We start from the raw sequence: 71326 nt of genomic DNA, 5'->3' as shown, positions 1-71326 counted from the left end.
TTTTTTTTGAAGAAAAAAAAAATGAACTTAGTTTTTGGACCAAGAAACAACTCGGGCGGTGGTGGCGCATGCCTTTAATCCCAGCACTCGGGAGGCAGAGCCAGGTGGATCTCTGTGAGTTCAAGGCCAGCCTGGTCTACAAAGCGAGTTCCAGGAAAGGCGCAAAGCTGCACAGAGAAGCCCTGTCTCGAAAAACAAAAACAAAACCAAAAAACAACAACAACAAAAAAAAAACTTTAAAAGTTGGGGATTTAGCTCAGTGGTAGAGTGCTCCTGGGTTCGATCCTCAGCTCAAAAAAAAAAAAAAAAAAAAGAAAGAAAGAAAGAAACAACTCAAGAGCCTGCATTCAATCTTATTTGTATTTTTTTCTTGTATTTTGTGTTTTGTATTTTTGTATTTGCATATTGTTGTTTTAGTTTTGGTTTTTCAAGACAGTGTTTCTGTGTGGAACTCACTTTGTAGACCAGGCTGGCCTTGAACTCACAGAGATCCACCTTCTGAGTGTTGAGTTTAAAGGTGTGGGTCACCACTGCCCGGCTCTTATTTGTATTCTAAACCACAGTCCCTAAACTCTTAAGTTTCAAAGAAATTACTGGAACTTTTTTTTTTTTTGCTTCACTGTGCAACATCACATAGCAACTCTTCATTGCTACTGCTCAGCTCAATTCTGTCACTCTGTGTGTGTGTGTGTGTGTGTGTGTGTGTGTGTGTGTGTTCTTACACATCTGAAATAAAGCACTCATGAATACATGACTTGTGCCATGAGACTTCTAAAGTATAGGGTTACTTTTCATCAGTTCAGAAACAGCATTAAAATGATTAACTTTGGAAGTGATCATTTTTTGACATTTACAAAAGGCTGTCTTTCCAAGTAGATACATTCAGTTAGAGTGGTGACATTCATTTCTCCTTTTTACTGGTATTGTTCGCATGGTTAGTGATTACAGCATTTTTCTGTCCTGTTTCACGGTGTGCACCCCTGTTTTCTTCCCCTTATCCGCCGGTTGCTCTCTGTCCCCTTCATGCTCCCTGTCTGGTCTAGAGGACTCTGGCAGCGCCCAATCTCAGCCCCATTTGTACTTAGCTCCCTGTTAATCTAAACACCTCTGGAACAAACACACGCTGGAATTTGTCGGCTTCTGAAGCACATTGCTAGTCTCATTGACTCATAAAAAGCGCAAAAAAAAAAAAAAGGATTATTTTAAAAATACATTGTTTTTTTTTTTTACTTTAAGTTTTTTATATTTATTTATTTGTTTATTTATTTATTTATTTATTGTGTGTGTGTGTGTGTGTGTGTGTGTGTGTGTGTGTGTGAGAGAGAGAGAGAGAGAGAGAGAGAGAGAGAGAGAGAGAGAGAGAGGACAACTTGCTGGAGTTTCTCTCATTCCACCTTGTGGGTGGGCCCCAGGGAACAAATTCATGTCGTCAGGCTTAGTGGCAAACACTTTTATCTGCGGAGCCATCTCTCTGGCCCTGTTTTTCTCTTTCTGAGACAGAGTCACATGTAGCTCAGGTTGGTTTGAACTGGCTGTTTAGCTGGGGATGACCTGGGACTCCTGATCTTCTTGCTTCTACCTCCTGAGTGCTGGGATGACAGGCTTGCACCAATGTGTCTGACTCATTCCTTTTAACTATTTCCATTACCACAAGGCATTGTCCATCTTAATGTTTCAAAGTAAGAATATTCAGTTAACAGCAATAGTCAGTGCATCTTCTGGTCTTTCCTTATTTCTTTTTTCTTTTCTTCTCTCTCTCTCTCTCTCTCTCTCTCTCTCTCTCTCTCTCTCTCTCTCTCTCTCTCTCTCTTTTTTTTTTTGAGACAGAGCTTCTCTGTGTAACAGCCCTGGCTATCCTGGAACTCGCTCTGTAGACCAGGCTGGCCTCAAACTCAGAGATCAGTCTGGCTCTGCCTCCCAAGTGCTGGGATTAAAGGCGTGCGCCACCACTACCCTGCTGGGCATTTTCTTAATGAGTGATTGATGGGGGAGGGGCCAGCCCATTGTGAGTGGTGCTACCCCTGGCCTGGCAGTCCTGGGTGCAATGAGGAGCAAGCCATGAGGAGCAAGCTAGTAAACAGCACTCCTCTGTAGCTTCTGCTTCAGCTCCTGCATCCAGGTTCCTGCTGTGCTGTGGTCCTTTCCTGACTTCTTTGGGTGATCAACTGTGATGTGGAAGTGTAAGCAAAATAAACTCTTTCCTCTGCAAGTTCATTTTGGTCACCGTGTTTTATCACAGCAATAGACACCCTAACTACGACAGCAATGAACGGTGGTAAATGCAGGGCGACACACATGCTAAGGTGCTGAGAGTGAGTGACAGCTGAGATCTAGGCCCTCAACAGGACATTGACACCACCCTCTCTAAGGCTCAGGGGGTAAGAAGAGAAGGGAAGAGCCACGTAGACCTATCTTCTGGGTATGACCCAGCCAATACAGTCTGTACCTCACTGCATCTGTGGCTAGGTACGATGGGCCCAAATCAGACTGGACCTATCAACTGTCAATTATAGATTGGGGAGGGGCTCACAGACCTCTACCCCTTCCTGCTGAACTATTGCATATTGATGGACTCTGAGGGAGGGACAGTCATTATTGTCTTCAGGTGTGTACCCATTGATGCGTTCACCAGGCTCCAACGGATAGTTCCAAACCCATGGAATTATCCACAGATGATCCTGGTGAAAATGGATCTCATTAAAAAAATGACAAACAACCACAACAAAACAACGAATCAGTGTGAAGACGTGTGGGGGTGGATAATAAGGCTGGGGGTGTGGGCTATTCATGATGACTCAGGCAGAGGGGCAGCTTTCTTGCTGCACAGAGACTCCCATTGTGTAGGCCCTGCCCCTGGAGACCTCGAACCGCCAGGCTCCACCCCAGACTACTCTGGCCACCAAGCCTGACCTGTTGAGGCATCAAAGTGGCCAGCCTTCCCCAACCCCAGGAGCTCCAACTGCCAGGCTCTGCCCCTGAGGAGCTCCAGTGGCCAGGACCCACCCCTGAGGAGCTCCAATGGCCAGGACAAACCCCTGAGGAGCTCCGATGGCCAGGACCCACCCCTGAGGAGCTCCAGTGGTCAGGACCCACCCCTGAGGAGCTCCAGTGGCCAGGACCCACCCGTGAGGAGCTCCAGTGGCCAGGACCCACCCTTGAGGAGCTCCAATAGCAAGGACCCACCCCTGAGGAGCTGCAGTGGCCAGGACCCACCCCTGAGGAGCTCCAGTGGACAGGACCCACCCTTGAGGAGCTCCAGTGGCCAAGACCCACCCCTGAGGAGCTCCAGTGGCCAGGACCCACCCCTGAGGAGCTCCAACAGCCAGGACCCACCCCTGAGGAGCTCCAGTGGCTACGACCCACCCCTGAGGAGCTCCAATGGTCAGGACCCACCCCTGAGGAGCTCCAACAGCCAGGACACACCCCTGAGGAGCTCCAACAGCCAGGACCCACCCCTGAGGAGCTCCAATGGTCAGGACCCACCCCTGAGGAGCTCCAATGGCCGGGACCAACCCCTGAGGAGCTCCAGTGGTCAGGACCCACCCCTGAGGAGCTCCAACAGCCAGGACCCACCCCTGAGGAGCTCCAGTGGCCAGGACCCACCCCTGAGGAGCTCCAGTGGTCAGGACCCACCCCTGAGGAGCTCCAGTGGTCTGGACCCCCCCGTGAGGAGCTCCAGTGGCCAGGACCCACCCCTGAGGAGCTCCAATGGCCAGGACCCACACCTGAGGAGCTCCAGTGGCCAGGACACACCCCTGAGGAGCTCCAATGGCAAGGAACCACCCCTGAGGAGCTCCAGTGGTCAGGACCCACCCCTGAGGAGCTCCAGTGGACAGGACCCACCCCTGAGGAGCTCCAGTGGCCAGGACCCACCCTTGAGGAGCTCCAGTGGCCAGGACCCACCCCTGAGGAGCTCCAGTGGCCAGGACACACCTCTGAGGAGCTCCAACAGCCAGGACCCACCCCTGAGGAGCTCCAGTGGCTACGACCCACCCCTGAGGAGCTCCAATGGTCAGGACCCACCCCTGAGGAGCTCCAACAGCCAGGACACACCCCTGAGGAGCTCCAACAGCCAGGACCCACCCCTGAGGAGCTCCAGTGGCCAGGACCCACCCCTGAGGAGCTCCAATGGTCAGGACCCACCCCTGAAGCTCCAGTGGCCAGGACCCACCCCTGAGGAGCTCCATCAGCCAGGACCCACCATTGAGGAGCTCCAGTGGCCAGGACCCAGCCCTGAGGAGCTCCAGTGGCCAGGACCCACCCCTGAGGATCTCCAGTGGCCAGGACCCACCCCTGAGGAGCTCCAATGGCCGGGACCAACCCCTGAGGAGCTCCAGTGGTCAGGACCCACCCCTGAGGAGCTCCAACAGCCAGGACCCACCCCTGAGGAGCTCCAGTGGTCAGGACCCACCCCTGAGGAGCTCCAGTGGTCAGGACCCACCCCTGAGGAGCTCCAGTGGTCAGGACCCCCCCGTGAGGAGCTCCAGTGGCCAGGACCCACCCCTGAGGAGCTCCAATGGCCAGGACCCACCCCTGAGGAGCTCCAGTGGCCAGGACACACCCCTGAGGAGCTCCAATGGCCAGGACCCACCCCTGAGGAGCTCCAGTGGTCAGGACCCACACCTGAGGAGCTCCAGTGGCCAGGACCCACCCCTGAGGAGCTCCAGTGGCCAGGACCCACCCTTGAGGAGCTCCAATAGCCAGGACCCAGCCCTGAGGAGCTCCAGTGGCCAGGACCGACCCCTGAGGAGCTCTAATGGCCAGGACCCACCCCTGAAGCTCCAGTGGCCAGGACCCACCCCTGAGGAGCTCCAGTGGCCAGGACCCACCCTTGAGGAGCTCCAATGGCCGGGACCCACCCCTGAGGAGCTCCAGTGGTCAGGACCCACCCCTGAGGAGCTGCAACAGCCAGGACCCACCCCTGAGGAGCTCCAGTGGCCAGGACACACCCCTGAGGAGCTCCAGTGGTCAGGACCCACCCCTGAGGAGCTCAAATGGCCAGGACCCACCCCTGAGGAGCTCCAGTGGTCAGGACCCACCCCTGAGGAGCTCCAGTGGCCAGGACCCACCCCTGAGGAGCTCCAGTGGCCAGGACCCACCCTTGAGGAGCTCCAATAGCCAGGACCTAGCCCTGAGGAGCTCCAGTGGCCACGACCCACCCCTGAGGAGCTCCAACAGCCAGGACCCACCCCTGAGGAGCTCCAGTGGCCAGGACCCACCCCTGAGGAGCTCCAGTGGCTGGGACCCATTACTGAGGAGCTCCAGTGGCCAGGACCCACCCCTGAGGAGCTCCAACAGCCAGGACCCACCCCTGAGGAGCTCCAGTGGCCAGCACCCACCCCTGAGGAGCTCCAGTGGCCCGGACCCACCCCTGAGGAGCTCCAGTGGCCAGGACCCACCCCTGAGGAGCTCCAATGGCCAGGACCCACCCGTGAGGAGCTCCAGTGGCCAGGACCCACCCCTGAAGCTCCAGTGGCCAGGACCCACCCCTGAGGAGCTCCAGTGGCCAGGACCCACCCTTGAGGAGCTCCAATGGCCGGGACCCAACCCTGAGGAGCTCCAGTGGACAGGACCCACCCCTGAGGAGCTCCAACAGCCAGGACCCACCCCTGAGGAGCTCTAGTGGCCAGGACCCACCCTTGAGGAGCTCCAATAGCCAGGACCTAGCCCTGAGGAGCTCCAGTGGACACGACCTACCCCTGAGGAGCTCCAATGGCCAGGACCCACCCCTGAGGAGCTCCAGTGGCCAGGACCCACCCTTGAGGAGCTCCAGTGGCTGGGACCCATTACTGAGGAGCTCCAGTGGCCAGGACCCACCCCTGAGGAGCTCCAACAGCCAGGACCCACCCCTGAGGAGCTCCAGTGGCCAGCACCCACCCCTGAGGAGCTCCAGTGGCCAGGACCCACCCCTGAGGAGCTCTAGTGGCAAGGACCCACCCTTGAGGAGCTCCACTACCCAGGACCCACCCCTGAGGAGCTCCAGTGGCCAGGACCCATCCCTGAGGAGCTCCAACAGCCAGGAGCCACCCCTGAGGAGCTCCAGTGGCCAGGACCCACCCGTGAGGAGCTCCAGTGCGCAGGACCCACCTCTGAGGAGCTCCAGTTGCCAGGACCCACCCTTAAGGAGCTCCAATACCCAGGACCCACCCCTGAGGAGCTCCAGGGGCCAGGACCCACCCTTGAGGAGCTCCAGTGGCCAGGACCCAACCCTAAGGAGCTCCAGTGGCCAGGACCCACCCCTGAGGTGCTCCAATGGTCAGGACCCACCCCTGAAGCTCCAGTGGCCAGGACCCACCCCTGAGGAGCTCCATCAGCCAGGACCCACCATTGAGGAGCTCCAGTGGCCAGGACCCAGCCCTGAGGAGCTCCAGTGGCCAGGACCCACCCCTGAGGATCTCCAGTGGCCAGGACCCACCCCTGAGGAGCTCCAATGGCCGGGACCAACCCCTGAGGAGCTCCAGTGGTCAGGACCCACCCCTGAGGAGCTCCAACAGCCAGGACCCACCCCTGAGGAGCTCCAGTGGTCAGGACCCACCCCTGAGGAGCTCCAGTGGTCAGGACCCACCCCTGAGGAGCTCCAGTGGTCAGGACCCCCCCGTGAGGAGCTCCAGTGGCCAGGACCCACCCCTGAGGAGCTCCAATGGCCAGGACCCAACCCTGAGGAGCTCCAGTGGCCAGGACACACCCCTGAGGAGCTCCAATGGCCAGGACCCACCCCTGAGGAGCTCCAGTGGTCAGGACCCACACCTGAGGAGCTCCAGTGGCCAGGACCCACCCCTGAGGAGCTCCAGTGGCCAGGACCCACCCTTGAGGAGCTCCAATAGCCAGGACCCAGCCCTGAGGAGCTCCAGTGGCCAGGACCGACCCCTGAGGAGCTCTAATGGCCAGGACCCACCCCTGAAGCTCCAGTGGCCAGGACCCACCCCTGAGGAGCTCCAGTGGCCAGGACCCACCCTTGAGGAGCTCCAATGGCCGGGACCCACCCCTGAGGAGCTCCAGTGGTCAGGACCCACCCCTGAGGAGCTGCAACAGCCAGGACCCACCCCTGAGGAGCTCCAGTGGCCAGGACACACCCCTGAGGAGCTCCAGTGGTCAGGACCCACCCCTGAGGAGCTCAAATGGCCAGGACCCACCCCTGAGGAGCTCCAGTGGTCAGGACCCACCCCTGAGGAGCTCCAGTGGCCAGGACCCACCCCTGAGGAGCTCCAGTGGCCAGGACCCACCCTTGAGGAGCTCCAATAGCCAGGACCTAGCCCTGAGGAGCTCCAGTGGCCACGACCCACCCCTGAGGAGCTCCAACAGCCAGGACCCACCCCTGAGGAGCTCCAGTGGCCAGGACCCACCCCTGAGGAGCTCCAGTGGCTGGGACCCATTACTGAGGAGCTCCAGTGGCCAGGACCCACCCCTGAGGAGCTCCAACAGCCAGGACCCACCCCTGAGGAGCTCCAGTGGCCAGCACCCACCCCTGAGGAGCTCCAGTGGCCCGGACCCACCCCTGAGGAGCTCCAGTGGCCAGGACCCACCCCTGAGGAGCTCCAATGGCCAGGACCCACCCGTGAGGAGCTCCAGTGGCCAGGACCCACCCCTGAAGCTCCAGTGGCCAGGACCCACCCCTGAGGAGCTCCAGTGGCCAGGACCCAACCTTGAGGAGCTCCAATGGCCGGGACCCACCCCTGAGGAGCTCCAGTGGACAGGACCCACCCCTGAGGAGCTCCAACAGCCAGGACCCACCCCTGAGGAGCTCCAGTGGCCAGGACCCACCCTTGAGGAGCTCCAATAGCCAGGACCAAGCCCTGAGGAGCTCCAGTGGACACGACCTACCCCTGAGGAGCTCCAATGGCCAGGACCCACCCCTGAGGAGCTCCAGTGGCCAGGACCCACCCTTGAGGAGCTCCAGTGGCTGGGACCCATTACTGAGGAGCTCCAGTGGCCAGGACCCACCCCTGAGGAGCTCCAACAGCCAGGACCCACCCCTGAGGAGCTCCAGTGGCCAGCACCCACCCCTGAGGAGCTCCAGTGGCCAGGACCCACCCCTGAGGAGCTCCAGTGGCCAGGACCCACCCTTGAGGAGCTCCACTACCCAGGACCCACCCCTGAGGAGCTCCAGTGGCCAGGACCCATCCCTGAGGAGCTCCAACAGCCAGGAGCCACCCCTGAGGAGCTCCAGTGGCCAGGACCCACCCGTGAGGAGCTCCAGTGCCCAGGACCCACCTCTGAGGAGCTCCAGTTGCCAGGACCCACCCTTAAGGAGCTCCAATACCCAGGACCCACCCCTGAGGAGCTCCAGGGGCCAGGACCCACCCTTGAGGAGCTCCAGTGGCCAGGACCCAACCCTAAGGAGCTCCAGTGGCCAGGACCCACCCAGGAGGAGCTCCAGTGGTCAGGACCCACCCCGGAGGAGCTCCAGTGGCCAGGACCCACCCCTGAGGAGCTCCAGTGGTCAGGACCCACCCCTGAGGAGCTCCAACAGCCAGGACACACGCCTGAGGAGCTCCAGTGGCCAGGACCCACCCCTGAGGAGCTCCAGCGGCCAGGACCCATCCCTGAGGAGCTCCAATGGTCAGGACCCAACCCTGAGGAGCTCCAATGGCCGGGACCCACCCGTAAGGAGCTCCAGTGGTCAGGACCCACCCCTGAGGAGCTCCAGTGGCCAAGACCCACCCCTGAGGAGCTCCAGTGGTCAGGACCCACCCCTGAGGAGCTCCAGTGGCCAGGACCCACCCTTGAGAAGCTCCAGTGGCCAGGACCCACCCCTGAGGAGCTCCAGTGGCCAGGACCCACCCCTGAGGAGCTCTAATGGCCAGGACCCACCCCTGAAGCTCCAGTGGGCAGGACCCACCCCTGAGGAGCTCCAGTGGCCAGGACCCACCCTTGAGGAGCTCCAATGGCCGGGACCCACCCCTGAGGAGCTCCAGTGGTCAGGACCCACCCCTGAGGAGCTGCAACAGCCAGGACCCACCCCTGAGGAGCTCCAGTGGCCAGGACCCACCCCTGAGGAGCTCCAGTGGTCAGGACCCACCCCTGAGGAGCTCAAATGGCCAGGACCCACCCCTGAGGAGCTCCAGTGGTCAGGACCCACCCCTGAGGAGCTCCAGTGGCCAGGACCCACCCGTGAGGAGCTCCAGTGGCCAGGACCCACCCTTGAGGAGCTCCAATAGCCAGGACCTAGCCCTGAGGAGCTCCAGTGGCCACGACCCACCCCTGAGGAGCTCCAACAGCCAGGACCCACCCCTGAGGAGCTCCAGTGGCCAGGACCCACCCCTGAGGAGCTCCAGTGGCTGGGACCCATTACTGAGGAGCTCCAGTGGCCAGGACCCACCCCTGAGGAGCTCCAACAGCCAGGACCCACCCCTGAGGAGCTCCAGTGGCCAGCACCCACCCCTGAGGAGCTCCAGTGGCCCGGACCCACCCCTGAGGAGCTCCAGTGGCCAGGACCCACCCCTGAGGAGCTCCAATGGCCAGGACCCACCCGTGAGGAGCTCCAGTGGCCAGGACCCACCCCTGAAGCTCCACTGGCCAGGACCCACCCCTGAGGAGCTCCAGTGGCCAGGACCCACCCTTGAGGAGCTCCAACAGCCAGGACCCACCATTGAGGAGCTCCAGTGGCCAGGACCCAGCCCTGAGGAGCTCCAGTGGCCAGGACCCACCCCTGAGGAGCTCCAGTGGCCAGGACCCACCCCTTAGGAGCTCCAATGGCCGGGACCAACCCCTGAGGAGCTCCAGTGTTCAGGACCCACCCCTGAGGAGCTCCAACAGCCAGGACCCACCCCTGAGGAGCTCCAGTGGTCAGGACCCACCCCTGAGGAGCTCCAGTGGTCAGGACCCACCCCTGAGGAGCTCCAGTGGTCAGGACCCCCCCGTGAGGAGCTCCAGTGGCCAGGACCCACCCCTGAGGAGCTCCAATGGCCAGGACCCACCCCTGAGGAGCTCCAGTGGCCAGGACACACCCCTGAGGAGCTCCAATGGCCAGGACCCACCCCTGAGGAGCTCCAGTGGTCAGGACCCACACCTGAGGAGCTCCAGTGGCCAGGACCCACCCCTGAGGAGCTCCAGTGGCCAGGACCCACCCTTGAGGAGCTCCAATAGCCAGGACCCAGCCCTGAGGAGCTCCAGTGGCCAGGACCGACCCCTGAGGAGCTCTAATGGCCAGGACCCACCCCTGAAGCTCCAGTGGCCAGGACCCACCCCTGAGGAGCTCCAATGGCCAGGACCCACCCTTGAGGAGCTCCAATGGCCGGGACCCACCCCTGAGGAGCTCCAGTGGTCAGGACCCAACTGTGAGGAGCTGCAACAGCCAGGACCCACCCCTGAGGAGCTCCAGTGGCCAGGACCCACCCCTGAGGAGCTCCAGTGGTCAGGACCCACCCCTGAGGAGCTCAAATGGCCAGGACCCACCCCTGAGGAGCTCCAGTGGTCAGGACCCACCCCTGAGGAGCTCCAGTGGCCAGGACCCACCCCTGAGGAGCTCCAGTGGCCAGGACCCACCCTTGAGGAGCTCCAATAGCCAGGACCTAGCCCTGAGGAGCTCCAGTGGCCACGACCCACCCCTGAGGAGCTCCAACAGCCAGGACCCACCCCTGAGGAGCTCCAGTGGCCAGGACCCACCCCTGAGGAGCTCCAGTGGCTGGGACCCATTACTGAGGAGCTCCAGTGGCCAGGACCCACCCCTGAGGAGCTCCAACAGCCAGGACCCACCCCTGAGGAGCTCCAGTGGCCAGCACCCACCCCTGAGGAGCTCCAGTGGCCCGGACCCACCCCTGAGGAGCTCCAGTGGCCAGGACCCACCCCTGAGGAGCTCCAATGGCCAGGACCCACCCGTGAGGAGCTCCAGTGGCCAGGACCCACCCCTGAAGCTCCAGTGGCCAGGACCCACACCTGAGGAGCTCCAGTGGCCAGGACCCACCCTTGAGGAGCTCCAATGGCCGGGAACCACCCCTGAGGAGCTCCAGTGGACAGGACCCACCCCTGAGGAGCTCCAACAGCCAGGACCCACCCCTGAGGAGCTCCAGTGGCCAGGACCCACCCTTGAGGAGCTCCAGTGGCTGGGACCCATTACTGAGGAGCTCCAGTGGCCAGGACCCACCCCTGAGGAGCTCCAACAGCCAGGACCCACCCCTGAGGAGCTCCAGTGGCCAGCACCCACCCCTGAGGAGCTCCAGTGGCCAGGACCCACCCCTGAGGAGCTCCAGTGGCCAGGACCCACCCTTGAGGAGCTCCACTACCCAGGACCCACCCCTGAGGAGCTCCAGTGGCCAGGACCCATCCCTGAGGAGCTCCAACAGCCAGGAGCCACCCCTGAGGAGCTCCAGTGGCCAGGACCCACCCGTGAGGAGCTCCAGTGCCCAGGACCCACCTCTGAGGAGCTCCAGTTGCCAGGACCCACCCTTAAGGAGCTCCAATACCCAGGACCCACCCCTGAGGAGCTCCAGGGGCCAGGACCCACCCTTGAGGAGCTCCAGTGGCCAGGACCCACCCCTAAGGAGCTCCAGTGGCCAGGACCCACCCAGGAGGAGCTCCAGTGGTCAGGACCCACCCCGGAGGAGCTCCAGTGGCCAAGACCCACCCCTGAGGAGCTCCAGTGGTCAGGACCCACCCCTGTGGAGCTCCAACAGCCAGGACACACGCCTGAGGAGCTCCAGTGGCCAGGACCCACCCCTGAGGAGCTCCAGCGGCCAGGACCCATCCCTGAGGAGCTCCAATGGTCAGGAACCAACCCTGAGGAGCTCCAATGGCCGGGACCCACCCGTAAGGAGCTCCAGTGGTCAGGACCCACCCCTGAGGAGCTCCAGTGGCCAAGACCCACCCCTGAGGAGCTCCAGTGGTCAGGACCCACCCCTGAGGAGCTCCAGTGGCCAGGACCCACCCTTGAGAAGCTCCAGTGGCCAGGACCCACCCCTGAGGAGCTCCAGTGGCCAGGACCCACCCCTGAGGAGCTCTAATGGCCAGGACCCACCCCTGAAGCTCCAGTGGCCAGGACCCACCCCTGAGGAGCTCCAGTGGCCAGGACCCACCCTTGAGGAGCTCCAATGGCCGGGACCCACCCCTGAGGAGCTCCAGTGGTCAGGACACACCCCTGAGGAGCTGCAACAGCCAGGACCCACCCCTGAGGAGCTCCAGTGGCCAGGACCCACCCCTGAGGAGCTCCAGTGGTCAGGACCCACCCCTGAGGAGCTCAAATGGCCAGGACCCACCCCTGAGGAGCTCCAGTGGTCAGGACCCACCCCTGAGGAGCTCCAGTGGCCAGGACCCACCCCTGAGGAGCTCCAGTGGCCAGGACCCACCCTTGAGGAGCTCCAATAGCCAGGACCTAGCCCTGAGGAGCTCCAGTGGCCACGACCCACCCCTGAGGAGCTCCAACAGCCAGGACCCACCCCTGAGGAGCTCCAGTGGCCAGGACCCACCCCTGAGGAGCTCCAGTGGCTGGGACCCATTACTGAGGAGCTCCAGTGGCCAGGACCCACCCCTGAGGAGCTCCAACAGCCAGGACCCACCCCTGAGGAGCTCCAGTGGCCAGCACCCACCCCTGAGGAGCTCCAGTGGCCCGGACCCACCCCTGAGGAGCTCCAGTGGCCAGGACCCACCCCTGAGGAGCTCCAATGGCCAGGACCCACCGTGAGGAGCTCCAGTGGCCAGGACCCACCCCTGAAGCTCCAGTGGCCAGGACCCACCCCTGAGGAGCTCCAGTGGCCAGGACCCACCCTTGAGGAGCTCCAATGGCCGGGACCCACCCCTGAGGAGCTCCAGTGGTCAGGACCCACCCCTGAGGAGCTCCAACAGCCAGGACCCACCCCTGAGGAACTCCAGTGGCCAGGACCCTCCCTTGAGGAGCTCCAATAGCCAGGACCTAGCCCTGAGGAGCTCCAGTGGACACGACCTACCCCTGAGGAGCTCCAATGGCCAGGACCCACCCCTGAGGAGCTCCAGTGGCCAGGACCCACCCTTGAGGAGCTCCAGTGGCTGGGACCCATTACTGAGGAGCTCCAGTGGCCAGGACCCACCCCTGAGGAGCTCCAACAGCCAGGACCCACCCCTGAGGAGCTCCAGTGGCCAGCACCCACCCCTGAGGAGCTCCAGTGGCAAGGACCCACCCCTGAGGAGCTCCAGTGGCCAGGACCCACCCTTGAGGAGCTCCACTACCCAGGACCCACCCCTGAGGAGCTCCAGTGGCCAGGACCCATCCCTGAGGAGCTCCAACAGCCAGGACCCACCCCTGAGGAGCTCCAGTGGCCAGGACCCACCCGTGAGGAGCTCCAGTGCCCAGGACCCACCCCTGAGGAGCTCCAGTTGCCAGGACCCACCCTTAAGGAGCTCCAATACCCAGGACCCACCCCTGAGGAGCTCCAGGGGCCAGGACCCACCCTTGAGGAGCTCCAGTGGCCAGGACCCACCCCTAAGGAGATCCAGTGGCCAGGACCCACCCAGGAGGAGCTCCAGTGGTCAGGACCCACCCCGGAGGAGCTCCAGTGGCCAGGACCCACCCCTGAGGAGCTCCAACAGCCAGGACCCACCCCTGAGGAGCTCCAGTGGCCAGGACCCACCCCTGAGGAGCTCCAGTGGCCAGGACCCACCCCTGAGGAGCTCCAGCGGCCAGGACCCATCCCTGAGGGGCTCCAATGGTCAGGACCCAACCCTGAGGAGCTCCAATGGCCGGGACCCACCCGTAAGGAGCTCCAGTGGTCAGGACCCACCCCTGAGGAGCTCCAGTGGCCAAGACCCACCCCTGAGGAGCTCCAGTGGTCAGGACACACCCCTGAGGAGCTCCAGTGGCCAGGACCCACACTTGAGAAGCTCCAGTGGCCAGGACCCACCCCTGAGGAGCTCCAGTGGCCAGGACCCACCCCTGAGGAGCTCCAGTGGTCAGGACCCACCCCTGAGGAGCTCTAGTGGCCAGGACCCACCCCTGAGGAGCTCCAGTGGTCAGGACCCACCCCTGAGGAGCTCCAATGGCCAGGACCCACCCCTGAGGAGATCCAATGGCCAGGACCCACCCCTGAGGAGCTCCAGTGGTCAGGACCCACCCCTGAGGAGCTCCAGTGGCCAGGAACCACCCCTGAGGAGCTCCAATGGCTAGGACCCACCCCTGAGGAGCACCAGTGGCCAGGACCCACCCTTGAGGAGCTCCAGTGGCCAGGACCCACCCCTGAGGAGCTCCAGTGTCCAGGACCCACCCCTGAGGAGCTCCAGTGGCCAGGACCCACCCCTGAGGAGCTCCAGTGGCCAGGAACCACCCCTGAGGAGCTCCAGTGGCCAGGACCCACCCCTGAGGAGCTCCAGTGGCCAGATTCCACCCCTGAGGAGCTCCAATGGTCAGGACCAACCCCTGAGGAGCTACAATGTCCGGGACCCACCCCTGAGGAGCTCCAATGGCCGGGACCCACCCCTGAGGAGCTCCAGTGGTCGGGACCCACCCGTGAGGAGCTCCAGTGGTCGGGACCCACCCCTGAGGAACTCCAGTGGCCAGGACCCACCCCTTAGGAGCTCCAGTGGTCAGGACCCACCCCTGAGGAGCTCCAGTGGCCAGGACCCACCCCTGAGGAGCTCCAGTGGCCAGGACCCACCCCTGAGGAGCGCCAGTGGTCAGGACCCACCCCTGAGGAGCTCCAATGGCCAAGACACACCCCTGAGGAGATCCAATGGCCAGGACCCATATCTGAGGAGCTCCATTGGCCAGGACCCACCCCTGAGGAGCTCCAACGGCCAGGACCCACCCCTGAGGAGCTCCAGTGGCCAGGACCCACCCCTGAGGAGCTCAAATGGCCAGGACCCACCCGTGAGGAGCTCCAGTGGCCAGGACCCACCCCTGAAGCTCCAGTGGCCAGGACCAACCCCTGAGGATCTCCAGTGGCCAGGACCCACACTTGAGGAACTCCAATGGCCGGGACCCACCGCTGAGGAGCTCCAGTGGTCAGGACCCACCCCTTAGGAGCTCCAACAGCCAGGACCCACCCCTGAGGAGCTCCAGTGGCCAGGACCCACCCCTGAGGAGCTCCAGTGGTCAGAACCCACCCCTGAGTAGCTCAAATGGCAAGGACCCACCCCTGAGGAGCTCCAGTGGTCAGGACCCACCCCTGAGGAGCTCCAGTGGCCAGGACCCACCCCTGAGGAGCTCCAGTGACCAGGACCCACCCTTGAGGAGCTCCAATAGCCAGGACCTAGCCCGGAGGAGCTCCAGTGGCCACGACCCACCCCTGAGGAGCTCCAATGGCCAGGACCCACCCCTGAGGAGCTCCAGTGGCCAGGACCCACCCTTGAGGAGTTCCAGTGGCTGGGACCCATTACTGAGGAGCTCCAGTGGCCAGGACCCACCCCTGAGGAGCTCCAACAGCCAGGACCCACCCCTGAGGAGCTCCAGTGGCCAGCACCCACCCCTGAGGAGCTCCAGTGGCCAGGACCCACCCCTGAGGAGCTCTAGTGGCCAGGACCCACCGTTGAGGAGCTCCAATACCCAGGACCCACCCCTGAGGAGCTCCAGTGGCCAGGACCCACCCCTGAGGAGCTCCAACAGCCAGGACCCACCCCTGAGGAGCTCCAGTGGCCAGGACCCACCCCTGAGGAGCTCCAGTGGCCAAGACCCACCCCTGAGGAGCTCAAGTGGCCAGGACCCACCCTTGAGGAGCTCCAATACCCAGGACCCATCCCTGAGGAGCTCCAGTGGCCAGGACCCACCCCTGAGGAGCTCCATTGGCCGGAACCCACCCCTGAGGAGCTCCAGTGGCCAGGACCCACCCTTGAGGAGCTCCAGTGGTCAGGACCCACCCCTGAGGAGCTCCAATACCCAGGACCCACCCCTGAGGAGCTCCAGTGGCCAGGACCCACCCCTGAGGAGCTCCAGTGGCCAGGACCCACCCCTGAGGAGCTCCAGTGGCCAGGACCCACCCCTGAGGAGCTCCAATGGCCGGGACCTACCCGTGAGGAGCTCCAGTGGTCAGGACCCACCCCTGAGGAGCTCCAATGGCCAAGACCCACCCCTAGAAGCTCCAGTGGCCAGGACCCACCCCTGCGGAGCTCCAGGGGCCAGGACCCACCCTTGAGGAGCTCCAGTGGCCAGGACCCACTCCTGAGGAGCTCCAGTGGCCAGGACCGACCCCTGAGGAGCTCCAGTGGTCAGGACCCAACCCTGAGGAGCTCCAACAGCCAGGACCCATCCCTGAGGAGCTCCAGTGTTCAGGACCCACCCCTGAGGAGCTCCAGTGGCCAGGACCCACCCCTGAGGAGCTCCAGTGGTCAGGACCCAGCCCTGAGGAGCTCTAGCGGCCAGGACCCATCCCTGAGGAGCTCCAATTGTCAGGACCCACCCCTGAGGAGCTCGAATGCCCGGGACCCACCCGTGAGGAACTCCAGTGGTCAGGACCCACCCCTGAGGAACTCCAGTGGCCAAGACCCACCCCTGAGGAGCTCCAGTGGTCAGGACCCACCCCTGAGGAGCTCCAGTGGCCAGGACCCACTCTTGAGGGGCTCCAGTGGCCAGGACCCACCCCTGAGGAGCTCCAGTGGTCAGGACCCACACCTGAGGAGCTCCAGTGGCCAGGACCCACCCCTGAGGAGCTCCAGTGGTCAGGACCCACCCCTGAGGAGCTCCAATGGCCACGACCCACCCCTGAGGAGATCCAATGGCCAGGACCCACAACTGAGGAGCTCCAACAGCCAGGACCCACCCCTGAGGAGCTCCAACGGCCAGGACCCACCCCTGAGGAGCTCCAGTGGCCAGGACCCACCCCTTAGGAGCTCCAATGGCCAGGACCCACCCGTGAGGAGGTCCAGTGGCCAGGACCCACACCTGAGGAGCTCCAACGGCCAGGACCCACCCCTGAGGAGCTCCAGTGGCCAGGACCCACCCCTGAGGAGCTCCAATGGACAGGAACCACCCCTGAGGAGCTCCAGTGGTCAGGACCCACCCCTGAGGAGCTCCCGTGGCCAGGACCCACCCCTGAGGATCTCCAGTGGCCAGGATCCACCCTTGAGGAGCTCCAATAGCCAGGACCCAGCCCTGAGGAGCTCCACTGGCCAGGAACCACCCCTGAGGAGCTCCAATGGCCAGGACCCACCCCTGAGGAGCTCCAGTGGCCAGGACCCACCCTTGAGGAGCTCCAGTGTCCAGGACCCACCCCTGAGGAGCTCCAGTGGTCAGGACCCACCCCTGAGGAGCTCCAGTGGTCAAGACCCACCCCTGAGGAGCTCCAACAGCCAGGACCCACCCCTGAGGAGCTCCAGTGGTCAGGACCCACACATGACGAGCTGCAATGGCTAGGACCCACTCCTGAGGAGCTCCAGTGGCCAGGACCAATCCCTGAGGAGCTCCAACAGCCAGGACCCACCCCTGAGGAGCTCCAATGGCCAGGACCCACCCCTGAGGAGCTCCATTGGCCAGGACCCACCCCTGAGGAGCTCCAGTGGCCAGGACCCACCCCTGAGGAGCTCCAGTGGTCAGGACCCACCCCTGAGGAGCTCCAGTGGCCAGGACCCACCCCTGAGGAGCTCCAGTGGTCAGGACCCAACCCTGAGGAGCTCCAATGGCCAGGACGCACCCCTGAGGAGATCCAATGACCCGGACCCACAACTGAGGAGCTCCAACAGCCAGGACCCACCCCTGAGGAGCTCCAACGGCCAGGACCCAACCCTGAGGAGGTCCAGTGGCCAGGACCCACCCCTGAGGAGCTCCAATGGCCAGGACCCACCCGTGAGGAGCTCCAGTGGCCAGGACCCACACCTGAGGAGCTCCAACGGCCAGGACCCACCCCTGAGGAGCTCCAGTGGCCAGGACCCACCCCTGAGGAGCTCCAATGGCCAGGAATCACCCCTGAGGAGCTCCAGTGGAAAGGACCCACCCCTGAGGAGCTCCCGTGGCCAGGACCCGCCCCTGAGGAGCTCCAGTGGCCAGGACCCACCCTTGAGGAGCTCCAATAGCCAGGACCCAGCCCTGAGGAGCTCCAGTGGCCAGGAACCACCCCTGAGGAGCTCCAATGGCCAGGACCGACCCCTGAGGAGCTCCAGTGGCCAGGACCCACCCTTGAGGAGCTCCAGTGGCCAGGACCCACCCCTGAGGAGCTCCAGTGGTCAGGACCCACCCCTGAGGAGCTACAGTGGTCAGGACCCACCCCTGAGGAGCTACAGTGGTCAGGACCCACCCCTGAGGAGCTCCAATGGCCAGGACCCACCCCTGAGGAGATCCAATGGCCAGGACCCACAACTGAGGAGCTCCAACAGCCAGGACCCACCCCTGAGGAGCTCCAACGGCCAGGACCCACCCCTGAGGAGCTCCAGTGGCCAGGACCCACCCCTGAGGAGCTCCAATGGCCAGGACCCACCCGTGAGGAGCTCCAGTGGCCAGGACCCACACCTGAGGAGCTCCAACGGCCAGGACCCACCCCTGAGGAGCTCCAGTGGCCAGGACCCACCCCTGAGGTGCTCCAATGGCCAGGAACCACCCCTGAGGAGCTCCAGTGGTCAGGACCCACCCCTGAGGAGCTCCCGTGGCCAGGACCCACCCCTGAGGAGCTCCAGTGGCCAGGACCCACCCTTGAGGAGCTCCAATAGCCAGGACCCAGCCCTGAGGAGCTCCAGTGGCCAGGAACCACCCCTGAGGAGCTCCAATGGCCAGGACCCACCCCTGAGGAGCTCCAGTGGCCAGGACCCACCCTTGAGGAGCTCCAGTGGCCAGGACCCACCCCTGAGGAGCTCCAGTGGTCAGGACCCACCCCTGAGGAGCTCCAGTGGTCAGGACCCACCCCTGCGGAGCTCCAACAGCCAGGACCCACCCCTGAGGAGCTCCAACAGCCAGGACCCACGCCTGAGGAGCTCCAACGGCCAGGACCCACCCCTGAGGAGCTCCAGTGGCCAGGACCCACCCCTGAGGAGCTCCAATGGCCAGGACCCACCCGTGAGGAGCTCCAGTGGCCAGGACCCACACCTGAGGAGCTCCAACGGCCAGGACCCACCCCTGAGGAGCTCCAGTGGCCAGGACACACCCCTGAGGAGCTCCAATGGCCAGGAACCACCCCTGAGGAGCTCCAGTGGTCAGGATCCACCCCTGAGGAGCTCCCGTGGCCAGGACCTACCCCTGAGGAGCTACAGTGGCCAGGACCCACCCTTGAGGAGCTCCAATAGCCAGGACCCAGCCCTGAGGAGCTCCAGTGGCCAGGAACCACCCCTGAGGAGCTCCAATGGCCAGGACCCACCCCTGAGGAGCTCCAGTGGCCAGGACCCACCCTTGAGGAGCTCCAGTGGCCAGGACCCACCCCTGAGGAGCTCCAGTGGTCAGGACCCACCCCTGAGGAGCTCCAGTGGTCAGGACCCACCCCTGAGGAGCTCCAACAGCCAGGACCCACCCCTGAGGAGCTCCAGTGGTCAGGACCCACACATGAGGAGCTGCAATGGCCAGGACCCACTCCTGAGGAGCTCCAGTGGCCAGCACCAATCCCTGAGGAGCTCCAACAGCCAGGACGCACCCCTGAGGAGCTCCAATGGCCAGGACCCACCCCTGAGGAGCTCCAGTGGCCAGGACCCACCCCTGAGGAGCTCCAGTGGCCAGGACCCACCCCTGAGGAGCTCCAGTGCCCAGGACCCACCCCTGAGGATCTCCAGTGGCCAGGACCCAACCTTCAGGAGCTCCAGTGGCCGGGACACATTCCTGAGGAGCTCCAGTGGCCAGGTCCCACCCCAGAGGAGCTCCAGTGGTCAGGACCCAGCCCTGAGGAACTCCAACAGCCAGGACCCACCACTGAGGAGCTCCAGTGGCCAGGACCCACCCCTGAGGAGCTTCAGTGTCCAGGACCCACCCCTGAGGAGCTCCAGTGGCCAGGACCCACCCTTGAGGAGCTCCAGTGTTTGGGACCCATTCCTGAGGAGCTCCAGTGGCCAGGACCCACCTCTGAGGAACTTCAACAGCCAGGACTCACCCCTGAGGAGCTCCAGTGGCCAGGACCCACCCCTGAGGAGCTCCAGTGGCCAGGACCCACCCCTGAGGAGCTCCAGTGGCCAGGACCCACCCTTGAGGAGCTCCAATACCCAGGACCCACCCCTGAGGAGCTCCAGTGGCCAGGACCCACCCCTGAGGAGCTCCAGTGGCCAGGACCCATCCTTGAGGAGCTCCAGTGGCCAGGACCCACCCCTGAGGAGCTCCAGTGGTCAGGACCCACCCCTGAGGAGCTCCAACAGCCAGGACCCAGCACTGAGGAGCTCCAGTGGCAAGGACCCACCCCTGAGGAGCTCCAGTGGTCAGGACCCAACCCTGAGGAGCTGCAATGGCCTGGACCCACTCCTGAGGAGCTCCAGTGGCCAGGAGCCACCCCTGAGGAGCCTCAACAGCCACGACCCACCCCTGAGGAGCTCCAGTGGCCAGGACGCACCCCTGAGGAGCTCCAGTGGCCAGGACCCACCCCTGAGGAGCTCCAGTGGCCAGGACCCACCCCTGAGGAGCTCCAGTGGCCAGGACTCACCCCTGAGGAGCTCCAGTGGCCACGACCCACCCCTGAGGAGTTCCAATGGCCAGGACCCACCCCTGAGGAGCTCCAGTGGCCAGGACCCACCCCTGAGGAGCTCCAATGGCCAGGACTCACCCCTGAGGAGCTCCAGTGGCCAGGACCCACCCTTGAGGAGCTCCAATAGCCAGGACCCAGCCCTGAGGAGCTCCAGTGGCCAGGACCCACCCCTGAGGAGCTCCAGTGGCCAGGACCCACCCCTGAGGAGCTCCATTGGCCAGGACCCACCCCTGAGGAGCTCCAGTGGCCACGACCCACCCCTGAGGAGTTCCAATGGCCAGGACCCACCCCTGAGTAGCTCCAGTGGTCAGGACCCACCCCTGAGGAGCTCCCGTGGCCAGGACCCACCCCTGAGGAGCTCCAGTGGTCAGGACCCATCCCTGAGGAGCTCCAGTGGCCAGGACCCAGCCCTGAGGAGCTCCAGTGGCCCTGACCCACCCCTGAGGAGCTCCAATGGCCAGGTCCCACCCCTGAGGAGCTCCAGTGTCCAGGACCCACCCTTGAGCAGCTCCAGGGACCAGGACCCACCCCTGAGGAGCTCCAGTGTCCAGGACCCACCCCTGAGGAGCTCCAGTGGCCAGGACCCACCCTTGAGGAGCTCCAGTGGCCGGGACCCATTCCTGAGGAGCTCCAGTGGCCAGGACCCACCCCTGAGGAGCTCCAGTGGCCAGGACCCACCCCTGAGGAACTCCAACAGCCAGGACCCACCACTGAGGAGCTCCAGTGGCCAGGACCCACCCCTGAGGAGCTCCAGTGGTCAGGACCCACACATGAGGAGCTGCAAAGGCCAGGACCCAATCCTGAGGAGCTCCAGTGGCCAGGACCAACCCCTGAGGAGCTCCAACAGCCAGGACCCACTCCTGAGGAGCTCCAGTGGCCAGGTCCCACCCCTGAGGAGCTCCAGTGGCCAGGACCCACACCTGAGGAGCTCCAATGGCCAGGACCCACACCTGAGGAGCTCCAGTGGCCAGGACACACCCCTGAGGAGCTCCAGTAGCCAGGACCCACCCCTGAGGAGCTCCAGTGGCCAGGACCCACCCTTGAGGAGCTCCAATAGCCAGAACCCACCCCTGTGGAGCTCCAGTGGCCAGGACCCACCCTTGAGGAGCTCCAACAGCCAGGACCCACCCCTGAGGAGCTACAGTGGCCAGGACCCACCCCTGAGGAGCTACAATGGTCAGGACCCACCCCTGAGGAGCTCCAATGGGCAGGACCCACCCCTGTGGAGCTCCAATGGTCAGGACCCACCCCTGAGGAGCTCCAATGGCCAGGACCCACCCCTGCGGATCTCCATTGGCCGGGACCCACCCCTCAGGAGCTCCAGTGGTCAGGACACACCCCTGAGGAGCTCCAATGGCCAGGACCCACCCCTGAGGAGCTCCAGTGGTCAGGACCCACCCCTGAGGAGCTCCAGTGGCTAGGACCCACCCCTGAGGAGCTCCAGTGGCCAGGACCCACCCTTGAGGAGCTCAAATAGCCAGGACCTAGCCCTGAGGAGCTCCAGTCGCCACGACCCACCCCTAGGAGCTCCAATGGCCTGGACCCACCCCTGAGGAGCTCCAGTGGTCAGGACCCACCCCTGAGGAGCTCCCGTGGCCAGGACCCACCCCTGAGGAGCTCCAGTGGCCAGGACCCACCCTTGAGGAGCTCCAATAACCAGGACCCAGCCTTGAGGAGCTCCAGTGGCCAGGAACCACCCCTGAGGAGCTCCAATGGCCAGGACCCACCCCTGAGGAGCTCCAACAGCCAGGACCCACCCCTGAGGAGCTCCAGTGGTCAGGACCCACACATGAGGAGCTGCAATGGGCAGGACCCACTCCTGAGGAGCTCCAGTGGCCAGGACCAATCCCTGAGGAGCTCCAACAGCCAGGACCCACCCCTGAGGAGCTCCAATGGCCAGGACCCACCCCTGAGGAGCTCCAGTGGCCAGGACCCACACCTGAGGATCTCCAGTGGCCAGGACCCACCCTTGAGGAGCTCCAGTGACCAGGACCCACCCCTGAGGAGCCCCAGTGTCCAGGACCCACCCCTGAGGAGCTCCAGTGGCCAGGACCCACCCTTGAGGAGCTCCAGTGGCCGGGACCTATTCCTGAGGAGCTCCAGTGGCCAGGACCCACCACTGAGGAGCTCCAGTGGCCAGGACCCACCCCTGAGGAGCTCCAACAGCCAGGACCCACCACTGAGGAGCTCCAGTGGCCTGGACCCACCCCTGAGGAGCTCCAGTGGTCAGGACCCACACATGAGGAGCTGCAAAGGCCAGGACCCAATCCTGAGGAGCTCCAGTGGCCAGGACCAACCCCTGAGGAGCTCCAACAGCCAGGACCCACCCCTGAGGAGCTCCAGTGGACAGGACCCACCCCTGAGGAGCTCCAGTGGCCAGGACCCACACCTGAGGAGCTCCAATGGCCAGGACCCACACCTGAGGAGCTCCAGTGGCCAGGACCCACCCCTGAGGAGGTCCAGTGGCCAGGACCCACCCCTGAGGAGCTCCAGTGGCCAGGACCCACCCTTGAGGAGCTCCAATAGCCAGGACCCACCCCTGTGGAGCTCCAGTGGCCAGGACCCACCCTTGAGGAGCTCCAACAGCCAGGACCCACCCCTGAGGAGCTACAGTGGCCAGGACCCACCCCTGAGGAGCTACAATGGTCAGGACCCACCCCTGAGGAGCTCAAATGGCCAGGACCCACCCCTGTGGAGCTCCAATGGTCAGGACCCACCCCTGAGGAGCTCCAATGGCCAGGACACACCCCTGAGGAGCTCCATTGGCCGGGACCCACCCCTCAGGAGCTCCAGTGGTCAGGACACACCCCTGAGGAGCTCCAACAGCCAGGACACACCCCTGAGGAGCTCCAACAGCCAGGACCCACCCCTGAGGAGCTCCAGTGTCCAGGACCCACCCCTGAGGAGCTCCAACAGCCAGGACCCACCCCTGAGGAGCTCCAGTGGCCAGGACCCACCCCTGAGGCGCTACAATGGTCAGGACCCACCCCTGAGGAGCTCCAATGGCCAGGACCCACCCCTGTGGAGCTCCAATGGTCAGGACCCACCCCTGAGGAGCTCCAATGGCCAGGACCCACCCCTGAGGAGCTCCAGTGGTCAGGACCCACCCCTGAGGAGCTCCAATAGCCAGGACCCACCCCTGAGGAGCTCCAACAGCCAGGACCCACCCCTGAGGAGCTACAGTGGCCAGGACCCACCCCTGAGGAGCTACAATGGTCAGGACCCACCCCTGAGGAGCTCCAATGGCCAGGACCCACCCCTGTGGAGCTCCAATGGTCAGGACCCACCCCTGAGGAGCTCCAATGGCCAGGACCCACCCCTGAGGAGCTCCATTGGCCAGGACCCACCCCTCTGGAGCTCCAGTGTTCAGGACACACCCCTGAGGAGCTCCAACAGCCAGGACCCACCCCTGAGGAGCTCCAGTGGTCAGGACCCACCCCTGAGGAGCTCCAATGGCCAGGACCCACCCCTGAGGAGCTCCAGTGGTCAGGACCCACCCCTGAGGAGCTCCAGTGGCTAGGACCCACCCCTGAGGAGCTCCAGTGGCCAGGACCCACCCTTGAGGAGCTCAAATAGCCAGGACCTAGCCCTGAGGAGCTCCAGTCGCCACGACCCACCCCTAGGAGCTCCAATGGCCTGGACCCACCCCTGAGGAGCTCCATTGGCCAGGACCCACCCCTGAGGAACTCCAGTGGTCAGGACCCACCCCTGAGGAGCTCCCGTGGCCAGGACCCACCTCTAAGGTGCTCCAGTGGCCAGGACCCTCCCCTGAGAGCTCCAGTGGCCAGGACCCACCCCTGAGGAGCTCCAGTGGCCAGGACCCACCCCTGAGGAGCTCCAATGGTCAGGACCCACCCCTGAGGAGCTCCAATGGCCGGGACCCACCCCTGAGGAGCTCCAGTGGTCGGGACCCACCCCTGAGGAGCTCCAACGGCCGGGACCCACCCCTGAGGAGCTCCAGTGGCCAGGACCCACCCCTGAGGAGCTCCAGTGGCCAGGACCCACCCCTGAGGAGCTCCAATGGCCAGGACCCACCCCTGAGGAGCTCCAGTGGTCAGGACCCACCCCTGAGGAGCTCCAGTGGTCAGGACCCACCCCTGAGGAGCTCCAGTGGCCAGGACCCACCCCTGAGGAGCTACAACAGCTAGGCCCCAAGCCCCAGACTTCTCTAATAGCTCTAACAGTTAGTTCCTAAGGGTTGTAACAGTGATTCCCAGCCTCTCATGGTGGTAGAGTGGTCAGGCCTCGCCCTGCAGAAAAAATTCCCACCAATCCCTGAGTTGGCCTCAAGGCCAGGCCACAATAATCCCACCAATCCCATGCCACCCTGGAAAGCTCCACCCACAACAAACCCTATATAAGGCCTGCCTTCTGGTCATTTCTCTCTGGCCTCTCACTCGAGTGGAGGCAGCCACCTCTCTTGAGTTTTCTCTCCCAGTAAATCTTTTGTGTGAAGTTTGTGACTTTGTGGTAATCCTTGGCTCCCGACTATCAGGATACCTTTTGCCTCAGAGCCATAACACTTACATTGGAGGTGTGACTCAGGCTCTCCTGGTGCCTGTGCCCCCCCCCCCAGGGTCTGAGCCCCACTGGGACCCTGTCTCTCATTTCTGGTCCACCCAAACAGACTCACCTTCCAGCTCACCAACTGTGGCACCCCATCCACCGGAAGCAATTAGGTAAATTTCCCTTTTTGTTGGTGTAACTGCTTCCCTGAGTTTGAGGATGTGACCATTGAGTATCTGGCACCCCTCTGGTACTCTTGGAGCTGGAGGTACCCCACATCCACGGTCTTTAAGGCTATGGCTGGTCTTCTTCATCTGGCCTTGACCCTCTACCCTAGAAGCTTCCTTAGTCCCAACCAGGCTATTGTGGCCCTTCCTGCCTCTTCCCCTGCCTTCCCTTCAGAGCTGCACATCATAATCCCACAATTCCTCTAGACCCTCCTAGCTAGACATTTCCTTCCCATTTCTTTCCCAACACATCTTTGTGTGAGGTTTGTTGTGTGGTGTGACTTTGTGGTATTCCTTGACTCCTGACAGCCAGGCTATCTTTCCCTTCCGAGCTGTAACATTTATAGGGGTAGATTTAAGAGGGCATTAGACCAATCAGGATGTCTGTTACATGAAATTGTCAAAGAACGAACTCAAGAAATGCTACAAACAAAAACAAAAGAGACAGCAGAGGTTGCCATGTGTGGTCTTTCGCTCCTTTCTCTTCTCGCCTTCTTTTGGCCTCCATTTTCACCCTATTCAGTTGTTAGCACTCGTTGAAGAGTTTCTGCTTCTCCTAGGTCTAGACACAGCCTGTGGGCGCCTTATTTACTCTCTCTCTCTCTCCCTCCTTCTGGACTGGATTTACAGATCACACCCCTTGAGAAGCCTTGCTCAATCCTTCCTTCCAAGGCTGGGTTCTACCAGAATCCCCCATGTCCCCTCCAACTACTGCTCTGAGGCCAGCTTCCAATGTTTTGAACCCCCATGGCTATCTATAGGGGTTGTGCTGCTGTTACTCTAAAAACTGCTAGGAGATCATTTGCTTCCTCGAGTTTAAAGGGTTGAAATGAGCCTGGAGGGGGAGGGGGTTACGTGACTCAGTGGTAGAGCCTTTACCAAGCCAGGCCCTGGGTTCTATCTCCACCCTCTTTCCCATGCCCACTCCCTGAAAAGAAAAAAAAAAGGGCTAGGTGAGACCTCAAGGGTAGAAGTTTAAAAAGTTGAGCATTTGCTTCATTTCAGGATAGGGCACACTGAATTCTCTTTTTTTGTCATGCACATTTAAGTTGTTAATTTCCCTGGATAGCTCCCTATATATTTTGAAATAATGCAATATACATAGTCTAGGCACCCAGTCTCTTGGGGCTACACAGGTCCTGCTGAGTCATTCTGGCCATGTAGACTTGAGTTACTGATTTATCTTCCTTGAGTAGCTCCCAGTGTTTCTGAACTCATGGAATGTACACATTTCAGATGCCTCTCTGGGGAGTGGGTTTCTTAGCACATGACGTGCCATTACGGCTTGGCAAGTGTGAGCTACTAACTTGTTTTGCTGGTGGAGAACCTATGTTCCTGAAAAACAGCAAGGTGCAGAACTTTTTTTTTTTGTCTTTGTAGTCAGGATCCTTTCAAGTGTTTAAGGACTTGGCATTACCCTATCTGGATCTTGGGGAGGGATTTGGGCTTCATGATATGAGAGAATATAGGGGAAACAATGTAAAGATTCTTACCAAATAACTAAAGCTCTAACATAAGGGATGGCAAGTGAGGAAAATCCTTGGGTAGACATCTCCAGAAGCCTCGGCCTATTTAAAGAGATGGAAGTTTTGATACAATTCCCTTACAGTTTTTACTTCTAGAAAAGTGGGTCAGGTTCATGAATTAAGAGGTGGCCAGAGAGTTGGAAAAGTTTGGAGAAGTGTGACAACCTGAAGGCCTGGGGAAATAAAGAAGAGGAGCCAGTGCTAATGAAAGGTAACCAGTCACAGCCAAGCTGCTTGAACACTAACCAGGAATCCCCCTTTATTCATATGTCTCCCAATTTCCCGTGAGTCAGGCATCATAAGAGCTCAAGGGATCCTCTTCTTTTCGGAGATAGGGTCTAGCTGGCTTAAATTCTGCATCCTCTTTCCTTAGCCTGGTTAGTTCTGGTGTTGCAAGTACACACTACCACTGTGGGCTTCCAACTTCTTAAAACATAACATAAAGGAAGGGGGAAGGGAATAGACTGTCACCAATCCTCACCATCCCCAGGTAGAGGCCGGCCACCTTCTAATTCCAGCCTGAGTTTCTAGCATGTCTCGGGACTATCGGGGAGCCAGACAGCAACAGTATCCTTCAACACTTAGGCTAGAGAGCTAAGAAAAGACAACACAGGTAGGGTGCTCACACGGTGACCCTAAAACTTGGGAGGCACAAACAGCTTCGAATTGCTGCCTTTCCGGGGCTCTTCCAGAAGGAAGGAACTCCAGTTACTTTCCAGTGTGATGAGAAAAGGAGTTATGAGTTGTCAAAGGATGTTGAAAAAAAAAAAAGCCAAAGCTAGGGCCAGTGACAAGTCTCAGCAGGAAAAGGCACTTGCTACCAAGTACTGCAACCTGAATTTGACAACCTAAATTCAACCCCCTGCATCCACGTGGTGGAAAGAGGGACCCACCTCACCCACCTCTTGCAAGTTGTCTGATCTCCATGGCTCCCCCCTCTACTAAATAAAAGCAAATAAATAAATAGAAAGAAAGAAAGGATGTAGTTTCAATTACATACTGCACTTATGGTGCTGGTCTCCAAAGATTATAATGGAGCTGAACCCCCCCCCCCCACTACCTACTGATGTCACAGCTATCCTAACACTATAGTGCAACACATCATTCCTTTTGTGATTGATTCTGGTTTAAATAAACCATCTGCTGCCAGTTATACCAAACCATAGTCCCTGAGAAAAATTATATATATATATATATTTTTTCAGACAAAGTTTCACTAGGTAGCCACTGGCTGGCCTGGAACTCACTGTGTGGATGAAGCTGGCCTCAGACTCACAATGATCTCTTCCCTCTGCTCCTCAAATGCTGGGATTAAAAGTGCACACCACCACATTAGGCACCCACCTAGGTCTGCCTAACAGTGAAACTGCCTGCCTATTGATTTCTCAGAAGTCATCACTATTGTTGAGCAATGCCTGGCTGTAATTGAAAACAGGAATTACTGCTGCGGGTGTCAGTTTATTTAGATAAGTTTATTTAGATAAGATAAGTTTATTTAGATAAGATAAAAAATAAATTTATTTTCTTGGTAGAGGTGGAGGTAGAAGTAGGAGAAGCAAAAAAAAAAAAAAACCAAAAAAACAAAAAAAAAACCGTTAAGATCAGAAATGGTTAATGGGTGCCTTAATTTTAAATTGTAGGGCCAGTGGCTTCCTCACAGAGATCCATAATGAATTTACAAAACAGTCTTATGGTGTAGTTTCATATTCTTAAATCAAGAAAAAGTGTTTTTAACGGCCATGTTCTAAAATTCTATAGCTGACGTGTAAACACACACACACACACACACACACACACACCCCGAACAACAGAAATTGGTGCCTTCTGAATGTTCGTTCTTGCCTATTTTGACGCAAAACAAACCCGGTGTTTTACATCGCACTTTTCTCCCTGTAGTGAAAACATGCCATTTTCTATTTTTTTTCTGTCTCTGAGAAATTTATATTTGAAAAGTGCAACTGCTACGCAATAAACCAAGCGCAACTGTGACGCAACGTTCCACTGCAAACTGCCTTAGAATAAAATGATGTCATTCGGTGTTCCCGAGTCACTTTTACAAGAGGCACTGTTAGAACAGGTACTGTTGGCCGAGCTCCCCTCATCCCACGGTGTGTAAGGTGTAAAAACGGAATTTTCCGGCTGTCCTAGCCCTCAACTTGCACACCGCGGGGTCGCCGCAGCGCCTCGGGGCCCTCCTCCGGGGCAGGCAGAGTGACTCGGCCGCCCGGGAAGGCGCACAGCCATCCTCTCTAGCCCCGACGGCGCCGCTCGGAGGGGAAGCCTCAACGGCTCCGGCCGGCAGCGCCCCGCTACCTATTTTCCTCGGTGCCCCCAGCCTCCCGCTACTGTGGTAGGATCCCCCTCCGGGGCAAGGCGGGCTGGTGGGCTGCGGGCTGCGGGCGCGGGACAACCCTCCCTCCATCGGGCTCCCACACCCGCTCCCGCTCCGTGGCGCCGGAAGTGACGCGCATTGGGCTGAAAGATGGCGGCACTGGCGGTAGACCAGGGGGAAGGTAAACACCCGCCAGGCGGCGCGCTGGCCCCTGCGGGGCACCCTCGGGGGCTGAGGGGGGCCTCCCAGGCCTACTCTCTAACCCGCCGCTTCCCGTTCCCACCCTCTGTCTCCGAGAGGCCGGCTTCCGCACGTCCTAGAGCCCGCAGCCCGGGCCCCCTGCCTGCGCGCCCCGCCTCCCTGGGCGGGCCCCGGGCGGCTCCCGCGGCCCGCAGGGGGCGCGAGGCCCGGAGCGGCCCCTGGCTCGTGGCCCCGCACGCCCCGCCCCTTTCCCGCCCCTTTCCCGCTTTCCTCCACCCCCGGCGTGGGTGATCCTGAGGCTCCGCGCGCTTCGGGGCAGAAACCCGGAGACGCCGTTGTCGACGTCGCTACCGCCGGCGCTTCTGCACTTGCCCTCGGCCCCCTCTGCTCTGTCCCGGTTCGTGGCCCCAAGCCGGTTCTCCCGCCGTACCCCGGGGGCTGTCGCGAGCTCCTCCTCCCCTCCCCGGTATTGGCAAGTCTGGGCCCCGGCCCCGACGCCGCGCGCCTAAAGCCTAGCCCAACTGTCTGGACTCGCTACTCAAGCGCTGTCTTCTTTCCCAGGACTGCTTCTGAAGGGGCCTCAAGCTCTCACGCTCGCCCCGCGCCGGAGCGCTCCGGCCCGGCCAGGGAGCGGCCCCTTGTAGAGGTCCAAGGAGCCTACCGAGGTCCGTCCCGGCGCCTGACCCTCCCACCGATCGGCCCACTGGCCCGCTTCTTCCTGATGCAGAGTGCCGTCCACTAGAGGCTGGACAGGACCCCCGAGGTGCGTAGCCGCCCCTGGCCGCCGGCCTGCGGAGCCCAGGCTTTGCCCGCGGCCCCGAGGAAGGCACAGGTTCCGTGGCCCCCACCGCACTCCGACATTTGGTAGACGCTGGGACCTAATTTGTCTTTGAGTTTACTTAAATTGTTTGAAATGTAAATTTTTTTTGCAGGGGGGAGAAAGAGAGGAGGGGGGAGAGAGAGGGGGGGAGAGGAAAAAAAAAGGAAGAAGCATAATTCAGCCATTTTTTGCAGCACAGAGCTGCAGGTACCATGATTATTTCCCCCCAACCGGTTCCTTCCCTTTAAAAATCCTATTTGTGCCTGAAATAGAGCTATGCGAAATGTGAGGCATAAAGCGTGAAATCAGAACGTCTGGGTCCGACTGGGTGACTGAGAAAATCTCGTATGGAACCTCAGTTTCTTATCTGTGAAATCTAGTCAGTAATAGCCACATCAGAAGGTAATGAGGACTCTATGAGGTCATATATGTGAAAATAATCTATAGCTGTAAAGTGTCGTAGAAAATATAAGGTCATTTCTTTAAGTAACCTTTGCTAGAGTGCTTAATGTGGCTAACTGTTGCTGCCTCGTAATTTCTATATTATAAGTAAATAAGTACAGAATAGCAAAACAGTGCAGTAATCGATAGCTGGTTAATAGTCACGTTGGTTGGCCTTCCTCCTACAAAATGCTAACTGCTTATTTAAAATAACGGTATTCTTCAATTCAGATTTAATGTTACTGTAGGGCTTTTCATCTTTCTAGGCCTCTTAGGCCCTTTTCTTACTCAGAATATTTAGCACCTTACATTTGTTAGTCTTTATATATTTTTAATCATTAATCTGGTTTGCCGTTGTCATCTTAAAAGTGGTTTTTAGATGTATATGCTCTAATTTCAATGTTTGCTTTTCATATCTAGGGAGCAGGATGACTGAATGCTTCTGCCCATTTGAAAATTGTTTTTGAAGAGCTTACAAATGCATTCATATTTCTCTAATGCTTAATAGATCTAGAAATGTATAGGGAATTTCAACTTTTTAGCACTAAATGTAATATTTGTGTAATTCAATTCTCATTTTCAATTGCAACACTCAGTAGGTGCTTTGAGTCCCAGTTTGTCAGTGGTAAAGGATGTTAATTAACACTCTTTACTACTGGTTAATTTGGCAGAAAAATAAGAGTATTATTTGTGGTTTGAAAATAAAATTTGCTAGAATTTCAAAATTGTAGGATGTTTTGGCTTAAAAATAGTCAATAAAAAGTGAAAGGATATTTTGGAGTATATTATTTTTAGTTGGCAATAAATGCTTTTTTCTTAGTTAGACGTTCAATTTTTAATTCCCTAGTCCAGTACCAGTTGTCTTTCACAGCGTGCTTGTGTGTTTTGTAAAAAGACAGAATAATGCAAGATGGGCAGCATTAATTTGGAAAAGGAATAGCCAACTTTAAAGTGGCTGCTTTTATATTTTGGATTTATCCCTTGTCCTGAAGATAATTTTGGCAGATTACTACTTTATTGAGAATTTCAGAGTTTGACCTCTCTGCCTTGTTGTGGGTTATTTGGGGCTGAAATCATGGAACCAAAGCTGGCTGACTGAATTCCTGGGTGTTCAGAAGTGGGGATCCGTACTTGGTTTAATTATGTGTGTAAACTGGCATTGTACAATATAAATGAATAGTAAAATTTGTGCTAATAATTTCAAATCTTAATTTTTCTTTACTTAGGACAACATATATCAACAAATAAAAACACGTCATCACAAGTCAAGAGAGATGAGAGAAAGGAAAAAGTGTTATGTTTTAGTACCTTTAATAATTTTCCCCATCAGGTTTGAGCTTTCAAACTGCAAATGTTTCATGATGGAATGTTAAGTGAGGACAGTGAATCTTGGTCTGTGTTGGGGGTGTGGTGTAGATTAATTTATTACCAGACATTTTTTCAGAACTAGAATGCTGTAGCTCCTTTGGTGTTTTGTTTTGTTTTGTTTTAATTGAAGAACAAGCAAAGCTGGCCATTGGTGAGGGCTTGCAGTGATGGTAATTAATTAGGAAGGTATAGAACTCAGGAAGCCCCTAGCTCTATAGTATGGTAGGTAGCCTTAGGCCAGTAACTTGACCTCATAGTTTGGATTTTTTCATCTTTAAATTGAGAGTGGCTATAGAACATGGAGGCTTGTGAAGTAAATTTCTTCATAGCTCAAGTATTTATTAAGCATTTACTATGTGCCACACATGGTTCTAGGTGCTGGGGATTCAAGTTAGTGTTAATAGTTTTAACATTGTTTTGTTTTGTTTTGTTTTGGATCCCTCCCTCCCCCCGACAGTTTTTTACTGTAGTCCAGGTTTGCTTTAAAGTCAAGGTTATCTTCCTGCCTCAGCCTCCCATGTACTGGGATTATAGGCATGTGTAACTAACTATACCTGGCACAAAACAAAAAACTTTGAAAATAGCCGGGCGGTGGTGGCACACGCCTGTAATCCCAGCACTCGGGAGGCAGAGTCAGGTGGATCTCTGTGAGTTCGAGGCCAGCCTGGACTACCAAGTGAGTTCCAGGAGAGGCGCAAAGCTACACAGAGAAACCCTGTCTCGAAAAACCAAAAAAAAAAAAAAAAAAAAAAAGTATGGTGGCCCATTTCTGTAGTTCCAGTACTAGGAGGCAGAGGTAAGAGGATCAGTTGAGAATCTTCCTCAGTAGAGGCAGTCTGGAGTATGAGACCCTGTCTCTAAAGAGAGTTACTTCAGCATTAAATAGACCTTAGGAAAAAAATAAAAAAATAAAGCAGAGATGGAGATGGAGATTCTTTGGTTGATGGAGTAGAGGGGTTTGCAATTTTTATTTATTTATGTTTTGTTTGTTTGCTTTTTTGGGACAGGGTCTCTGTATGTGGCCCTGGCTATCCTGAAACTCACTATGTAGACCAGGCTGGCCTTGAACTCACAGAAATCCACCTGCCTCTGCCTCCTTAGTACTGGGACTAAAGGTATATGCCCCCAAGCCCACTGGGCTGTATTATTTTAAGAGGGGTTTAGGACAAGGTCTCATTGAGTTGACTTGCCTAGTGCTCTAAAGGGAGTTATAGATATCTGAATAGGAGTGATTCCAGGCAAAGAGGAACAGCAAGTGGAGTGAGGCTGGTTTTCTAGGAACAACAGCAACAGAAGGAAGAGTAGAAGGAGCTTATCATTGCCATTTTAGGAACCAGTGGAAAGACTCCCATAGGTCATTTCTGCCCTAGGTATACCTTGTATTAGTGCTGGCTCAAAAGTACATGACCATGGGGCTGGAGAGATGGCTCAGGAGCACTGGCTGCTCTTCCAGAGGACCAGAGTTCAATTCCCGGCACACACATGGCAGCTCACCACCATCTGTAACTCCAGTTCCATGGGATCCTCAGGCTCTTCTGGCTTCCATGGCCACTAGGCACTCATATGGTACACAGACATATATGCAGCCAAAACACCCATACCACAAGATGTTTAAAATGTAGACTACCAGGGGCCAGGAATGGTCTCCTGGATCTTTAATTCAAGCACGAGGGAGGCAAAGGCAGGTGGATCTCTGAGTTCAAAGCTCTCCAGGGCTACAAAGTAAAATCTTGTCTACAAATAACACCCCACCCAATAAAAATAGTAGATGGCTTTTCATTTTTGTTTTGCTTTGTGTTTTTGACACAGATTGTCTACATAGCCCTGGCTGTCCTGGAACTCACTGTGTAGACTAGGCTGGCCTCGAACTCACAGAGATCTGCTTGCCTCTGCCCCCAAGTACTGGGATTAAAGGTATGCACCAGCACATGTGCACTAGATAGCCTTTCATGGTCTAATTTTTAAAAGTTACTTTTTGTCTGTGTCTTTCTGCATGTGGGAATGTACATATGGAGGTCAGAGGACAATTGCAGGAGTTGGTTCTCATCTCCCACCATTTAGTTCCCAAGGATCGAGTTTAGATTGTCAGTCTTGATGGCAAGTGCCTTTACCAGCTGAGCTGTCTCAGTAGCTCAGAATTAAAAATTCTGTGTTTTGGAAGAGGGAGCTGAGGATTGAACTCTGCAGAGTCTCACATGTACCAGGCAAGTGCTCTATGACTGAATGACATGCTCAGCCCAGAACTTTTAATTTTGGAATAATGAAAAGTGAAAAAGTAAAATACATTCTAAGACTTTGTTCTTCTTTTTAGTACTTGGAGGTAGAGGTTGAACGTAGGGTTTTGTGTGTGTGCTAGGCAAACACTCTACCTTTAAGTTATTTCCCTAGCACTTCATATTTTTTCTCTTTTGAGTATTCGAATGCACATGCATGTGAGCCACGGCAAGAATGTGAAGGTCAGAATACAACTTGTGGGAGTTGGTTCTCTCCTTCCTCCACGTGTGCCCAGGGATCAAGCTCAGATCATCAGGCTTCGCAGCAGGCTCCTTTATTCACTGAGTCATCTAACTGGCCATAGATATTTAAAAAATACATTTATTTAATTGCTTATTTATTTATTTATTTATTTATTTATTTATTTATTTATTTATTTATTGTATGTGCATATGTGCACAGGCTACACAACATGAATGTGGAGGTCAGAGAACTAGTTGTAAGTAGGTTCTCTACTAGCATATGGGTCCCTGAGATGGTACTCAGATCATTAGGCTGCAATCACCTTTACCCACTGAGTAAGCTCAGTTTTCTCTCCTTGATATCCTTAAAGCTCATCAGGCTGGGGTGTATATCTCAGGGATAGAGCACTTACATCCCATGTGTGAAGCCTTGGGCTCTGTCTGCAAGCATGGGGGGTGGGGAATCTAGCTGAATCATTGAAGCAAATAAGAACAGATAGAAAAAATATCTTTTGTCCTTGATAATATCTTTACATTTAGTTAATACTACATCATGGACTTACAGGAAATCTGTATTATAACATCAGGAGCTTCCAAAAAGATTTGTGTTGGTTATATAATTCTTGGGGGAGAATGAAAATGCTAACAGTACATGATTTGTGATTTCATGTTAAAATGCAGCTTAGAAGATTTGGGATTTTATTTCCCAATAGAGACTTTTCCTAGAATTCTCACTGGATCCAATCTCCAAAGGCCAGGGAAGCTGTTTTCCATGACATCACTCTTGGACTACTTCTTGTAGTAAGGAATAAGTAAAGGAACATTAAAGATGAAAAATAGCATTAAATGAGTGGGTTTTTTCCTTACTTTTCTTATAATATAGGATGACTAAATACTAAACATACCTGTAAACTGAAGTAATTTGGATAATAAGTGCCATTCTTGAGGCTAGAGGACAAGATCTTTCTTAGTAGTTTAAGTTGCCATTCACAATTCAGTAGTGAGTTACAAAACTATTTTGATGACAACAGTTTCAGTATTAAACAAATACGCAGTCCTTTCTCCCACATTCAGCTTGTGTTCTTTCCCAGGATGAGTGGTAGTATATATTTGAGGGTAAAAAAAAATGCCTATTAGAGCTAAAAAAAAAAATCCCAATTTCTAAATTTTTTTTTTACCATCAATATATTGAGAAGTGGCTGATTTGAGATTGTTGAATCTGAAATTATTCGATAAGTTATAGAAATTGTGTGAGATTTTATGATTTGGAAGTTCTATTTTTTAAAAAAATAATAGGCTTTTCACTTTGCTTTCAATCTGCATAGGTGTCATTTTGGGAGAACAATTTGATAGTGAAGGCAGTATGGAATCATTTACATTTTTCATTAAGGATGAACATTAGCCTTTTGAGAATCTAACTTTTTTTTTTCTTTTGGTTTTTCGAGACAGGGTTTCTCTGTGTAGCTTTGCGCCTTTCCTGGAACTCACAGAGATCCGCCTGCCTCTGCCTCCCGAGTGCTGGGATTAAAGGCGTGCGCCACCACTGCCCGGTGAGAGTCTAACTTTTATACTGAACAGCTTACGGTTTTGTAGTTTTCAGTCAGCTTTGGGAGGATTATGAAAGCAATAAATTACTACTTATGTCATAAACATGGAGGTTAGTTAATTTTGAAACATCTTCTATTTAGTTGTTTAGAATTTTGCCTTCAAATCAGAATGGTAGCCTTCTAACTAAAAGGGAAGCATTTAATTTCTATGCCTTTAATTTTCTTCCAGTTTTACCCCCACCAGACTTCTTTCTTTACTGGTCACTAGAGAGTTTGAACTGCTAGAAATTTGTGTGAATAAATAGCTGTAATAGTCTTCCAAGGCAGAGGTGTGTGTGTGTGTGTGTGTGTGTGTGTGTGTGTGTGTGTGTGCGTGCGCGCATGAGTGTGTACATGAGTGTGTGCATGAGTGTGTGCATGCACATGCATGTGTGTGTTTTGTGTGGTCAGTTATCTCTCTTACCTTCCTTCACTTATACTTGAGAGGTCCCAGAACCTCTTTATATTTCTTAAAATTTGCTTGGATTCTAAATAACTTTGGTTTATGTATATTGATTTATGTAGAAACTGATACTAGGGAATTTAAAAATATTTGTAATTCTTTTAAAAAGTAGCCCCCTTAAAGTTATATAAATTACGGTTTTTAATGAAAAATGTGCATCTTATAGAAAATTAAGATCTTGAATTCAGATGTAGTGGCTCATGCCAATAATCCTAGCACTTGGGAGATTGAAAAAGAATTGCTATGAGTTCAAAGTCAGCCTGGGCTAGAGTGAGACCCTGTCTCAAAAAACACAAAACAACAGTCCTTAACAGTTAGATTATTGCTGACCATATTATTCTAAATCTTTCTGTAACATTTGGTTTTATTAAAAACATGACAGGTATTCACATTCTTCATTCTTCTTAAACAAAACCTCTGAAAATCAGAGAGGAAAGGTGAAAAGTATAACTTTTTTTTAGAGGGGGGTAGGCTCTGGGCATTGAATTTAAGAAACTCATGCATGCTAGGTAAGTGTGTTACCTCTGAGCTACATATCCTAATCCTTAGAACTATTTGTTGTTAGCCCCAAAGCTTTTGAAATATTTTGAGAATAATTTTGACCTTGACAAGTCCTTTCAGGTGACTGATCCTAGTTCTCTTCAGACCATATCATATGCACAAAGACATGAATGAGTCAGTGTCTCTCTCTCACCCTACCTCCTTTTTCCTCTCCCCCGCCCCTTTGTGTGTGTGTGTGTGTGTGTGTGTGTGTGTGTATGTATGTATGTATGTATGTATGTCCTGGGAATTGAACCCTGAATCCACGGTCCTCTACCACTGAGGTATGGACTCCATCTCTAGCCTCCCCTAGCCTTTTGTCAGTGCCAAGTTGATAAAGCAGATACACAGTTCAGTATTTCTTTCCTAGTAGTGTAAGCGTGCCTTGTAATTTAGTCTAATTTTAGGTTCATTCCTCTTTTGGAAAAAAAATCTGTTTTAAATTCTGAAGGCCAGGTATAGACTATGTACACATTAGGTTTATAAGCTGTAATTTGCCCTGATCTGAAGATCCATTGTGAGAAGTGAGGTTATAGAATTTCTGAATATTTAACATTTTATATGTTAGTAATATTTTTTTCTCAAAAGTCCCTGACTGGATATTTTCCCATTCCTCATTGATCATAGAGTTCAAATTTGAGTTTTATGCTATACTTCTTATAATTACTACTTTCTTTCTAAAATTGATATAATTCTGTACAGCATTTTTATATAAGGTTTTGTATATTTCCTTTTTTATGGTCTTAATTTTGCTTTTCTTAATTTATTTAAATGTGTGTTTTTGTGTTACAGTTTTCTTTTTTCTGTTTGTATTTAAACCTTGCCATTCTAAGTCTTTTTTTTTCTTTGTAGTGTCCAGGGTATGGATTGTGAACAAGTTGGTTTTGTTTCACGTGTTCATTTGTAAGTTTGTTTATTTGATGCCTTAAACGTTGATATTATAAATCCATGCTGTTTAGTAGAATATGCCAGATACATAATGCATTTTAAAATTTTGTTAGCTATTGTTTTTTTTATCACAAGAGAAAGAAGCAGGTAAAATTATTTTTGATATATTTTATTTAATATAGTATATCTAAGATAATTTCTTTTTTTTGTTTTTTGTTTTTTTGAGACAGGGTTTCTCTGTGTAGTTTTGGTGCCTGTCCTGGAGTTCGCTCTGTAGACCAGGCTGGCCTCAAACTCACAGAGATCTGCCTGGCTCTGCCTCCTGAGTGCTGGGATTAAAGGCGTGCGCCACTGCCATCCAGCTAAAAACTTAGGTTCTTTTACATTATTTTTATGCCCTCTCTTCCCTTCCATTATTAAGATATGTAGCCTGTCTTTTTAACACTTAACTAGATGTTTGACCTTGAATAAAGTCTGTTCATCTGTAAACCTTAGTGTCTTCATCTATCAAGTAAGTTACAGTTAGTCTGGGTTCTGAGAAGGTGGGCTGTGGTTCAAAATGTTGTTGCTAGGGAGAAGGTTCCTATGAGGTTAGCAGGATTATATTTATTATTCAACTCCTAAATAAAAGTGTCAAGTTTGCTGTTGGGCTTGGATAGGCACCAAGAGAAAGAAAGGGTGCGGTACTTCAGGTCCATGCACCATGCTAAGGGCTCTATGTGCATTAGGCCATTTAATTCTCAGAGCAGCCAATAATGTAGATTCTGTTACTATTAGTACCCTCATTTTACAGATGAGGACATTAGGCCATAGAGCCAGTAGAGGTAGAATCACAATTTGATCTCTTGAATGTGACTCTGGATCTAGACTTGGGCTCATGCTTTCATTGAGAGACTGTATGGTGTTGTCAGTTCATTATAGAGTATTTCATAGTTTCTGCTCCCATACATGCTTTTCATACAAGTATAAGTTACTGGTCCTGATCTAAAGCTGTTAGTCTTATTGATATGTTCCTTGAGTTTTCCTAGGTGGAAAATAAATTACTGCATATGCCCCAGCTGTCAGAAATTACTTTTAGAAGTTGATTTAGATCAGGTTAACTTAATAAAAGTATTGGTGGAATTTTGAAAGTATCTATAGTTTAATTAATTAATTAATTTTGTTTTTCAAAGTCAGTCTTCTCTGTGTAGCCCTGGCTGTCTAGGAACTTGCTCTGTACAGCAGGCTGACCTTGAACTCAGAGATCGCCTCTGCCTCCCAGTGCTGGGATTAAAGGTGTGAGCCACCATTGCCCAGCTTTAGTTTTAATATGTATGTAAGAGCATTGCATATCTATATAATCATATAAAAAGCAGAAAAACAAATGGGAGTATTATGCCTCAAAAGTTCAGAGATTATGTTTAATGCTTTAATTTTTTACAGAGACAGAAGGCTAAGAAATCTTTTTAATTAACTATCAGGTATTTCTGTCCTAAGACTTACTTAGGACCCATAGCTATAAGTAGGAGTCAGCTCAGGTAATAAAAAGTGAGACTTTATTTCAAGAACATAAAGATTTCTTTCAGATTTGGATCTGAGGACTGGGAAATGAAGGTGTTAAGAAGCACTCGTTGTACTCTTGTCTAGCCTTTCTTTCTCAGTTGACTGCATTTCAGTGATAATTAGGCTACAAGTAGATGCCTAGGGCTGCTCTTTGACATGTTTTAGTTGTAGTCATACATAGTCAATGTACATCCCTTCTTCCCTTTCTCCTGTCCCTGGCCTTTCCAGATTTCTTGACAAAATGGTATTCATCTTGATTCCATATTTCCCAGAATCTGACCATATGTGATTGGGGCTAGAACCAAAGTGGAGTCTACCTGCTAGGAATTCTAGGCAGGCTGGACAAACAGGAAGGTGCCTAGTACTCAAGACAGGTGACTTGTTCATGTCTTCAGTGTTGTTTTTTTTTTGATAGAGAGTTTAATATTGCTCCATTGCCATATGATATTTCCGCCATAGTTTGGTGTTTCAATTACTCTTTTTTTTTCTTTTTGAGACAAAGTCTCACACTACAGGCCAGGATGGTCTGCAACTTGTGGCAGTTCTCCTGCCTCAGCTTTCCAAGTAGCTGAGATTATAGGCATGACCCACCACACTTGGGTCTGGATTACTTTTTTTTTTTTTTTTTTTTTTGAGACAGGGTTTCTCTCTGTAGCTTTGGAGGCTGTCCTGGATCTCGCTCTGTAGACCAGGCTGGCCTCAAACTCACAGAGATCTGCCTGGCTCTGCCTCCCAAGTGCTGGGATTAAAGGCGCACGCCACCACTGCCTGGCTGGATTACTTTTTAATATCTCCTCCAAGGACACCATAAGCTTGAGGCAGGCCTGAAGTGCATAGCCTGTCCACAAAACAAAAAATATCCCCAAAGAAGGTTTAATACCACCTTTATTTTTGGTGCATAAGGATTGAACCCAGGAGAGACAATGAACCTAGGGCCTTGCACATGCTGAGTTGTATTGCAGTCCACATATCTACTTTAAAAATTTTTGTTTAGAGGCTGGAGAGGTGGCTCAGTGGTTAAGAGCACTTGTTGAATGTTAGTTAGGTTCCTAAAACTCACATGGTGGCTCACAGCCATCTGTAACTCCAGTTCCACCCATCTAGTGCTATCTTCTGAACCAGACATGCTCATGATGCACATATTTACATTCATGCAGGCAAAACACTCGTACACACAAAATAAACCCTTAAAAAAGATCTTTTTTCTCCATTTAGGTAGTGTTCTTTTCATAAAGGTGAATGTACCTGTTAAAAACCTTTCTATGTATTAGTTAAATATTGCATACACTGGGTCATTTTTTCTTCATTTAATTTTAAGCAGTGTTGAAGATTGATCTCAGGGCTTTGTGCATGGTAGGCAAGCACTGAGCTCTAGTCCTTAGGGATGATCTCTCTGATATGAAGTAAAATATAGAATAATTTAGGCAACAGCAAAGTAACACTAACAGTCTGTTCATAGTTTATGAATGGTAGGATGTCTTTTTTTTTTTTTTTTTTTTTTTGGTTTTTCGAGACAGGGTTTCTCTGTGTAGCTTTGCGCCTTTCCTGGGACTCACTTGGTAGCCCAGACTGGCCTCGAACTCACAGTGATCCACCTGGTTCTGCCTCCTGAGTGCTGGGATTAAAGGGGTGCGCCACCACCGCCCGGCCTAGGATGTCTTTTTGTATGCTGTGAATGTGTGTTGCTCTGATTGGTTGATAAATAAAAAGCTGATTGGCTAGTATCCAGGCAGGAAGTATAGGCAGGGTAAGCAGACAAGGAGAATGCTAGGAAGAGGAAGGGCTAAGTCAGGAGTTGCCAGCCAGACACAGAGGAAGCAAGATGACAAGGCAGAGCTGAGAAAAGGTACCAAGCCACGTGGCTAAACATAGATAAGAACTATGGGTTAATTTAAGTGTAAGAGCTGTCAGTAATAAGCCTGAGCTAATGGCCGAGCAGTTATAAATAATATTAAGCCTCTGAATGATTATTTTCTAAGAGGCTGCAGGTTTGCGGGTGCCTGGCAGGACACAGGAAAACCTCCAACTACAGTAATGTTTAGGCTTCTGTTGTTAAATTCTCATTGAATGTGACTGGTATATATGGATGATCAGTGATAGTTGGTAACCATGACCTTGAGAAAATAAATACCAGAATTTCCATCCAGTTTAATTTGTTAATGGTGTTTTACTTGATATTCGTTTTGAAAATTGGTAATTAGTTTGGTGGTAGCCTTTTACTAATCAGTGGTTATCCAGACACCATGGTATTTGAGGTTACTTTTGTTCCTAGTATTTTATTTTGTATATATACCTTGTAATACTTGGAAACTTCTGAGCTAAATAATTTTAAAAAATGATTCAGACAAGCTTAGCATGGTGGCACACGCCTTTGATCCCAGTACTCAGGAGACAGAGGCAGGTGGGTCTCTGAGTTTGAGGCCAGTCTGTTCTACAGAGTGAGATCCAGGACATCCAGAATGACACAGAGAAAACGTATCTCAAAAAAATGGAAAAAAATAAAGAGGCTGGAGAGATGGCTCAATGGTTAAGAGCACTAGCTGCTCTTCAGAAGTCCTGGGTTCAATTCCCAGCACCCACATGGCAGCTCACAGCTGTCTGTTATTTCAGTTCTGAGGACCCTATGCCCTCACATAAACGTACATGTAAGCAAAACACCAGTGCACATAAAATAAAAGTAAAAAAATCTTTTGATGGGTGGTGGTGGCACACCCCTTTAATCCCAGCACTTAGGAGGCAGAGGCAGGTGGATCTCTGTGAGTTTGAGGCCAGCCTGGTCTACAAGGGGAGTTCCAGGACAGTCAAGACTGTTACACATAGAAACTCTCGAAAAACCAAAAACCAAACCAAACCAAACAAACAAAAAAACCAACCCCCCAAAAAAATTCAGATAAGACAAAATTGATGGATTATATTAGTAAGTAGCCTAGATTGGCCTTGAACTGTCTATGTAACCAGCTAGCCTCCGACTTCTTGCCTCCTCAGCCTTCTGAACACTAGAATTATTATTATTATTTATAATTTATTTATTTTTATTTTATGTGCATTGGTGTTTTGCTGCATGTATGACTGTGTGAGGATGTCAGGTCTTGGAGATATGGACAGTCGTGAGCTGCAGTGTGAGTGCCAGGACTTGAATCCAGGTCCTCTGGAACTGCAGTCAGTGCTCTTAACTACTGAGCCATCTCTCCAGCCCCATGAAGGCTAGAATTATAAGTGTGCGCTTTGCCTGCTTACTTTAATCTTTAATATGCAAATTAAAATAATTCTGATAAATATTACATTGTCTAGAGTACCCCCCCACACACAAAAGGTTCTATGTTTCTCAAACAAAATTTCACATTAAAAAAATATTTTTAGCCAGGCATGATAGTGCATGCCTTTAATCCCAGCATGTAGGAGGCAGAGACAGGAGGATCTCTGTGAGTTCGAGGACAGCTGGGGCTACATAGAGACTCTGTCTCAAAAAAGATTTAAAGATTTTTTTTTTAAAGATTATTTTTGCCTTTTTAAAAATTTTTAATTTTTAGACAAGGTCTTTTTTTTTTTTAAAGATTTTTTTATTTATTATGGATACAGAGGAGGGCGCCAGATCTCATTACAGATGGTTGTGTGCCACCATGTCGTTGCTGGGAATTGAACCCAGGACTTCTGGAAGAGCAGTCAGTGCTCCCAACCTCTGAGCCATCTCTCCAGCCCTAGACAAGGTCTTAATGCGTAGCTATGTTCAGCCAGGAGACAGAGGGGCAGGTTCAAGACCAGCCTGGTTTTCATAATGAGTTCAAGGCCAGCCAGGGCTGTATAGTAAGACCCTGCCTAAAAACAAAAACATGATTAAAATTGTATAATTTTTAATTAATGGCATACTAAATAAATATTTTAATCTTAACTGCACTTAGTGCATACCTTTACTATCTTTGATTAGTGAACATTTAATGTGGTAGTAGAATCAGTAGGCCTTGAAGATGGTTTAAGAGATTAACGGAGTTGAGCATAGTAGTCCATGCCTATAACCATAGCTCTCTGGAGACTGAAGCAAGAGAATTACTGTGAGTTTAAGACCAACTTGGACTATATAATGAGTTCCAGGCCAGTCTGGGCTATAGAGGATGACCTTGACTCAAAAAAAATGTGAAGAAGGGGGCACCTAGAATATGTCTCTTGATAAGATGGAAGATACAAAACAAAAACAAATACTGAGTAGGTGAGGATAGGATTAGGATTCTGTTTTAGGTATATTGATTGATTTTGAAGTCCCAAGATGATACCACCCCAAATAGAGTGTACAGAATTGTCTGCTATGCAATTGATTCATTATATGGAAGAATAGAGTAAGGATTGAGATAAGGATTGTCAAGATACTGGTGAAAGTAGATCTTCAAAATCATGGGATCGCCGGGTGGTGGTGGCGCACGCCTTTAATCTCAGCACTTGGGAGGCGGAGGCAGGAGGGTATCTGTGAGTTTGAAGCTAGCTTGGTCTACAGAGTGAGTTTCAGGACAGCTAGGGCTGTTACACAGAGAAACCCTGTCTCGAAAAGAAAAAAAAAACCCACAAAATCATAGATTCAGGTGAGATTGTTTAGATAGTGTTTAGATGAGAGAAGGGGGGGGGGCAAGAACTCATTTGCAGATAACACCAATGCTCAAGGGAGGTAGTTTGAGAAAAATGAACCCATGAGTGAGAATGAAGAATGAGGAGCATAGGAAGAGATTCAGAATAATGTGCTGCAGACAGCCATGAGCCAGTGACCTAAGTCATGCTGCAGAGGGCTTCAAGAAAACAGAGATAAGGCAATTAGAGACACTTAAAGATTTTGTTAACAGGTTTTTGTAAAAGCAGCAATACCTTTTGATCACAGATATATTACAAAATAGATTAGCAGTTAGTGAAACTGCCTGACACACCACCATGCCAAGAAAACCATTTTTAATATTTTTGGTATATTATCCTTTCAGACTTTTTTTTCAATTTCTTACCTAGTTTTATTTTTAAAAAGAAATATATAGTTCACAATTCTGTATCTACTTTTTCCATAGCAATCACAATGGGGTAGCAAAATATCATTTCATCCAAGGATAAAAAGTCTATACAAGCAAATTTTACATGAATCAACATTCCATAAATGTATTTTCTTCCATGTCATGGCTGTTTTTCTTATTTTTTGCTTTGGGTACAGACTTTTTTTTTTAAGAGTCAGGATCTGGAGTAGCCCAGGCTAGTCTTGAACTTAGTTTGTAGCCAAGGATGACTTTGAACTCCTGACCCTCCTCCTCCTACTTCTGCTGAGATTACAGGTATATGCCACCACACCTAGCTCAGACTTTTTTCTTATTTACATTCTTTTGTTCCATGAGCTCAGGCTAGGTTTAATACTGATTAAACAGGTTAAAAAGTCAAGAAGCTAAAACATAGTGTGAAAGACAACATAATGAAGCAGTAGGAAATCTAGTAATCACCTCCTGAGAGTGGAGGAATGGTATCTTAGTGTGTCTTGAGTGCTGCCTTTTCCTCCTTAACCACATCCATTGATTGGCACATATAGCCATATCTAATGCAGTACCTGGCACACAGGTGCTTTTCCTTTCAGTAAATAAAAGGGAAACGATAGTAATAGAACAGTGAGATTGGCAGGCCAAGTTGTCTCTAGAAGGAGGAGATAGAGCAGGTGACAGCAGTCAGATATGCTGCCAATTGCTTCGTTGTAAGGACTTTTGTTCGAAACACCCAACCAGAGGAAAAAAACATTGAGATTGGGTCCCAGCATTGTCACTTGGCAGGGTTTCAGAGCCACAGATACTGGCTGCTACATCTTTTGATTGTGTGTTTCAAGCCTGATGTGTAGGTAATATTTCAGCAGATAGTTCAAACATATGATCCTGTACTTGGGAGGCAAGAGGCCTGAGTCTCTGACTGCCTTGGCCTGTATGGTTTCTTTCTTTAAAAGGAGCAATGTTAATTAGGAAGTTGATAGTTTGGATTTCAGATGTGTACTAGTTCTGGATGAGGGTTCATCTTAAGGATTTGCAGTGGAATAAGGGAGAGTATATAGGAAGGAGTTGAGGGTTATTGGGAGCTATGACTCAGTTTTTGTGTGGGTTGTCTTTTGTGAATGCTGAATGGGTACATGTAATTCAGCGAGGTGCCAGTTAGGTGGGAGAGTGATTGATCAAGAGGTATGTAACAAGAGACAACAGAGGATGGATTTTTATCTTCTCAAGAGTCCTAAATTTTATTTAGGAAAAGGATGATAGAAAGTTAAGGATTAGAAGTGGCTGTATGCCTTGGAAGACTATTTTTTTTTTTTAAGATGGGTGAAAGATGGGAATTTGAGGGAAGATGTTTAAGTGAGGATGGCGAAGGAACTTGGAACCAACATGTACATGTAAGGGAATTTGTGTATAATGAAGCAAGGTTCCACAGGGCACAGTGGAAGGAGTTGTGAGGGCATTCAGGAATGGAGAAAACATAGAGAGGGAGCGAGGAGCTATGTGAGCATGCAAAGAAAAGAATAAGATAGAAGATGTCCTGAGGTGGATGTTAATGAGAAGAAGAAAATTACTTCAATTCATAAGCAGAATAGACTAAATTACTTTATTTTTTGCTTTATTTGCCCCTAGTTTATTTTTCTTATTTATATTTATGTAATGCTTAGAATTGAACCCAGGGCCTGCATACTAAATATTCACTCTACCTCTAAGCTATGTCCCTAGCCTTAGATGTAATTTGGTGTTTTTTTCTTGTTGTGTTTTGAGACAAGGTCTCATTTTGTAGCTCTGGCTAGCTTGGAACATGATATGTAGGCATGGCTGGGTTTGAACTCAGATCCACCTGCAACTACCTTCTTGAGTGTTGGGATTAAAGACATGCCTCCATTCCCTGCCTCCTATATTTAATTCTAATTGTACTGTGTTGGCTTAATTTCTCTTCTCTTTTCTTGCCTCCCTTCCCCTTCCCTCCCCTCCCCTTCTCTTCTTGAGACAGGATTTCCTCTGAGTAGCAATCTTAGCTGTCTGGGAACTCACTTTGTAGACCAGGTTGGCCTGGAACTCATAGAAAAACTCCTGCCTCTGCTTCCCAGGTTCTGGGCTTAAAGACATGCACCACCATGCCTGGCTTCATTTCTTAACTATGTGGAAATGTGTTTACTTTCCTTTAAAAATTATATATTTAAGATATAAAAGCATTCGTCTGTTTTAAAAAATGAGGTTAGGGATTGGGGATTTAGCTCAGTGGTAAGTGCAAGGCCTTGGGTTCGGTCATCAGCTCTGGAAAAAAAATGAGGTAAGTATAAAAGAAAAGAAATGTCTCTTAAAACTTACTACCCAGGCTCCTCATTTTATTATCTGTTCTCCCAGACTTTTTCCTCATCTGAACAAATACATATGTATTTTATTTTTGAAGATATATTCATTATATCGTGGTAACATCTAATAAACATCTTTTGTCAGAATAGGATGGCAGATTGCTACCACCACTCCTATCTGTTATAGTAATCTACCATTAGACTGAACCATATTTATATCTGTTGTCAGACTTGTTTTTTATTTTAGAGAGTTTCTAGTTAGGTAGCCCTGGATGGCTGGAACTTATGCAATCTTCCTGCTTCTGCTTCCCAAATGCTTGGATTATAGGTATGTGCCACATGCCCCACAAGTGTCAAGCTTTTGAGTATTTTTTTTTGTGTGTGTGGAAAAGGAAGGGCTGTCTTTGTAGCCCAAGACTGAAGTTGGTCTGGAACTTGCTGTGTAACTCAGGCTGACATTGAATTCTTAGCAAGTTTTGTTTATCCCCTCCCTCTGTTCTTCCACCCTGCTCCCTTCTTCCTTTTCTCCTTCATCATGCCCAGGCTGGCCTGGAACTCTGGATTCCAGTGATGTTTTTCTTTCAGCCTCTTGAGGAGCTGGAAATGCAGATGCATGCTACTGTGCCAGATACTTTATAATAGTTTATTATAAATAATATTAGGAAGAATTTTATGTGTACAACTTGGCATATTTATCCAATTACTTTTTTTGGGTGAATTTCTAGGAATTTTCAAGTTTGGGGGTTTTTTTTGGGTATAATTTATTTTCTGTGTTTTTTTTTGACTAGGTATTTGTTTATGAAATCTGTATTCCTAATTTTGGAACATGTATATATTTGATGGATTGTGTAAAGTAAGTCAGATGGGTATGTATTATTTGTAAGTTAACAGGTTACCATTGTTTGATAGATACATCTTTAGTAGATTCTCTTCACCAGGTAGGAAACCAAAAGCATTAGCTTGGAAACTTTTATAGAGGGTTGCCTTCTTTCTAAGGGTTTGTACACTTTTAAGACTTTGCCAGTAGACCTAAGGTGTGATAGAAACTGTTATAGCTCTTAATAATACCTTCTGAATGCATGGTCATGATTAATACCATTTTCTTTAATTACTTTTTTACAGGTGATTCATGGCAGGGGACGTGGAAGGTTTCTGTTCCTCCATCCATGACACCAGTGTCTCTGCTGGGTTCAGAGCACTGTATGAGGAGGGATTGCTTCTCGATGTCACTCTGGTTATTGAAGACCATCAGTTCCAGGCCCATAAAGCACTATTGGCCACCCAGAGTGATTACTTCAGAATTATGTTCACAGCAGACATGAGGGAACGAGATCAGGACAAAATTCACCTGAAAGGTCTAACAGCTACCGGTTTCAGCCACGTTCTTCAGTTTATGTATTATGGAACTATAGAACTGAGTATGAATACTGTTCATGAAATCCTGCAGGCGGCTATGTATGTTCAGCTTATAGAAGTGGTGAAGTTCTGCTGCTCTTTTCTTTTAGCTAAAATCTGCTTAGAAAATTGTGCAGAAATTATGAGACTCTTAGATGATTTTGGTGTTAACATCGAGGGAGTCAGGGAGAAGCTGGACGCCTTCCTGCTAGACAACTTTGTGCCACTCATGTCCAGGCCTGACTTCCTGTCCTATTTGAGCTTTGAGAAGCTCATGTCTTATCTGGATAATGATCATCTGAGCAGGTTTCCAGAAATAGAGCTGTACGAGGCTGTGCAGTCTTGGCTGCGACATGATAGACGACGATGGAGACATACAGATACCATCATTCAGAACATCAGGTTTTGTTTGATGACTCCATCCAGCGTTTTTGAGAAGGTTGGTGCATTTGAAAGCAGTAGACAGGATTCCTCATTTAGTTAAAGAGGTCATGGATAAGATTCCCAGAGTTGTTCAGGAGTCAATAAAGGAGTTTATAAGAATATTTTATATATGAGAAGCCTACTTTGTTATATATTTTGCATTTAGATGTTTTTAAAATACATTTTGTGGGTGAAGGGTAAACCAGGTAGGTAGTAGAATAGTTCCACTTTTAAAGTACTTTTAAGGTTGGATTATAATGTGATGCAAATATTACATATTTGCCATATTTGCTTTAACTTTTCCCTTTTTTTTTTCTTTCTTTCTTTTTTTTTTTTTTTTTTTTTTTTTTTCGAGACAGGGTTTCTCTGTGTAGCTTTGGAGCCTGTTCTGGATCTCGCTCTGTAGACCAAGCTGGCCTCGAACTCACAGAGATCCAACTGCCTCTGCCTCTCGAGTACTGGGATTAAAGGCGTGCGCCACCACTACCCGGCCGCTATAGCTTTTCTTAATTTGAACTGGGTTTATTTTTAAAAGTTAATTTAAGTAATCCATGCTAGAATTGGCATTGGAGATTTTTACAATTCTACATGGTACATATACATTAAATGCATTTTCTTATTTAAAATGCAGTAAGGGCACATACAATAGCTCTTGATGACCAGTAGGCCACAGAGTGATTGTCTTCCATACTCTTGTTTATTTCTGTTCCCCATTTCACTGTGAATACTAACTAAATTTATCCATGAAAACAAGATATATGTCTAAAAACATTTTGACATTTCCAAACTAGTAAACCATAAATCCTCTATGTACATTCATCAAGCATCCCTGTGTACATTTTACCATGTAAATAGTTCTGTTTTAAAATGCTTTCTCTAAAACAGCCTTTGCCTTTTTGCAAGCATCTTCGTTTTTATATCAGAGTCTCACTTGTGATCCATTCTTGCCCAAAGGAGAGAGAGCAGCTTCAGTAATTGCTTAACTTAATTGGTTTCTAATCACATGGTTACCTCTGGGGCTCTGTTTACCTCTTGCATCTTCCTTCTTTCTAGAAAGCACACAAAACTTGGTCGACAGACACCCTTCATGTTAAAACAGTCAGCTTTAGCTAACAGATAGTGTAAAAGAAGTATAATCTCTGAAAAGGAGGTTTGTTTATGCCATTTGAAAAATAAACAAATTTGTGCCTTTGAATAACACTCAGCAGCCTGGCATGTTTTTCTTTTTTCTCCCCCTCTGAACTGCTATGAAATGTCATTATCTTTAAAAGAGAATTTTATGGAATTTTACCTTTATTTTCAGAATGTATTAATATGACAGAAATGATTGAAACTAAAGAATATACTTGTTTTTGTTCAGTATGAACCAGCCCCACATCAACTATGTAAACCATTTGCTGCTTATGTTTTGATTTTTTTCTACCTTTACTATTGTTTTTATTGCTCTCTTTCCCTTGGGATTCATGTTTTGTCTTTATACATTAAATGAGGATGCTTTCTCACTGCTAAAACAGAGCCCCCTGCCCCCCAGTTTCAACCTAGATTGAAGTAGAAAGTATTTATGAAATAGAAATAAAATTTCCTCTCTTGTGGGACAGTATAGTGGTTAACTGATAGCAGTTAATGATTTGTAAATGCTGAGTTGTTATGCTAGTCTACATTTCAGTTTTCATTTTCAAGGTAGGCAGTTGTTATAGTGGCTAAAAGGTAATGCTGTTGGATAGTTGTTTAACAGTTGAACTTGCTGATTTCCTTTTGCACCTATGACATAACAGTGGTTATCACCAATGGCTAAGTGTGTGGTTTTATCAGGATACAAATGTTACTAAGGCTTCTTTCTGCAGTTACTATCTTAGGAAAACTTTCGACCCAGTTGAGAAGAAATTTTTTTGTAATATAAATCTTTCACTTCTACTTGAGTAATACTAGTAAACTTGCCTTAATAGTGTGTGAGATTTAAGTTTATCAAGGCAATCTGTGGTTTTTAAAATGTTGAGATGCACTTAAATTATGCATATTAGAGGCCTTATCTCTAGAAATATAACTTCAGAAACCAAAATAATGTGGGGAATTTGGTTGGCAAATGCATATTTAGATATGGCTTGGCATGGTGGCATACACCTTTGATCCCAGCACTTAGGCAGAGGCCAGATGTAGAGAGACCCTGTCTCAAAACAAAGAATTTAGACATATGTTTTATATTTCAAGCTCCTTGAAAATAGTATCCATATATTTTTCTTGTATTCAGAACATTGCAAGTCCCAAACAAGGCCATTTTTTAAAAACATTAAGCCTGGTCTCTGGTCCTAAAGTGGGCATAAAAGTGTAAAGCTAAATCCATGCTGGTCCTTTTTTAGTAAGTCTCTAGGGGCAAGGGAGTATAACTGTTTTTGATTTGTGGTTTTTATCCCATTTGCTGAAATTTATAAAAATTGATTTTTTTCTTCAAACAAGGCTTTTATTCTATCCCAGGCTGGGCTTAAACATGTTATAGAGCCCAGGCTGGCCTCACACTCAGGTTAATCTTCCTTCTTAAGTGCAGGGATCATATGCACATGCCACATCTGGCAGGGAATGTTAATATGGCCTTATTTTTCGTTTTTATGTGTTTTAAATTTTCGGTTATAAATTTACTTAAACATACAAAAAAAGCTGAAAAAATAATGATCACTTCAAAACAAACATATCATGTAAGATAATAGTTGTTAACATATTTGCTAGATAGGTAGAGATTGTATAGTTTTTAGTATGTGTTTTTTTCCTCCCTGAACTGATTCAAAGAATGTTGTAGAGCCAGGCAGTGGTAGCCCATGCCTTTAATCCCAACACGTGGGACACAGAGACAAACAGGTCTCTTGAGTTCGAGGCCAGCCTACCAGGGCTACACAGGGAAAACCCTGTTTCAAAAAAATAAAACAAAAGAATGTTGTAGATATTGTGACCATTCATTTATAACTGCTTCATCTATCATTTCCCAAGATTAAGGATATCATCCTACATAACCAAAATACTGTTGTTGTACCCAAGAGAATTAACAATACTTCTTTAGCATCATGTAATATCTAGGCCATTTTCTGTTAGTTCAAAGGTGTCTTTTTTGGTTGCTTTTGATGAACTAAAATTTAATCAAGGTTTGCATAGTACATTTGGTTGTCTTTGTTTTAATTTTGAATTGCCTCCCCCTTTCCTCATTTGTTATAAGGATGTTCAAACGCATGAAAAGTTGAATGAATAGTGTAATGAACATTTGTATAGTATATAGCTGTTGCCTAGATTCAAGAACTGTTACATTTGCCACATTTGTTTTCTAGCCTTTGAAAATAAGTTAACATCACAATACCTCACTCTTAAATACTTAACTGTATTTCTCCTGTGAATAAGGATTTTTCTTACTAAAATACAGTACTATTTTTACCTTAGGAGTAGTAACACTAAAACCCACCATCAAATTGCTGATTTTGCAGTTGCTTCCAAATCCACTAGATCCAGTGTTTATGCATTGCTTTTTGGCCATCATGCATATCTAAGCTTTCTTAATCTGCAGCAGCCTCCACATTTATTTTTATTTTTTGAGAAAAACTAGACTGCCCATTCATTGTCTCAATGTGTTTCACATTCTAGATGTATTCTAGATGTATCTGATTATTTCCTTGTGTTGTTAATTTAGTTTCTTTATACTCATTGTTTCCTATTAACACATCTACATTTTAGCATCATGTTTTTTTTCATGAACAATTACAGGAAAATACTGTAATATCAGAGAAAAAACTTGGAAAACCATTTAGCTACTCTGATTAGACTTAGAAATCACCATTCTTTTTGTATTATGACTCCACGCAGCTCATTTCTGTGAGTAAAACCAAAAATTTTATCCACTCTGTTCTGTGTTAAGTTTCTTTTAGAGTAATAAAATTTTCCTCCTTTAAAGAAAAAGTAGAATACTTCAGTTTAATGGAGTTAAAAACTATATGAAGGGTTAAAATTAAAAAATTTCTTCTTAATAAAAAAATGAGCCTGAGACTTCAGTCTGTAGTACAAGCTTAGCATGCACTGTATTCAATCTCCAGCACTACCCAAATCAGTGAGCTCCATTGTTCAAAGATTAAGACAACAAAAAGTGGGGCTGGAGAAATGGCCCAGCAGTTAGGAGTACTGGGTGCTCTTCTAGAGGACATGGTGCTCACAACTGTCTGTAACTCCAGACATTCATTCAGGCAAAATACCCATACACATAAACAAACAGATCTTTTTAAAAGGCAACAGAAAGGATGTTTCTTATATCAAATTTACTTTGGAACTAAGAATTAAACCTAGGACCTTAGTGGATGCTAGCTAGATGCTCTACTACTGAACTACATCCTCAGACTTAAATAATTTTGAGATTGATTACATGTTGAAATTGCACTTTGGATATATTGAGTTAAATATAACAAAAGAAAATTTCACCTTTTGTGCTTTTTCAAGTGTGGATAGTAAGGCATGTAAAATTGCATCTTTTGGCTTGCATTTGTCATTTGGATTATATTTTTATGGCAGAATACTACTTTAAAGTTAAGGAAGTGAGTTTTCATTAGCAACTCTGAATATGCATATAGTAAACTGATTTTTCTCACATATTTAGCCCCCTCTCCTTAATTCTCACCCTTTGGTTATGGTTATATACAGTTAGTATTAAAGAACTCCCGGACCTAAAGATTCATAGTGTGGTTGATGATTAGCTGTTAATAAGGATAGCATCTCTTTTTGTCAGGATCCTTTTTCTGTCTTCAGGAAAATAACCTATACAAAGCTTTGGGAAGAAACTTCTTCCTGTAGCAGTAGCTGTCAGCTCTGAGCGATGGCATCTTAGAAGGAAAAGAAATACTCTGTTTCTCGGTGAAGAAGAGCTCCACTCAATCCGATCTCAGGAATCTGAATAAGGCCCTCTAGCTGTGTTGAAATCACTAGGATCACTAGGTTTATTCTATGCATTATCGTTCCCTGTAATCCCTTCTTGAATTTCTCTCAGCTCAACACACTGCCTCAATTTATACTGAGTGCTCTGAAGCTACCACAGGCCAAGGCTTCCACATTTCCTGAGTTCCTCGAAGGCATCTGTATTGTTTTTTAGAACACTGTGAAACATGTGCACGCGCACACGCGCGCGCGCGCACACACACACACACACACACACACACACACACACACGGTGTTTCGTGTGTGCATATACATATGTGTGTTTGCTAGGTTGTGTCCACTAAGTGCTTTCCACATAGTTTAGAGTCCAAATGTTATCCTCATTTTATAGGTAAGAAAACAGGTTCAGAAAGGTTATGAATCTTATTCCAGAACAAGTGGCACTGTCCAGACTGGAATCCAGATCTGCCTGTGTCTCATGTCAGGACTGTTCTTAAAGCTGCTAGACTAATGGGAAGCCCTGGAGGTACATAGTGCATGCTGTGTACTTGTGATTCACCTTTGGTCATTTAGAAGTTGTTAGTAGAATTGTGAAATTCTAAAGTGCTAGCTTGAACAACAGCAACAAAACCTAAGAAATTCATAACCCTGAAAGAATATAAGGTATGAAAGCACATTTTTGTTTTTAGTGTCTAATCAATTCAGACAATTTCAGAGTCTTTTTTTTTAATTTAAATTTTTTGATGCTTGGTGGGGTTGAACCCAGGTCTTCACTTATTTTAAGGAAACACTCCACCATTGAACTACATTCCAACTTAAATCTTGTCTTTTTGAAACATAGTTGTTTAAATTATGATTTGTTTTTGTCTATGGAAGATTCATAGTTTTGAAACTAAACTATAATTTTAATTTTTACTTAAGCAGGTATCTTTGGCTTGTATTTTTACTAGCTTTGATGGCCTTTGCATCTGTTAACAAAGATAAGGCCTGTTATCACAATGCATTTTTCAGTAAAGAGTTAAATCATTTAAACTATGCTCTTTGTTTTATTTTTGTTCTGTGACAGGGTCTCATTGGTAACCCAGGCTTGGCTGGAACTCGCTATATAACCTAGACTAGATTTGGATTTGAGACAATTCTCCCACCTTAGCTTCCTGAGTGCTACCACTACAGTTGTGAGCCATTGTACCTGACTAGTCTTGTGATTTTTTTGTTGTTGTTTTTGTTTGTTTTGTTTTGGCAGGGTTTCTCTGTGTAACAGCCCTGGCTGTCCTGGAACTCGCTCTGTAGACCAGGCTAACCTCAAACTCACTTGGAGGCCTGCCTCCAAGTGCTGAGATTAAAGCTGTGTGCCACTACTGTCTGCCTTAAGAAACAAGAAAGGATATGGGCCTGTCAGATGGCTGAGCCTGACAACCTGAGACCTCAATGGTGGAAGTAGAGAACTGACTTCCAAGGTTGTCCTTTGACCTTCACAAATACCATGGATGTGCATGACCACACATACATAAATAGATATAATAGTCAGTAAATGCATTATTTGGCAAAATTATATTTTACACAAAAGAACTTATTTGTAACAAGATTGTTAAGTTATTGATTGGAGCGTCTTTGTTGATTTCTTTAATACAGTGGCATAGCAGGAATGGCGGCCCACTCCCATGATTCTGGTACTTGGAAGGCTGACGTAGGAGGATTGCCCTGAGTTTGAGGCCAGGCCAGCCTGAGCTACATTGTAGGATCTTGTCTCAAAAAAAAAAAAAACCCAGGAAATAATAAAGCATAGTTTACTGGCATCATAACATTTTTTATTTTGGTGGGGCTAGGGGGTAAGCCAGAGCCTCATTCATGCTAGGCAAATGTTTTTTCACTTGTGTTGCTGGAGGGCTTCTCTCCAGGTTCCCCAAGCCCCGCAGTCCCACAATCCACTTATAAAATAATCACTCAGACGCTTATATCACTTATAAGCTGTATGGCCGTGGCAGGCTTCTTGCTAACTGTTCTTTTATCTTAAATTAACCCATTTCTATAAATCTATACCTTGCCACGTGGCTGGTGGCTTACCAGAGTCTTTACATGTTGCACGTCCTGGCGGTGGCTGCAGTGTCTCTCCCCTCAGCCTTCTGCTTCCCAGAATTCTCCTCTCTCCTTGTCCCACCTACTTCCTGCCTGGTCACTGGCCATTAGTGTTTTATTTATATAGAATGATATCCACAGCACACTTGGCTACTATTTTAACATTTTTGAACCTGGAACATCTTCATAAATCATAAATATACATAAGGTAAAACTCAGCATGCTGCTGACCCTCTAGATACTGTATTAATATGAATTAACTTCAAAATTATTAAGTCCTATGAGGATAGAAAAACAGATTAGTTCAGCTCTGTATTTAGGGTTTTATGGTTTATTTGATTGCCTGTTTATTAAGGAAGCAGACTATATAGATGTATTCTGCTTTAAGTAAACCCATCATGCTTATTCCAGACACATTTTATGAACTACCTCATGGTATTCAGACTCCATAGTATGCTTTTTATCCCTTATTGGTTAAGCATAATTCACTGTTTTACCTCAAAATTGGATTTATATAAAAATTAAATTTTTTTCTGGTTAGAATACCCAAGGGCATGTATTCTACCACTGGGCTGTATGATGAGTCCTTACAGGTTTTTGAAGTGCAAAGCTAATGTTGCAAGGAGAAAAGACCATAATGTGTATCTGTTGTGTGTACAGAATTTAGAATAGTACTTTTCTATCACTGAGACTATATTTGGACTTAATAAATATTTATTTTAGGGCTCTTTACTTCTTTGGGCTGGCAAGATGGTCCAGTGGGTAGAGGTGCTTGCTGCCAATACTGATGACCTGAGTTCAATCCCTGGGTCCTACATGGTGGAAGGAGAGTGTTGTCCTCTGCCCTTAATCTATACACAATGGCATGCACTTACCCATATACATGTAATAGAATATTTGCTACTTTGACAATTTTTATAGCTTAGTGAAAATTATTTCAAGAGTCAGTGAAAATAATGCTTTAAAAAAGCTTTCTAAGACTTTGTTATTTTAAGACAGGATCTCATCTAGCCCAGGATGGCTTAACTTGTGGCAGTCCTCTTGCCTCAGCTTTCTGAATGTTGGGATTACATGCCTGTGTTATAATGTTCACCTAGAGTTCATGGTTTTAAAAATACAAATTGAGCCGGTTGTGGTGGCACACACCTTTAATCCCAGCACTCAGGCAGAGGCAGGCAGATCCTGAGTTTGAGGCCAACTTGGTCTATATAGTTTCAGGATAGCTGGAGCTACAAAGTAAGACCCTATCTCAAAAACAACAGCAACAATCCCCAAACAAACAAACACACAAACAAAAAATCAACCTGCAGTGGTGGCACATTCCTTTAATCCCAGCACTAGGGAGACTCACTAGAGATCCACTCAGGTGGATCTTTGAGCCTGGTGTATAGAGTGAGTTCCAGGACAGCCAGGGATACACAGAGAAACCCTGTCTCGAAACAACAACTAAGAACCAAAACAAAAAACCAGAACAAACAACATTCCCCCGCCCCCCCAAAACCCCCTACATTTTGGTGTTTGGGGAAAGTGCTTGCTATGCAAGCGTGAAGACCCAAGTTGGATTCCCAAAACTCATGCAGGAAGAAAAAAGTCTGCATGATGTGGCAGATTTAGAATCTCAGCACAGAGGAGGCAGAATCCTGGTGGTCAGCCTAGCCTACCAATTTCAGGCCAGCGAGGAATCCTGTCTGGAAGACAGGTGAACAAAACCAGAAGAATGACATCCAAAATTGACCTCTGGCCACCACGTGCACATAAGCGTACACACCGAAAAATCAAAGCTACATTTTAAAACAAGCCTGAAGCATCCTGAAGTCACCTAGAAACTGATGGAATTCAAGGGTAAGGGTTTGAGTATCTAAAGTATGCCTTAGAATACAGTAGCTCTCAGTGTTCTTCACCAAACACTAATCCCCAACATGTCTTTTCCGTCAGCATTCACAGTTGGACTGTTAACACAGTTACTGTTCTTAATCTCATGCTTGTGGTATGATATTCTCATTAATTGAAGTATAGCCCATGTGATAAAGTGTAGATGCTGTTATTATGGATCTCTGGAATCCCTTCATGTATGTTTTTGGAACATGCTGACTGATCTGGTACTTGCTTGAAGAAAAACTTAAATCCAGCAGTCAACTGTTATGTGTAATTTTAGCACTGTTTATTCAAAACTTCTTGAAAAGATTTGTTTATATCTAATGACTTCAGTTAGAGCTAGAATAAGTGGAAATTTCCCTTTAACCGTCCCAATTTTAGAAGTATATGAGAAACAGTGCTGTATTTTGTTTGTGTGTATTGGATGTGCACGTGTGTATTGTTTGTGTATGTATGTAGGGTGCCTGTTTACATGCACATAGAGGCTAGAGGAGAGTGTTGGAAGTCTTCCCCTGTCACTTTCCACTTTTCAGTTTTTGAGACAGTCTCTCAATAAACGTAAAGCTTGCCATCTTAGCGAGGCTGGCTGGCCCTCGAGCTCTGGAATGTGCTTTTCTCAGACCCCAATTCTTGCCATGCTGAGCCTTTACATGGGTGCTGGGGATTTGAATTCAGGTCCCCCTGCTTTCATAGCAAGTATTCTTACCCAGCCATTTACCCAGCCCTGTAAAATTTTTTTTTTTAAATTTTTTCTTGATTTTTCAAGATAGGGTTTCTCTGTGTAACAGTCCTAGCTGTCCTGGCACTTGCTCTGTAGCCCAGGCTGGCCTCGAACTCACAGAAATCCGCCTGCCTCTGCCTCCCGAGTGCTGGTATTAAAGGCGCGAGCCACTGCTGCCCAGCCAAAAATATTTTTAAAGAAAGAAAATTAGACGTTTGACCAGATTTTCTGATAAGCTTGAGTTGTGCTTGAGAAAGTTTAAAATCCTCTTCAGATATAAAATAGTATTTATGCAGCTAGCCCTTTAAATTACATAAATGAACAGTTAGCTCATTTGGTGCTTGAAGTGAAAACCAAAATGGTGGGTTTTCTTTTGGGAACTAGGCCAGTGTTAAACATGCTCTCAGTTACTTCAGTGTCCTTTTTGCTAATCCTTCCTCCCAGGCTCCATAGACTAAGATGCTTAGAATTAACATATATGCAGGTTTTTTTTCTAAAAAAAAAAATGAGCCACAGTATTTTTTAGGTTTTGAAGTCGACTGTGTATACACAGTGCTTTTTCCCTACCTTTGACTTGGAATCAGTTCAGGCTCATAGTTCTTCAAGAATGTCAGAAGCCTGGATGTTGACTGCTGTTAGAGCCCTGAGAAAGGCAGTATGTTAGGGGGTAGTTAGTAGACAGGAACCTATTGAAAACAGGAATTTAAAAGTTCAATCTTTTGCCAGGCATAATGGTGCACACCTTTAATCCTAGCACTCAGGAGACAGAGGCAGGCAGATCTCTGTGGGTGCTAGGCCAGCCAGGATAACATGGTTAGAACATGTTTTCAAAGAAAAAAGAAAATTCAATGTTCCCCTTTTTAATAAGAAAGATGAAACAAAATCAAGGGAATTTGGGCCTTTTTGTTGATGTGTAAGAGAAATAACCCTTTTTAATAAGTTGGGAGAGATGATAGAAAAACAGAAAATTAAAAGGATTGAAGGGAGCTGAAGGTGTAAAGAGCTTGCTCTGTGTGTATTCATCTCCATTGCTTTGAAAGAAAAAAGACTGAATGTCAGCAGGACAGTGGTGGAGCACACCTTTAATCCCAGCACTTAGGAAGCAGAGGCGGCAGATCTTGGTGAGTTTGAGGCCAGCCTGGTCTACAGAGTGAGTTCCAGGATAGTCAGGGCTGTTACATAGAGAAACTCTGTCTCAGAAACAAAACCAAAACCATCAAATGTCAAAATGACTGGAGAAAAGGTTAGAAGAAAGGAACAAGGGGGCTGTTTAGATTTTAGGCCTTAAATAATAATATTATTATTATCATTATTGGATTTTCAAGAGAGGGTTTCTCTGTGTGACCCTGGCCATTCTGGAACTGACTCTGTAGACCAGGCTGGCCTCGAACTCAGGTTCATTTGCCTCTGTCTCCTGAGTTCTTGGTTTAAAGATATGCACCACCACCCCCTGGCTTGAAGTCTTAATTTTTCAACTTATTACACATTTTCCTAAGTAAACACTACTCCATGACTTATTGAGAAATTAGTTTTAGACTTAGACCTTTTATTTGGCTTTCTTGCTTTATTATATTTATAAATAAAATATTTATATAGTAGAGTATATTTCTGTAAATAGGAAAAGATCAATCATAAATTTGAATTCTAGAACTTGTGCTATTTAAATATTAGTATAATTACAGTAAAAACGATTAACTTTTTAAACTTTCACATCATTTTATCTTTAATAGTCTAACAGTTATTCAAATATTAACTATTTTTAAAAATAATTTCCTACCTTTATGCACCGTTCTGTCAGTGCTCTGTCATACTAAAGTTGTAAGGAAATTAAACTTTCTAAGCACATTTAGTTCTAATTTTTATGAGTAATCTAGAGATGGTTTAAAGCATGCTGGAACATGTGTGCCCACTAAATGTTAACCCTGTACCATTTTAAATAAGAGATTGGAGCATCAGCATAAAATCCTGGAACCAATAAGTAAACCAAATAATAGATCAGTATATGCTTTAGTTCTGATCATGAATATTTTCTGCTTCTGAGGGTGAAGCTCAGAGCCTTATGAATACTAGGCTAAGACTTGACCACTGAACCACACCCTTATCCCCTCGAGCATGATTCCATAAAGACTTTGACATGGTAGTTGTCAAATACAACAGATAAAAGCCCCCACATTTTACTCACAGTCAAAACTTTTATCAAATGAGCCCCATGTGCTACCACTTCCTAGCACCTGGGAAGCTGAGGTAGGAGGATTTTTCACAAATTGAAGACCAGCCTAAGCTACATAGTTGAGTCCCAGGCCAGCCAAGAGTACATAGTATAACCTGTGATATCTCCAACCACTACCACCACCAAAACCCCAAAATCAAGTGAAATGCAGTTGTGGTTTCTAAAAGATAAGATTTGTTTTAGCACAAGCCCCATGGTAGCACTTTGTTTTTAGATTTTTTTCTTGAGAAGATTAGATCATGGCAGAGAAGTAGGGATGAAACTTAAAATCAAGATTCAAGCTTGCACATGAAACTTTTTGTACCCACGGTCTGAGATTTTAAGTTAGCATTTTTGGATGTAGGGAGAGTCAGAAGTATCTGTTCATGTAATAATGTTTCTTATAAGGAAGAAAATAGCTAAAGGAATGTGGTTCAGAATCTGACACTGAAGGAAATATTAATACAGAAGATTTTCTTTGGTTTAGTGGAAATATATTAGATATTAAAAAATTATTTCATGGCTGGGGATATAGTTTAGTAGAAGGGAACTTGCCTAGCACGTGTGGCTTTGAGTTTGATCACTAGGACTATTCAAAAAGTTAAACAGCTTATAGCATCTTAGATTTGTTGCTTAAAAATCTAATTTTTAGGCTGTAGCTAGTTTAGTTGATACTTAAAATTATAGATTTTGAGTTAAACCTAGTAAATTGTAGGAAAATGCCTGTTAATATTACAACTTCATTTTACTTTTCAAAATTACAGGTAATATAAAAACTTACCTTTAAAATTTGCTTATTTAAGTTTGATGGTGGTGGTATGCACCTTTAATACCAGCACTTGAGAGGCAAAGGCAAGCAGATCTCTGAGTTTGAGACCAGCCTGGTCTGTGGTAAGTTCCAGGGCAGCCAAGGCTATACAGTGAAACCCTGTCTCAAAAAAACCAAAAAATTTAATTAATTTAATTTAATAAATGAATTGATTGCATAATATTTTGAGAAACAGAATTTTGTTCTTGTTTTGAAGGTACATTAAACTAGTGATTCTAGTAGCTGGCTGTTTTAACATCTTTAAGGAGCCACAGTTAGAATGAATCCTGTGTCAAATTTCTTTCTTCCCTAACTATGCATATATGTGTGCACACAATTAAATTAAATTGAAAAGTTTTGAGGAGGAAATGGCCAACTAAGAATTCAGACCACTCTTTTTAAGAGACGATATGTATGTCCTAGGATTTTATTTTAAAACAAAATCCACTTTTATAATACAATTCTTAATGTATGAAAGCAGGAAAAGTGATAATCTTTCCAAGTGTTAAAACAAGACAGCTTTTATGTTTATGAAAGGAGAACGAAAGTAATTCAAAACATGAAAGATGTGTCATTCTTTCTATATTTATCTTTTGAGAACACCTGATATACAGATGGCTAAGCTGTTACATGAGGAATGAATGATTCGAGAAATGCCTTTCTTATGAAAAGATGAGCCCCCTTTGTTTTTGGGGTAGCTCTCTTCATGAATACACTTGCAAGGATTTCTTTCATGTGGCTTCACTGCTATGTGTTTTCAAAGTAGAATGTATGTGTGTGTATAAAATGACTTGGGCCAAGATTTAGTAGAAGTATTAGTTCTACCGCCACAATGAAAGAAGAAATTGGTTGTGCTTGTTGATACTGAGTAATTTTGGAAAAAGCACAGCAGTAAGAAGCTTCGGGAAAAGAGCAAAACAGATCTAGAACTTGCCTTAGCTGAAAGAAATTGGAACTAAATATCTTTGGTTGGAAGATCTTTGAATTAGCTGTTTCAAAAGGCACGAATTCCATTATTGGAGGCTTAGAGGTAGAACAGTCTGATTGGACTTGAACGTAGAATTGAAGTGAATCTTGTAAGCTCTTTAGAACCCAGATTTCAGAGGAGCACAATAGAATGAATGGGGAAGAGGACAAAGAAACTAGAAGATTGGGTATAAAATGAAAGATTGGAAATGATTCCCAAAGCAGGTAAGCTGGGCCTGTTCAATGAGCTCTATAAGAGCCAGGGTTAGAATGTGGAAGGGATATCAGGTCATCTAGCCTAGCCTTCTGAGACACGGAATCCCTATCTACTGTTGCTGCTGGTACTCACAGCTGAACTGCTCCAGCGGCAGAGGGCTTGTTGACTCCAGAGATCCAGTTGTCTTGCTTTGGGGCAAATAGGTCGTCTTTTTTTTTTTTTTTTTTTTTTTTTTTTTTTTTTTTTTTTTACTGATTATTACAAAAAAAAAAGGCTGACCCTTGTAACAATGCTTATTGCTTATTCTGACCCATATAAGAATCAAACTTTGTGGTAGTTGTGTGTTGAACACATATGCAGACCCCCTCCCATATGTGCTTCCAACTATAAAACAGCTGATTTTTATTCTTTGAGAGTATATGTACTGTTCTTTGGTTTTCCTCTTTTAACATTTTGAACTTCTGCCACTACATTTTGGGTTCATTTCATATGCCATATACAATCATTAAAAATAATGATATACACCATAGTTTATGCAACTAATTTTTTTCTTTGAGATAGGGTCTCTGGTTGGCCTGGAACTTGTTATGTATATCTGTAACTCACAGAGATCCATCTAACTCTGCCTCCCACATGCTTGAATTAAAGGCTTGTGCTACCTGAGGCTTTTCCTCTTTGTTGTTTGTTAATTAAGTAGTTCATGGGCAGATTTCACTTTTTTTTTTTTTTTTTTTACTTTTTACTTTAACCTCTAAGCTGCTTTTTGTTTAATATCTGGCACTTTGTAAGGTTTCAGCATTTTACTCCTCCCCCCCCCCAGACAGGGTTTTTCTGTGTAGTTTTGGTGCCTGTCCTGGATCTCGCTCTGTAGACCAGGCTGGCCTCAAACTCACAGAGATCCACCTGTCTCTGCCTCCCAAGTGCTGGGACTAAAGGCGTGCGCTGCCGCCGCCCAGCTTTTACTGTATTCTTACAGTTTCATTCCACGCTTCATAATACTTGCTTTATGAGCTTGTTTTTTCACATCTGGATTCCAGATAACTGTGTGCCACATCAGGTTACTTTCTTTTTTCTCTCCTCAGTGTTTTGTAATTTAAGGAGTTAGCATTAGACTTCAGAGAACCTTCAAGTCTTCCTAAGCTTCCTTGCAAAGTTTCTGATTTTCTCTTGAAAAACTTGAAAGCTGCCTGTCTAGGATGTGACTTTCTCCTTTCTCAAAGGCTGCTTTCTGTAAAGTACTATTCTATTAGTATATCACCAATCATATTTCTAGTAGAGGGTTAGGCCCAAAATAGGCTCCTCTCATTTCTGCCTTACTCTACAGACTAACTTTTAATGTAGCAGCTGATGACTTTTATACATGGGCACATGACAGACACCAAACTAAATCCTTTGCTCATGAGCTATCTCAAGTTAAGAAGTTACCCCAATAATAACAGATGAGGAAACAAAGTCCAAGGTTGGGGCTGGAGAGATGGCTCAGTGGTTAAGAGCACTGGCTGCTCTTCCAGAGGACTCAGGTTCAATTCTCAGCACTTATATGGCAGCTCACAACTGTCTATAACTCCAGTTCCAGGGGACCCGACACCCTCACACAAACATACATGCAGGCCAAACACCAATGCACATTAAAAACAAAAAAGGTCCAAGTTTGTACAGCTAATGTGTTCCCAAATCAGAAAATTTCTAAATTGCATTCTTAATCTCCATACTGGGTTGCCTGACAAGATGTTTAAATACTATGCTGGACAGAATTCTATGATTTGGGAATTGGTGTGACACCCAGGCCACTGGTTGTGTTAGACACTCAAATGTGTAATTTGAGGCTTGTGGTAGGGACCTCAATGTAGTTTGATTTTTCTCTCTCTCCCCTTCCTCTTTCCCTCCTTTTTCTTTCTTTCTCTCTTTCAAGATAGGGTTTCATGTAGCTTAGACTGGTATCTGTCTTCCTATGTAGCTGAAGATGACCTTAACCTCCTGATCTTTTTGACTGGTAGGATTATAGCTTGCACCACCATGATTAATTCTTGTTAATCTTACATTAATGCTTGTTAGTCTATACTTAAAAAGTATGGACTTTTAATTCCAACAAATCAAAAAGAAAGTGATAAAAAAATAAAGCACACTGTTAGGCAACTCATAGAAAAAGTAAATAGAAAAGGAAAGTAGAAAAACTCATTTTTATTTAAGAAATTTTGAACTACTATGTCTGCCCCCCAAAACAAAACAGAACAAAATTGCACTAGGTAATCCAGGCTGGCTTCTTTCTCCTCAGCCTGCTGTGGACTGGATTCCAGGCATGTGCCCCCATGACTGGCTTCAAGTAGAGTTTTGATTGTTGCAACTTCTTTTTTCAGGGTCCTGGGAATCAAACCCAGAGCTTACATGTGCTAGGCAAGTGCTCTTACCGTTGACACCCATTTTTAAAATGGAAATAACTCCTTTTTTATTTATAAATATGATACATGATAAAAAGAACCAAAAACTATTTGTGAAATCCCAGAGAGAATCACTAGTAACATAAGTAAGCTTATATAAAAGTGTATTTAATTGGTATAGTGCCAGGGTACTGTTGTTCTTCAGACAGTGAACAGAACATACTGTGAAGGTTTGGGATATAGTGCAGTTGGTAGGATGCTTGCCTGGCATTCAAGACCTGAGTTCAATCAGTACCAATAAAATAACTGACTGATCCCAGCAGTCAGGAGGCAGAGTCAGGTGGATCTCTGAGTTCGAGGCCAGCCTGGTCTACAGAGTGAGTTCCAGGATAGCCGGTGCTACACAGGGAAACCCTGTCTTGAAAAAAAAAATAATAATAAAATTAAATTAAATAACTGAATATTCTGTGAGCACCTTTCCATGTTAATAAATATAATCAATGATGTTATCCTTAGTTGCTAAGCCGCTATCCCATTATTTCTCATAAGAGATTGAAGCTTTTTGTTTGTTTGTTTTTCGAGATAGGGTTTCTCTGTGTAACTGTCCTGGCTGTCCTGGAATTCACACTGTAGACCAGGCTGGCCTTGAACTCACAGAGATCCGCCTGCCTCTGTCTCTGCCTCTGCCTCTGCCTCTGCCTTCTCTGCCTCTGCCTTCTCTGCCTCTGCCTCTGCCTTCTCTGCCTCTGCCTCCTCTGCTCCTTTGCCTCTGCCTCTGCCTCTGCCTCTGCCTCCTCTGCCTCCTCTGCCTCCTCTGCCTCCTCTGCCTCCTCTGCCTCCTCTGCCTCTGCCTCTGCCTCCTCTGCCTCCTCTGCTCCTCTGCCTCCTCTGCCTCTGCCTCTGCCTCTGCCTCCCGAGTGCTGGGATTAAAGGCATGCACTACCATGCCTGGTGGAGATTGAAGCTTTTTAAATATGTGAACTACAATAGTAAAGGATTGAATCTTTTTCATATTCTTCTTTTTTGCAATCATTTGTTTACAGTTTTTATTTGCTGAATTCTTCTACACTTGTTTTACTAGAAAGAATTGAGCTGAATATGTAATCATTGTCATGCCAGTAAACTGATTTTTTTATTTTTGAGACAGACTTTCATGCAGCCCAGGCTGGCTTCAAATTTGCTATGTAGTCAAAGATGGTCTTACAGTTCTGATCCCCCTGTCTCTGCCTCCCAAGTAAAATTACAAGCATGCACCAACCCACCAAGCATGACTGATAGTTTTTGTTAAGGACAGTTATAGTTTCTTTTCTTTGAGAAGAATCATTAGGTCCAATCTCTTGCTAGGGTTTTTATCTTTCTGGTTTTTTGAGACAGGGTTTCTTTGTGTAGCTTTGGCTGTTGTGGAATTCACTCTGTAGATCAGGCTGGTTTCAAACTCAGAGATCCACCTGCCTCTGCCTCCCGAGTGCTAGGATTAAAGGGGTTCACCACCACTGCCTGGCTAGCTAGGTTTTTTATTAATGCACATATTACTTAAAGATTTTTCTAAAGCAGAATGGAAGCTGTATTCCCAACATACTGGAAACTATATGACTTTCGAGTAAAATTGTGTTCAGATTCTGGATCTACCAGTTTTAGTTCTGTAAATAACTTGAACGAGAGTGTTACTTAATATCCTTAGCCTCAATTTTCTTAGCAGGAAATCAGGGGTTGTTACTGTTCTCTCACAGGTGGAATAATTTTAACAAGATCTCCACAGGTGAAGTGCCCAACACAGCTAGTGTTTCCATCTTCTGGGTTAGACAAGATGTTCTGCCTTTGCTAGTCTAGTGAAGCCCAGGGAGAGACCCTCCATATTAAAATGATGGTCTTATTTGCATAAATGAAATGCCTGGAATTACAAAGGCAGTCAGTTCTAGTGAATACAGTTAAGAAAACATTTAACTTTGATAGCTTATTATATCCGAAATCTTTTGGGACTTATCTGGGAGAATTAATGACAGGGTGGATTAATGAAAGAAACCTAAGAAGGGAGGAGAGAAAGCTCATATACCTGCTTTTGATCTTTTCTTGAGCTATCATTTCAGATTTCCAACAGGCTCCTAGAAGTTTCCTCCTTCAGCACCCTGCCAGCAATTTTCCCTCCAGGGAACTCCTCTCTCCCAAAGCCTAGCTGCCTTTCTCATATTGATAATCCACCACTCGTGTGATGCCTCAAGTTTAAATCCACAAATCACATTAAAGTTCTCACTTTTCTACTCTGTTCAGTGTCAAATTAGTCACAGTCATCTGTAGAATTGTTTCCAGTGCTGTAGAAGGTCCCCAGGGCCTTGCCACAAAGTAGGCAAGTACTCTACTACTTAGCTACATCTCTAGCCCTCATCCTAGAAATTTTCTCTCTCCATACTGTTTTAGTTCTCCTGTCCAGATTTAAGATCCTCTTACTGCATCCTTACTATTAAAAACAGAGTTTTTTTCCCTGCTGATTTCCAGCATCCTCTTTTGAGAAGTATTTTAGGTTGGTTTGATATATTCTTTTTTTTTTTTTTTTTTTTTTTTGGTTTTTCGAGACAGGGTTTCTCTGTGTAGCTTTGCGCCTTTCCTGGAACTCACTTGGTAGCCCAGGTTGGCCTCGAACTCACAGAGATCCACCTGGCTCTGCCTCGCGAGTGCTGGGATTAAAGGCGTGCGCCACCACCGCCCAGCTGGTTTGATATGTTCTTACACCTATATCTAAAGTGCTACTATACAGAGATGTGCTGTACTATTTTATACCTGTCAACTGATTCTCTTGGCCCATTTATGTATGCTTTCATTTTTCTAAATATATCCTAATTTCTTGGAGGAAATATGCCACTTCTTACACTTACCTTTCTATCTCCCAATAATGCTTAGTATAGCACTTAAAAGTGCTTCCTAAGATCTTCATAGTAGTCATCTTAAGGTAGTTGTACTTTCAAAAACGGAAAGGAAAAGTTGACCTATTGCCTGCTGAATTGTTACTTATAGGAGTTGTTGATGTCATACTAAGTCTGTGTCAAAAACCTACTGGGAATTGTGTATGTATCTAAAGTTTTCACTAACTCACTACCATAACTCTCCAAATGATTCACTTGAGCTTGTTTTATGGTATATATTATTGGCTAAGAAAACTGCAGCTGGGCAGTGGTGGCACACACCTTTAGTCCCAGCACTTGGGAGGCAGAGCCAGGCAGATCTCTGTGAGTGCCAGGCCAGCCTGGTCTACAGAGTAAGATCCAGGACAGGCACCAAAACTACACAGAGAAAACCTGTCTCAAAAAAACTGAAAAAGAAAGAAAGAAAACTGCAGATGTGGTTTTTTTCTACTATGAAACCCTGTTTTTTTTTTTTGTTTTTTGTTTTTATCCTGATCCCCACTTGTAGCCTAGGGCCTAATATAATACTGTCTTATGAGAGACTTTTTCATAAATCCTGTTCTATTTAAAAATTATACCTTAAAAAGAGATTGTTATCTTTTAAAGGCTTGGGAGCATATGTACGTGATTATAAATGCAAGTTACAAAAAGAAACACAATGAAAAAGCTTTGTAGAAAACAAAGGAAATACTTTTGTCAGGAAAAGCAGTTTTAGCAAAGGAGTCTTAAGATAATATCTTGATCATCTTAGTAGGCATTGATAGTTTGTTTTACATTTATGGTTCATCTTTTGGTTAAATTCTTTTACTTGTCTTCCTAGGTTAAAACATCAGAATTTTATAGATACTCTCGACAGCTGCGCTATGAAGTTGACCAAGCATTGAATTACTTCCAGAATGTCCACCAGCAGCCCTTGCTAGACATGAAATCAAGCCGTATTCGTTCTGCCAAACCTCAAACTACAGTATTCCGAGGAATGATTGGACATAGCATGGTTAATAGTAAAATACTTCTTCTAAAGAAACCAAGAGTCTGGTGGGAACTGGAGGGACCCCAAGTACCTCTGAGGCCCGACTGCCTTGCTATTGTCAATAATTTTGTATTCCTGTTAGGTGGAGAAGAACTGGGCCCAGATGGTGAATTCCATGCCTCTTCGAAAGTGTTCAGGTATGATCCAAGACAAAATTCTTGGCTGCGCATGGCAGACATGTCTGTACCCCGTTCAGAATTTGCTGTTGGTGTTATTGGGAAGTTTATTTATGCTGTGGCAGGCAGAACAAGAGATGAGACTTTCTACTCAACAGAGAGATACGATATCACTAATGATAAATGGGAATTTGTAGATCCTTACCCAGTTAACAAATACGGACATGAGGGGACTGTGCTCAATAACAAGTTATTTATCACTGGAGGAATCACTTCATCTTCCACATCTAAACAAGTATGTGTGTTTGACCCCAGTAAAGAAGGGACCATAGAACAGCGGACCAGGAGAACTCAAGTAGTCACCAACTGCTGGGAGAATAAGAGCAAGATGAATTATGCCAGATGCTTTCACAAGATGATATCTTACAATGGCAAGCTTTATGTCTTCGGTGGTGTCTGCGTGATTTTGAGGGCCTCTTTTGAATCTCAGGGCTGCCCTTCCACAGAGGTGTACAATCCAGATACTGATCAGTGGACCATCTTGGCATCCATGCCAATTGGTAGAAGTGGCCATGGTGTGACTGTGCTGGACAAACAGATAATGGTCCTTGGAGGCCTTTGCTATAATGGTCATTATAGTGATTCCATTCTCACCTTTGACCCAGATGAAAATAAGTGGAAGGAAGATGAGTACCCTCGGATGCCCTGCAAGCTCGATGGCTTACAAGTGTGCAACCTACACTTCCCGGACTATGTACTGGATGAGGTTAGGCGCTGCAACTGACGATATCTTTCTCCCCTAAAAAAACAAGGCAAATAAAGCATTTGTGATAAAGTAGTTTAAAACATAAAGAAAAACCTCACCAGTTTTACTATCAAAGCCATTGGTCTAATATTGTAAGTTTTCATTCTGTGCTAGCATCTTTCTTTTCCTTTCAGTGGCCTCAGACTCATGCAATAAGTTCATTTAAAGCGCTAGCTCTTGAAACTACTTCCAGAAGCAGTTTAGTCACTGCTCCGCTTACCTGGGAAGTTGATTTTCTGCTTTAAACATTTCTTTCAGATGTTAGTGTAGGATTTGTGCATCTTCCAAGAGAAGACCCAGTAAGTGTCACTGGATGTGATTTCAGTCCCTCTCTATCTGAACTCTTTTGGACATTATTTTAGTCCGCTATATGTTTTGGTTTATTAGTTAAAAGTTTAAAACTCTTGACCTTTTTGCATGGCTTTTTGCTGAAAATGCAAAAATTTAAATTTTCTACAAAAGTTTTTTATATCAGAACACTATTTCTAAGCTGCCTTCTCTTATCTGCATTGTGTTAGTGAAAGCATATCCATACTCACATACATCCTATAAATATATAAGACACATCCCTTTTATGCGTGGTTAGGATTCTATATTTTTAAGCTAGTGCACTTGCACACACAGTTCGCCATACTTGTTGAGATTTAGATGTAATGTCTTTAATGTATTAATGTTTTTAGAAAGTTAAAATAACTGGAGTCCTCATTCAGTATCAAAGTAGTCTATCTTCAGTCCATACTGGTTCAGTAAAATTTAAATTAATATTTCTGAAACATGTATGGATTTAAAAAAAACTAGTGTTTTACATTTTGTTTTCAAACTAAAGATTAATATTTCATATCAATGGATGTTTTTTCTTGTTTGAAAATATTTTTCTTTGCAGTCTGCTTAATGTTGGTTACCCTGTTTTAGTGAGAATCAGAGTGGCCTGTGTCAAGCTCTGACCCTGCAGCATGCAAGCACTTTTAAAGAAAAGTTAAGTAATACCAGACTCCTAAGTAAAAGCCCCTTAAAAGTAAGTGCAACTCCTATTGTTTCTATTCAGTAAGACTGCTGCAGGTGATGAATGTGGGGCAGCAGCTCTTACACAGTTGAAACTCAGTTCTGACTGAGAGATGAGAAATTAGTTATAATGTTATATCTGCTTGATCAGTTTGTACAAAATATTCAGTGGCACTAGAAAGATAGATCAACCCTCAGCGTCTTTTTTAGTTTCTGGAAGCTACTAGCATGAAGGATAGTCACCAGAAAGTTTGGAATGATTCTTGAATAGCTGTTTTAAAGGCATTTATAATAAATAGTTTAGGATCAACTGCACATTTCAACTCTTCAAATGCGAAGGAAAGAAATATAGCTGACAAAATTAAGAGTGATCTGTGAGTGGATCATTCAAACTGATGCCATTTTCTCATGAGCAGTCTGTAGCTGATTAAATTGTACACTGGCATAGCTTGCCAGATCTGTGGATTTTGGTGCAATATTGCAATGCCTTTTATATGGCTGCTGTTGTATAAATTTTTGTAGTTACTTTGTTTTGTTTTATTTTTGCTGCTGGCACCATTGAACATAAAATGGAAGTGTGAAGTCATGGAAATGTGAAGATTTTGATTTCTTCTCCCTCTTTCCTCCCATGCCGCAGTTCACAGTGTGAATAAGGCCTGATTTTTCAAAACTAAAACCAGAGGTTTTAGAGTTTTAGAAAGTGTCAGGTATACTTTCTAAAGAAACCTTTTTTTTTTCCTTTCAGCAATCAAAATAGTGGCTTCTTTTGTATGTGATTCTTCCATTTTCATTAGGTGGCCTTTCATTTATTTCTGATTCCTGAAAATAAAATA

The 71326-nt window shown here is 48.1% G+C and overlaps 1 protein-coding gene across 5 annotated transcripts; it reads left to right on the top strand.

Moving 5' to 3' along the window:
* The first annotated feature begins 28751 nt into the window (after positions 1-28751).
* On the top strand, positions 28752-69544 carry Klhl15 (kelch like family member 15). 5 transcript variants are annotated; one of them, XM_076562325.1, is made up of 5 exons: positions 29533-29666; positions 29831-30032; positions 37796-37846; positions 47802-48513; positions 68361-69544. In XM_076562325.1, the coding sequence occupies exons 4-5, from the start codon at positions 47809-47811 to the stop codon at positions 69468-69470; spliced, it is 1815 nt and encodes a 604-aa protein (XP_076418440.1). In that variant the 5' UTR covers positions 29533-29666; positions 29831-30032; positions 37796-37846; positions 47802-47808; the 3' UTR covers positions 69471-69544. The 5 variants fall into 5 exon arrangements, with proteins under 5 accessions (XP_042124764.1, XP_015863888.1, XP_076418440.1 ...); XM_042268830.2 differs by lacking the exons at positions 29533-29666; positions 37796-37846 and adding an exon at positions 28752-28813; XM_016008402.3 differs by lacking the exons at positions 29533-29666; positions 37796-37846 and adding an exon at positions 29192-29249.
* The last annotated feature ends 1782 nt before the right edge of the window (positions 69545-71326 follow it).

The sequence above is a fragment of the Peromyscus maniculatus genome, chromosome X (genome assembly GCF_049852395.1).
Source record: "Peromyscus maniculatus bairdii isolate BWxNUB_F1_BW_parent chromosome X, HU_Pman_BW_mat_3.1, whole genome shotgun sequence".
Taxonomy (NCBI): Eukaryota; Metazoa; Chordata; class Mammalia; order Rodentia; family Cricetidae; genus Peromyscus; species Peromyscus maniculatus.
Note: the sequence above shows the minus strand (reverse complement) of the source record. Positions and strands in the feature narration are given on the sequence as shown.

Bases quoted from the DNA above. Each gene is read 5' to 3' on its own strand.
- Klhl15 (XM_042268830.2), top strand. From the start codon at position 47,809: ATGGCAGGGGACGTGGAAGGTTTCTGTTCCTCCATCCATGACACCAGT. The intron at 48,514-68,360 runs GTTGGTGCATTT...TTGTCTTCCTAG, and splicing joins CATCCAGCGTTTTTGAGAAG to GTTAAAACATCAGAATTTTA.